At 38.2% G+C, this 62,114-nt stretch overlaps 4 protein-coding genes across 4 annotated transcripts; 2 read left to right on the forward strand and 2 right to left on the reverse strand.

Moving 5' to 3' along the window:
• Window positions 1-26,369: 26,369 nt before the first annotated feature.
• LOC137711149 (probable polygalacturonase) lies at window positions 26,370-31,760 on the reverse strand. Its single transcript, XM_068450357.1, has 5 exons — window positions 31,091-31,760; window positions 28,608-28,728; window positions 28,327-28,501; window positions 27,418-27,488; window positions 26,370-27,153 (listed from the first exon to the last, which is right to left on the reverse strand). The coding sequence occupies exons 1-5, from the start codon at window positions 31,415-31,417 to the stop codon at window positions 26,516-26,518; spliced, it is 1,332 nt and encodes a 443-aa protein (XP_068306458.1). The 5' UTR covers window positions 31,418-31,760; the 3' UTR covers window positions 26,370-26,515.
• Window positions 31,761-32,435: 675 nt separating this feature from the next.
• On the forward strand, window positions 32,436-37,870 carry LOC137711148 (uncharacterized). The gene is made up of 17 exons (XM_068450356.1): window positions 32,436-32,497; window positions 33,250-33,382; window positions 33,783-33,833; window positions 33,925-34,100; window positions 34,400-34,477; window positions 34,581-34,692; window positions 34,786-34,870; window positions 34,961-35,012; window positions 35,103-35,164; window positions 35,243-35,361; window positions 35,451-35,572; window positions 35,720-35,788; window positions 35,978-36,035; window positions 36,138-36,211; window positions 36,971-37,019; window positions 37,242-37,321; window positions 37,605-37,870. Exons 2-17 carry the CDS (start codon window positions 33,265-33,267, stop codon window positions 37,665-37,667), a joined length of 1,368 nt encoding a protein of 455 aa, XP_068306457.1. The 5' UTR covers window positions 32,436-32,497; window positions 33,250-33,264; the 3' UTR covers window positions 37,668-37,870.
• A 7,680-nt stretch (window positions 37,871-45,550) lies between these two features.
• Window positions 45,551-46,971, reverse strand: LOC137710975 (ethylene-responsive transcription factor ERF061-like). The gene has a single exon (XM_068450156.1). The coding sequence runs from the start codon at window positions 46,689-46,691 to the stop codon at window positions 45,708-45,710; it is 984 nt and encodes a 327-aa protein (XP_068306257.1). The 5' UTR covers window positions 46,692-46,971; the 3' UTR covers window positions 45,551-45,707.
• A 12,054-nt stretch (window positions 46,972-59,025) lies between these two features.
• Window positions 59,026-60,312, forward strand: LOC137710094 (protein FAR1-RELATED SEQUENCE 5-like). The gene has a single exon (XM_068449049.1). It carries the CDS (start codon window positions 59,026-59,028, stop codon window positions 60,310-60,312), a length of 1,287 nt encoding a protein of 428 aa, XP_068305150.1.
• The last annotated feature ends 1,802 nt before the right edge of the window (window positions 60,313-62,114 follow it).

Raw genomic sequence — 62,114 nt, forward strand, 5'->3', positions numbered from 1 at the left:
GTTTTGTTTTTCTAGTTTAAGTGATTTTGATTATTTGTTGCGACGTTTCTTGGGTATATCAATCCAGCTAGCTTGTAATTGCTTCGTTATTGGTCCGTTGGAGTACAGAAAAATCCAAATGCGGAATCATATTTCCTTTCAAACTCTGCTAGCGATTCAAACCATCGCGGTCTATTTTATGCCATTACCATTATAAAAAAAAAAAAAAGAAGAATGTTGCTATTCAGGACACAAAGTTTTACTGCTCACAGTGTGCGGAGGGAACAGTACTGGTTCTCAGAAAACCAGAGCACCCGGAGAGAAATTTCTGGATGGCTGTCAGTCAGCAAGAACCATGTTGTTACGTAATTTTTCCCCACAATCCAATTTCATAATTTTCATTCATCACATTTTTTTATTATTAAGAAACATGTAGTCAAGGTAACAGAGTAATTTGTGCATCTGAGGTAGTTATTTGAGTCTCGAATGGCGTTCAGTACGAAATATAAGTTACATATTTAATAATTATTTAAGTCTATTTCATGTTTAGTGAACTTAGAGCATCTTCAATCGTCCTCTGAGTCTCTATTTTATAGCAAAATTTTAACTAAATTTATCAAAAAGTTATTTTAGCAGCTTTCTAAAAATGTCGTACTCCAACCATTATTCTTTAAAACAACATACTAAATGCATTTTACACTTCTTTTTATATGGGAATTGTTATTAGCACTTCAAAAATCTTATTTGCCACTCCAAACTTTCTATAATTAGAAACAAAAATACACTTATGAGAAGTGTAGAATGAAATTTTTGAAGTGCTAATAACAGTTCCCTTTTATATATACAAAAGCAAAAACACTTCTGTATCAAATAGACCTTACAATTGAAAAAAAAAAAATTATGGATGTGAAATGAAAAGGAAAACACAGTTTTTGAGTGTCGAAAACAAGACTGCAAGGTAATATTCATGAGAAATTGGATATGTTGTTTAAGCCCAAAATGTCTTCATCAAAAGGGACAAGACCACCCGAAATTTACAGAGTTGGGTTCAAGACAAAGCTGCCCAGAAACTAGAGGAATCATTGAGTTTCAAATGGCCCACATCCTGCATAATTTCTTAAGGGGGCAGTTTCATCCAGGTCTACAACATTCAGTTGTTTGTTAATTGGGTCTAATTTTATTTGATTTTCTATTAGACCTATTTTGCCCCTTGAAAATAATTTTTTTTTTTAATTCTTTAAATTTGATTTTTTAAATTTTGAATCGTCAAATACCTTTATCTACCCGTTTTCTAATTAAAAACATTTTAAAATCACATTATTGTTGTTGCTTATTTTATCTGACAAGGTTAAAGGGGGCCGGGGGCAAGGATAGAGAGATTGAGAGAGATGTGTTTGTAGAATTGTAGGGGAATGTGTGTGTTATCCCTCCTACATAGTGCCTTTATTTATAGTAGTAAAGGAGAGAAGATATTCCTTCATTCCCAAAGAACACAAGTTGTAATAAGAAAGGATAACTAAAATAAAATCTAATCTAGGATTTACACAATCACATATAAACTAGGAAAGTTTACTACACTCCCGCTTAAGTGTGTAAATACTCAAGGTAGATTTAGCATCATGCAGAAGTTGAGAAAGTCAACTTGCCGACACTGACTCTAAGGAACAACGCTTATTCGCACTAAGGTAGGAACTTGCATAAGTAAGTGAGTATCACTAAAAAACCTAAGGCTATGGCAAAAACCCAAGTAGGTACAAAATCCATAGTCTAAGGAAAAATATGTGAGAAATGCAAAATCAAAAGAAACGTTTACAGGACATCATCAGGGATATGACCAGCCCATGGTGTGTGCCTCGTTAAAACTAGATCTGGCATTCGTGTCGTGTTTTCCGTGTTCGTGTCGTTTTCGTATCATACCCAATATCTTAACGAGTCGTGTCGTGTAACACCCGTTAAAATAAACAAGTAAAATGACCCCGACCCATTACCCGTTAAGAAAAATATATTTTAAACCAATAAATAATCAAATGAAAAACATAATACTAAATAAGTATATACATACCATATTATCACATCCAAAATATAAAAACGCATTTTTCTTTTAAATATATTTTCACTTACCTAAATTGATGAAATGGTAAAATTGGAAAATATTGGAATAGAGAAGGGGGTTTTTTGTCCAAGAAAGTTCTAATAATATAAGTGAAATAGAATCCAACGATGCAAATTTACTCTCATTTATCTTACGGTTGTTATTTAAGTAAAGTCTTTACTAGTTTTTTAATTAATGTAGAAGTGTAAAAAATATAGAAAATATATATAAACACTCGTAATGACAAGCTTTACAACTTTCATGAAAAGCTTAACTTCGAAATTCGCCACTATAATCATATAAATCATAGATCAAAATTTAACCGTTGATTGTTGTTTACATTTACGCTTCATTGTTCTCATCAAATTTTGTTTTTTCAGATTTTCTTTTTTGAAAACATGATCTATTATAGGATGCAGGAAGATGAATGGTTTGGATCGTTGATATTATATCCAGAGTTTTACAATTAGTGAAAATATTGCTTGATGTTTATAAAGTTTCTACAAACTATATGACATCGACTCATATTTTAGTTAACCGTCAATATTGAAACGTGATATCAAAGATCTGAACCATTCTCTTCTTACATCCGCCAGATGATCATGTTTTCATAAAGGAAATTTTTAAAAATGAAATTCAGTAAGAAGAATAAATGATAATCGACGGTTAAATATAAATTTAAGGTTTATGGATTATAGTGTTGGATTTCGAAGCTGACCCCTTCATGAAAGTTGTAAAACTTGTCACTATGAGTGATTGTATATTTTTTTTACATTTTTTACACGTCTACAATAATTATTATTAATTTTTCCCTCAAATAAAAAACATTATTCATGAGGGTTTGGAGGATTTTGAAAATCTAAACGATAATGTAAGTGTAACCATTATCTACTCGTGGAGGAATAATGATGAATCACGAGTGTTTATATATTCTTTCATATTTTTCATACTTGTATGTATGTCTTCTTAGTTCTTGCCTATACAAATATTGTACTAGTTTATTTTAATTTTGGACAACATGTTAAGTAAAATTTATCCTAGTAATGATAATAAGGAACTCTCATAATAAAAATAAATAATGACTAAAACTTTTTTTTTTAACTTATATAGAATAATAATACAAAACTATATATTTAATATAGAATATATTGTATATATTAATATGGCTATTATATTTTATAAGAAATCTTTTAGTAATTAAAATTTAAAATTATCAAAATAATTTTTTTCTTAACGGGTCGAAAGGGGTTCTTAACGGGTCACCCGATAATGACCCAATTAGTTATCGTGTTGACCCAAAACCCATTATTTTCGTGTCGTGCCACTGTGCTGTGTTAGAAACTGCCGAGTCTAGTTAAAACCTAGTTAGGTAGCAAAAACATAGTAGGAAAAATGCTCCTAATCGTAGGGAAAAATAGTACATTAAGATCAAGCAAGTATCTTCAGGATACTCCCCCTGAGTTTGACACAATTCCAAAGAGAAATAGCAATGTTACAACTCAGAAAGTTTACGCATACCAATTCCATGAACAAGCTTTTGAAACGTTGTCTTCAACAGTGATTTGGTGAAGAGGTCGGCCAAATTGTCTTGTGAACGGATTTGCGTGACTTCAATCTTTTAATGCTCTTATTGTTAATGTGAAAAGAAGAACTTCGGCGCAATGTGCTTGGTGTTATCTCCTTTGATATAACCCTTCTTGAGCTATTCAATGCATGTTGTGTTGTCTTCAAAGATCGTCGTAAGGACATCTACAACAGGGTAATGATCGCAGGAGCTTCGAATATGGTCCATTACTGCTCTCAACCAAAAGCATTCCCGAGTTGCTTCATGTAAGGGAGAATTTCAACATGGTTAGACTAAATGGCAACTAAGGTCTGTTTAGTTGACCTCCAAGAGATTGCGGTGCCTCCAATGGTGAAGACATAACCCGTTTAAGAACGCATCTTGTGTAGATCAGACAAGTATCCTGTGTCGGCATAACCAACAAGGCGAGAATCGACTCGAGAAACAGAGCGTACGACATCAATCGAGGATCTGTAGGGATAGAACAAGCCCAAATCCATAGTACCCTTAAGGTAACGGAAGATGTCTTTCACACCAGTCCAGTGTCTGCTTGTAGATGCATTACTGTATCTTGCCAAAAGATTAACAGCGAAGGAGATGTCGAGTCTAGTGCATTGAGCTAAGTACAATAAAGTGCCTATTACACTTAGATAAAGAACTTTAGGTTCTAAAATCTCTTCATCATCCTTCTTTGGACGGAAGGGATCTCGTTTTGCATCTAGCGATCGAACGACCAAAGCAGTACTCGAAGGCTTTGCTTTATCCTCATTAAAGCGGTGTAACACCTTTTGGGTGTAGTTCGATTGATGTACTAGGATTCCATCTAAACAATGCTCTATCTCGAGACCGAGACAATATCGAGTCTTACCTAGATCTTTCATCTCAAATTTCGACTCCAGGTGCGCGATAATTCTCGCGAGCTCTTTAGGCGTTCCGATAAGATTCATGTCATCGATATATACTGCAACAATCGTAAATCTGGAATGTGACTTCTTAATGAACACATAAGGGAATAGTTCATTGTTCACATATCCCTAACTAGTCAAAATACTCACTCAGACGGTTGTACCACATTTTTCCGGATTGTTTCAAACCGTAGAGTGAACACCTCAGCCGAATTGAAAACGTGTTCCGATGTTTGGAAATATTTGAACCGGTCAATGAAAGTCCTTCAGGAATTTTCATGTAAATTTCCATATCAAGATTCCTATAGAGATATGCGGTTGCTACGTCCATTAGCTGCATACTTAATTTTTTGGAAACTACCAAGCTGATAAGGTAGCGAAAAGTAATTACACCCATAACAGGTGAATAAGTTTCGTCATAGTCAATCCTAGGGCGTTGTGAGAAGTCTTGTGCAACATGACGAGCTTTGTAACGCACAATTTCGTTATTCTCAATACACTTCCGAACAAAAACCCACTTGTAACCAACGGGTTTCACATGTGGAGGATTATGAGCTATAGGTCCAAACACCTTACATTTCACAAGCGAATCGAGTTCAACTTGGATTGCTTGTTTCCAGTTTGACCAATCAGTTCTACATCGACATTCATCAACGGAACGCATTCCAATGTCATCATTCAACATGATCTGAGTAGCTAGTGTATATGCTAATACATCGTCGACAATCATCTCATTTATATGCCACACATCATCTAAGCTAGCATAATAGACCAAAATCTCACGATTCTTGTGAGGAGGATTTGTCTCTTCAATGACGCTTCCATAATCTAGAATTTCCTCCTCAATTGGATAGAATGAGTAAGCGCTAGTCGGATTCACGATAGGCTATTCAGAACCTTGTGTCGTGGGTTTCCTCTTCCGGGGGTGTGAATCCTTTAAACCATGGGGTCTGCCACACGTTTGTGTAAGGGAAAATAATTGGCTAGCTGCTAATGTACATAGATCACCAAGATTGGCACCCCGGACCTCCAGGAGGGAAGTCCGTCGTACATACATCCATCTTTGTAGGCGTATTTGCAGTTGGAATATGTGATCTTGTTAAGCGCGCTAGATTGGTGAAAGCATCTAGCATGCTCTGAGCTATGCTCTAGAGATCTAATATATGTTGCACTTCAATTTCAGACCGAGCGGTGCGAAGATCTAAATGACACAAAGTGGGAGTCATCCACGATAATTCGCGTCGTTTTTCAGGAACGTTGACGTTCTTATCTCCCTCTAACAACGGGAATACTTTCTTATATAAGTGATAATCCGCGTAACGAACGATAAATAGATCATCTGTCAAAGGTTCTATGTAACGAATAATCGAAGGAGAATCAAATCTGACATACATTCCCATCATTCGCTAAGGCCTCATTTTTGTACGTAAGGGCGACAAGATTGGCACATATACCGCATAACCAAAAACGCATAGATGCGATATGTTGGGTTCGTATCCGATAACCAACTGAATGGCACTAAGTGGTTATGTTGCAACAAGCCTCAGGCGGACCAACTTTGCTGCGTGCAATATTGCATGGCCCTAAGCAGCGATCGGAAGCTTGGTACGTATGACCAACGATCAAGCAATCATTTGTAAGCGCTTAATGAAAGTCTCTGCCAGGCTGTTCTGGGTGTGAATATGGGGTACGGGATGTTCAACTTCAACCCCAACGACATGTAATAGTCATCAAAAGTTTTAGATGTAAATTCTCCAGCATTATCTAATCAAATAGATTTGATCGGATAATCAGGGTGGTGTGCTCTGAGTTTGATACCCTGAGCCAACAGTTTGAAGAATGCAATGTTCCTTGTGGACAACAAGCACACGTATGACCAACGTGTGGAAGCGTCAACCAAAACCATAAAGTATCTAAATGGTCTGCATGGAGGGTGAATCAGTCCACAAATGTCCTTCTAAATCCATTGTAGAAAAATAAGAGGATTTGAACGAATCTTGTGATAAGAAGGCTTAGTAATAAGTTTTCCCATAGAACATGTTTGACATGCTGTAGACATCGAAATTTCAGTAAAACAAATGTTCACCAATGCATTAAAGTTTTGACGTGTCAAGGCATACATGGCATACGCCACGTGTTGTACAAATTGTACACATGGCGTGTGACTCAACAAAATAGGAAGAAATACCCTTGGAGGATTAAACAAGTTTTTCTTCTCATTTTGGGCAATGACAAGGCAAGTACATTTCAATCCATTGAGGATCAAAACAAGTTTTTCTTCTCATGTTGGGCAATGACAAGGCAAGCACACTTCAATCCATTACGGATCAAAGCAAGTTTTTCTCATTTGGGCAATGACAAAGCATACACATTTCAAGTTTAAAATGGTGTTAAGTGGGAAATTAGGCCATAAGTTAGACCACTTCAAGTTTAAAATGGTATTAAGTAGGAAATTAGGCCATAAGTTACACCACTTCAATTTCAATATTGCATTAAGTGGGAAAATTAGGCAATGGTGCTTGGAAAGGAAAAAAATATTTTGTGGTGGTGATTCATTCTCAAACCCTATAAATAGGCTTCTCCATCAAGGTATCAAGCATCAAGGAATTCACAAATACATTTCTCTACTCCAAAATTAGAAGAGAATTCCCCAAATCCTTGAAGCTTTGAAACTCCAAAGCTTCCAACCATCCAAATTCCCAAGAATTCCGAAGGATCAAGAAAGCTCTCTTCGTTCTTCGTTAAATCCTCTTTCAAGATCAAGCCCCGACGGCCCTTGAAGAAAGTGTCCATCCGTTCATCCTAAGCATAAGCCCCCAACGGCCCTTTGGATCAACAACCTCAACAAATCCACACATCCAATCGTTCTTCAAGATTAAGCCCAAAAGTCCTTGAAGATCCGCTCATCCATCAACCTTCAAGATCAAGCCCAAAAGCCCTTGAAAAAATCCACACAACCATTATTCAAGATCAAGCCCCGACGGCCCTTGAAGAAAGTGTTCATCGTTCATCCTAAGATCAAGCCCCAACGGCCCCTTGGATCAACAGCACAAACAAATCCACACATCCAATCGTTCTTCAAGACTAAGCCCAAAAGCCCTTGAAGATCTGCTCATCCATCAACCTTCAAGATCAAGCCCAAAAGCCCTTGAAGAAATCCATACACCCATTCTTCAAGATCAAGCCCAACGCCCCTTGAAGATCCGTTCATCAACTGTTCATCCTTAGATCAAGCCCTGACGGCCCTTTGGATCAACAACTCATCCACAAACCTACACCCTACGAAGATAGAATCAGAGGACCAAATTTGAGAGAGATCGTAACCCCAAAATCATAAACACAAAAATATTATTTTGTACACGTTATTCTGGTTTCTTGTTTCAAGGAATCTTTCGTGTTCACAAATTTGGCACGCCCAGTGGGACATCTCTACCTCTCATCTCTATCCTCAAATCATCAAAAAACGCAAATGGCATCAAGAAAGGATCAAGTTGTTCCTGCAATCAAAGCAAAGAACAAGAACATCATCGCCGCAAGTGGTGATATTTCGGGCATCATAACCCGAAGTAAGGCAAGAGCTCTTTTTGCCGCGGCTTCCGCCCCTGCATTAACTCTGTCAAAGGAACAAGAGCACCTGAGGCACGAGCCTGTGATCACCCTAGCCTCGCTAAGGGCATCAAGAGGGGAAAGCCCGAGGAAATACTCAGAGTCCCTACTCTCCGACGCTGACTCGAGCGGCAGTACAACCATGCAAGTCATGACCACTGGAGTAACTTCAATCGAGGAGCAGCTAGCTCAGATGAATGAAGCAATCGCAAAGCTCACACGGACTGCAGAGGAGAAAAACTTGCAAACCGCCGGACTCATCAACCGTCTGGAGGCACAGCATGGCGTCAAAGTGAAACCAAGCTCTCTTCCAACTAAGAAGACCGAAGAAGGCCTTGACCCAAATGCCTACGAACTCATGTCAAAGGCTAGGCATGACTTTGCTTCCTCTTCAAATCTTGGAAAGAAGGTTTCAAACACCGTCAACGACAAAGATCGTGACCTCATCGAGACTCAAAAGAAGTTGAAGGAGCATGATTACGGAGTTGACAACAACAAAGCTGGACTTGGCTTCACACCAAATGCACTCGTGAAGATTTCAAGCAAAGCGAAAAACGCTAGCGCTCAACACATCAGCGTGAGCATTGAACAAAATCAAGAGGAGCCTAAACCTCCTATTCGAGTGTCAGTCTTCGATAGGCTGAATCATTCAAAACCCAGAATTTCGGCACTTGATCGTATTGGTGGGCAAGACCGAACTTCCGTCTTCAAGAGGCTTAACGCGCCAACATCCCAAAGCTCTGTTTTTGAAAGGTTGTTAAAGCCTAAGAAACAAAGCAACACAGCTATCTCTCCTCTGCGACGATCAACTTCGGAAAGATTTGAAGATAATGAGAAGCCTTTTGGAAAGAGGAAGACAACACCAAAGGAAGAAAAACTCGATGGGTTAGCAGAAAAAGGCGACGTTCGAAGCTTGATTCCTTCAAGGATGAAGCGCCAAGCAATCCTAGAGGTCGACACAAAAGGACCACTGAAGGTAAAGAGGCGCATCATCGTCCACACTGGCAAATCTTCATGCCAACAAACCCAAGAGAACGGCACTGAAGATGAAATCCCTAAGAAAGATGTCACTTCTGGCTCTTTCGACTCAAAGTCTTCACCTCGACCGTTGGGGGCATGCTCCAAGTCAAGTGAAATTGGATGATGGACTCATGTCACTCCGAAGAAACTGCACGAGAAACATACGTCTTCTCCACAAGTGCACCAATCAGAAAGGGGGCAAAACAGCTCTTGTCAACCTCCAGAACAATGTGAAAGTGTTGGAGATAATGAAATTTCGACTAAAAGATCGTCCATCCCCATCACAATATGCGACCTCTTCCCAGAAGACTTCTTCAATTACTCAGTCAAGGCTTCCTATGAAGATTGCGAGGAACGCCTCTCCCAGATCGCTTGACAAATCAACAACAACAACCACAAGCTCCTCGTTCGCACGAGCCTAAAAGGCGATAACCAAAAGCTCCTCGTTCGCACGAGCCTAAAAGGTGACAACAAAAGCTCCTTGTCTGCACGAGTTGAAACTGCAAACGACACCACAAGCTCATCGTTCGCACGAGCCTAAAAGGTGACAACAAAAGCTCCTTGTCTGCACGAGTTGAAACTGCAAACGACACCACAAGCTCCTCGTTCGCACGAGCCTAAAAGGTGACAACAAGCGCTCCTTGCCTGCACGAGCTGAAACTGCAAACGGCACCAAACGCTCATTGCCTGCACGAGCTGAAACTGCAAACGGCACCAAAAACGCTCCTTGCCTGCACGAGCTGAAACTGCAAACGGCACCAAACGCTCCTTGCCTGCACGAGCTGAAACTGCAAACAGCACCAAACACTACTTGCCTGACGAGGAGGTGTTCTACATCGACATCTTCCCAACATGGACGATGTTCTTCGACGGATCCGCACGAGCAGACGGAGCGGGGGCAGGAGTAGTATTCATGTCGCCACAAAGGCAAATACTACCTTACTCCTTCCAACTGAATGAGCTATGCTCCAACAATGTTGCTGAGTACCAAGCATTGATCATCGGGCTCCAAATGGCGATCAACATGGAAATCACAGCTCTTGAGGTATATGGCGATTCCAAGCTCATAATCAATCAACTCTTAACTGAATATGAGGTGAGGAAAGATGATCTCGTCCCATACTTCCGGCTAGCAACCCAACTGCTACAAAAGTTTGAAGCTGTGACACTAGAACATGTGCCAAGAAAGGAAAATCAAATGGCAGACGCTTTCGCCAATCTAGCCTCGAGTATGACACTAGGAAAAGATGAAGTTGCATACGTGCCAGTTTGCCAAAGATGGGTGATTCCGCCCGTTAATGAAATGTCACTAGATGATACAAATGTCATCTCAGTACTTCCAGTCGATGCTGAAGAGTGGAGACAGCCGCTGATCGACTACTTAGAGCACGGAAAGCTTCCAGATGATCTCAGACACCGTTCCGAAATACGTCGACGAGCACCTCGCTTCCTTTACTACAAAGGAACACTCTATCGACGCTCTCTTGAAGGAGTGCTCCTGATATGCCTAGGTGAGGAAGAAGTTAATCTAGCCATGGAAGAAGCACATTCAGGTGTGTGTGGGGCACATCAGTCTGGACCAAAGCTACATTTCCAGCTTAAAAGAATGGGTTACTACTGGCCGAGCATGGTGAAGGACTGCCTGGAACACGCCAAAAGGTGCCAAGCCTGCCAATTCCACGCCAACTTCATACATCAACCGCCTGAACCATTACACCCTACAGTTGCTTCATGGCCGTTCGACGCATGGGGATTGGACGTTGTATGACCAATTACGCCAAAGTCATCTGCAGGGGAAGCTTACATCCTAGCTGCAACAGATTACTTCTCCAAGTGGGCTGAAGCCATCCCTTTAAGGGAAGTAAAAAAGGAAACTGTTGTTCGTTTCATCAAGGAGCATATCATCCACCGATATGGGGTGCCTCGCTACATTATCACTGACAACGGAAAGCAGTTCTCCAACCGACTCGTGGACGAGCTTTGCGACAAATACAAGTTCAAGCAGCACAAGTCTTCCATGTATCATGCTCCGGCCAACGGCCTCGCGGAAGCATTCAACAAGACGCTGTGCAACCTCCTGAAAAAGGTAATCGGCCGAACAAAGAGAGATTGGCATGAAAGAATAAGTGAAGCACTTTGGGCATATAGGACTACACATAGGACTCCTACCCAAGCTACACCTTATTCTCTCGTATATGGAGTAGAAGCTGTTCTACCGCTCGAAAGTCAAATTCCCTCACTAAGGATGGCTATACAAGAAGGCTTGACTGATGAAGAAAATGCAAAGTTGCGCCTTCAGGAGTTGGAAGCGCTGGATGAGAGAAGGCTCGAAGCTCAACAACACTTGGAATGCTACCAAGCACGGTTATCCAAGGCATTCAACAAGAAAGTCCGCCCAAGGTCTTTCCAAGCCGAAGATCTCGTGCTGGCATTGCGTAGGCCTATCATTACAACTCATAAGACAAAAAGCAAGTTCACATCAAAGTGGGATGGACCCTACGTAATACAAGAGATCTACACCAATGGCACCTACTTAATCATGGCAGAAGACGGGTTGAAGATCGGCCCCATCAACGGCAGATTTTTGAAGCGCTACTACCCCTAAAGCAAACGCACCATGCTCCTGGCCCGCAAGAGCATAAACTGTGTACGGCAAAATCATCAAAAAAAAAAAACCATCACTTATTTGAACTACGTCATGACTTGATCCCTCCTCAACCAAGGGTACGTAGGCAACTTGAAACTTCAAAACTTCAAGTACAGTCACATCATCAAAATAAAAAATAAAAAATAAAAAAAATAAAAAAAGGGAAATAACACATCTTGGTGATGTATATGTTTTATCTGTATTTAGCACAATACACTGAATAAAATAAAGTATGTTCATTGATATCCGAGAAATTACAAGTGCGTACAAAAAAAAAAAAAAAAAAAAAAAAAATGATGAAGCTTTCACAAAGGATGTTCACGTGAAGCCCCAGTACTTGGCAAAACTCTAGGAGCGGGAGGCATCAGAGCGGGAGGCATCGAAGCAGGAGGCATCGAAGATAGATCATTCGAGGCCTCAATACTTGGTGGAACGCTGGATGACCCAGGAAAAAGGTGCCTCTGGAGATAAGCCGCAAGCCTTTGACGGTCACTTTGAATCCGACCTTCAGATTCTTGCAGCTCATCAAGCTTCCTCTTCATGCCCGTCGAATAGTTATTTGCAAGCACGTGCAAACTTCTATTCTCATGCTTAAGCTGTTTGATCTCTTCCTTGAGATTTTCCACCTCTGCCATCAACGATTCAACTTGACGGGAGCGAGCAAGTAGGCGTTGGCCCATGTTGGACACAGAGCCCACACACTGAACGCTGAGAGCTAGGGACTCTTGAACGGCCAACTCATCGGACCGTCCTGAAAGCAGCCTACTATCTTTAGGAGTGAGGAGGTTCCTAGCTACTATCGTAGCTGTTGTTGCATCCGTCATCATGGAGTCTTCACTTGTAAGAGGGCCATTAGAAGATAAAAAAGACCAGCACCATACCTTACCTTGACGCGGCGCACTGCTGAGACTCAAATCTAAGCAAATGTTAGATGGGTTAGCCATTTTTCAAAGGTGTTAAAAGAGAAGGGTCGGATGGAGAAAAATCTCAAGGGGCTGTTAAAACAAAATACACCGGAGATGATTTTCAGGAATAAGCAACCTTCAAGATGTGCATGTTGGAGGTAATCGATACCTCTATAAAGAGGAGAGGCGACACGACCACCGATTCAAAAATGGAAGAGACACCACTCTTCAAAATCTCAAAAGCCAGATAAAAGGCGTAAGTTAGGCGACGCTTTCTCGGCTTTTCAGAAAACGCGTTCAACTTTGTCAAAAGATCTCTGACAAAGCCGCATCCGCACTACTGTTTGCCATTCAGAAATCAAAGAGGCGCTTGCTCAAAAATCGAAGAAGCATTTGTTCAGAAATCGAAGAGACGCTTGCTCAAAAATCGAAGAAACGGTTGTTCAGAAATCAAAGAGGTAACACCCTCCGAACCTCAAAAGCTGGGCCGCTTATTCAAGGATCGAAGAGTCATCACTCTCTGAATTTCAAAAGCTGGGCTCTTCCAGATTTGTCATCACCCTTCATATGCAACCCCAGCTTTGCAGAAATCACGGGCAACTTTGTCAAAGATTTCTGACAAAGTTGAGAACGCGTGAATCTTACTGTTCAATTACCCAACAGTTGTCGACAATGGTAAAGGAACAGTACCACCACTTGCTATTGGGAAATCCCTATATATGTCAACCTTCATCTTTTATGGCAAGGCAGACCTGCAAAAAAAAAAAAAAAAAAATGCCCAACTCTTCCTCACCTCTGAGGGCGCACTCCCAGCAAAGCCTTTCGAAATACTCAATTTTTTCTTCTTCCCCAAAGAAGATATCAGATGCCTGGAGTACAGATGACCCAGGAGGAAACGGTAGATTAAAGCATGTGGAGACAAGCACAACAAATACATGTGCTGATCCATTCGCCGCTTCTTCAAAAGCAAAGGTATCTCATATCATCAAGGTCAAAAGCAAAAGTATCTCATATCATGCTCTTTCCCTGTTTTTTTCTTTGTCCTTGTTCTTACTCGCATGGCAAAGTGAAAGAAGCAATCAGCCGGCACTTGGAGTCAGTCTTCCGATCTGGAACCGACTGCCTGGAATCTATTCCCTGGTTGCTTACCTAGCGTTGCTCTCGAGTAGTCATCTTCAACGGTTGATACACTTCCAGAGAAGGGACCACTTCTGCAAAGGGGAGCAAGTAAGGCAAGTGAAAATGATACATTAAAGCATGTGGAGACAAGCAACAACTGCATATGCTGAGCTATCCTCTAACCCTCTTCAATACGAATTGGAGAGATTGAACAAAGAAACAGAAAAAAGGAGTAAAGCTCAGACCTTCGGGGGAGACCAAAAGAATCCTGCTGCCCAGTTCAAGAGTAGCACAAAGGAAAATCAACGATTGGAGGAAACCAGAAAATCTTCCAGTCGAACTCAAGATCAAGCCTCGATGGCCCTTGAAGAAATTTCCAGCCCAGTTCAAGACTAAGCCTGTGGAAAATCAACGATTGGAGGAAACCAGAAAATCTTCCTGTCGAACTCAAGATCAAGCCTCAATGGCCCTTGAAGAAATTTCCAGCCCAATTCAAGATCAAGCCTCGACGGCCCTTAGGTTGACATCTACATTAAGGGACTTCAAAACGCATCTTCTACACATGACAAGCACATGTCTACGACGCGCCTTGAAGTGGGGGCATTTGTAGACATCGAAATTTCAGTAAAACAAATGTTCACCAATGCATTAAAGTTTTGACGTGTCAAGGCATACATGGCATACGCCACGTGTTGTACAAATTGTACACATGGCGTGTGACTCAACAAAATAGGAAGAAATACCCTTGAAGGATTAAACAAGTTTTTCTTCTCATTTTGGGCAATGACAAGGCAAGTACATTTCAATCCATTGAGGATCAAAACAAGTTTTTCTTCTCATGTTGGGCAATGACAAGGCAAGCACACTTCAATCCATTATGGATCAAAGCAAGTTTTTCTCATTTGGGCAATGACAAAGCATACACATTTCAAGTTTAAAATGGTGTTAAGTGGGAAATTAGGCCATAAGTTAGACCACTTCAAGTTTAAAATGGTATTAAGTAGGAAATTAGGCCATAAGTTACACCACTTCAATTTCAATATTGCATTAAGTGGGAAAATTAGGCAATCGTGCTTGGAAAGGAAAAAAATATTTTGTGGTGGTGATTCATTCTCAAAGCCTATAAATAGGCTTCTCCATCAAGGTATCAAGCATCAAGGAATTCACAAATACATTTCTCTACTCCAAAATTAGAAGAGAATTCCCCAAATCCTTGAAGCTTTGAAACTCCAAAGCTTCCAACCATCCAAATTCCCAAGAATTCCGAAGGATCAAGAAAGCTCTCTTCGTTCTTCGTTAAATCCTCTTTCAAGATCAAGCCCCGACGGCCCTTGAAGAAAGTGTTCATCCGTTCATCCTAAGCATAAGCCCCCAACGGGCCTTTGGATCAACAACCTCAACAAATCCACACATCCAATCGTTCTTCAAGATTAAGCCCAAAAGCCCTTGAAGATCCGCTCATTCATCAACCTTCAAGATCAAGCCCAAAAGCCCTTGAAGAAATCCATACACCCATTCTTCAAGATCAAGCCCAACGCCCCTTGAAGATCCGTTCATCAATTGTTCATCCTTAGATCAAGCCCCGACGACCCTTTGGATCAACAACTCATCCACAAACCTACACCCTACGAAGATAGAATCAGAGGACCAAATTTGAGAGAGATCGTAACCCCAAAATCATAAACACAAAAATATTATTTTGTACACGTTATTCTGGTTTCTTGTTTCAAGGAATCTTTCGTGTTCACACATGCGATTCCTTGGATCGAGCCTAAACTTCGAGTTAGTGAATGCCTGTGTGATGATTTGAGGATTTGGCGCATCACTATTCGTCCAAGATGTCCCAAACGATAATGCCAAAGTGTAATTTCGTGCGCGGTTCTGGTAGTAGGGCCAGCCACATAGTGGCATTCTATAAGGCGTATGGTCGTAATATACAGACCACTCGGGATATGCTCCATCTTCTCTAGAATGCACTTCTGGCCATATTCGTAGGAAGTTATGCACATAAATTCAACTCTGTTTTCTACGTGAGTTTCAGCGTGATAATTGTTATCTCTAATATCCTTGAAACTTAACAACGTTCTTCCGAAACGTGGAGAATAGAGTGCCTTAGCAATGGTCAAGATTGTACCATTGGACAACATTATACGTGCATTACCATATCATTCTATCAGGTTGGATAGGGCTGAGAGGGTTGTCAGAGGTGAATTCTTAGGTATGAAGTTAGTGAAATAGATGCGTTCACGCAATACGGTGTGCATGGTTGCACTATCTGCCAGACAACTAACTTCCCCACTAACCATACCTAGAATGAAAAATTAATTTGAATCGGTGACATGCATAAAAGTTCTAACAACAAATAACAATTCAAAATAATTTCATTTATTCAAGGATGGTAATTAATTAAAACTTAATATCCAAAAACAAATCACCAACAAATAATCCAAACATAAAGGAAAATTGTTCAAAAATCAACCAAAAACAAAAGGGGGGTTCGGCCACTAGGTGGAATTCGAACCCATTGTGCAATTTTAACTAACTAAAATTGTTTATGTCTAAGATTCTAATCTTCCATAGGGGTGGTATCCTCTTGAAAGTCAGAAACCTCCATCTTTGTAGTCTCCAGTTCGTCCACTTGCACGAAGTTTGATTCAACCTCCATTAGGGCTGCAAAAATATCGAGATAAAAACCGTTGTTTTGAAATAACCTAATTGCATTATGATATGGATGAATTGGTTCGATGCATAAAATCTCCTCGTCAAATTCCTAAAAGGAGAGACGAAATTTCTTCATCCCCAAGAAGTACAAGTTGTAATAGGAAATGATAACTAGAACCAAATCTAATCTAGGATGTACACAATCACATATAAACTAGGAAAGTTTACAACAATTATTACAAATCTTATAAGTTTATCACAAATTAAAAGAAACATTGTCAGAGGTAGATAAAAAATAAGGAATGAGATCCTCTCCGGATCCCTTCCTCCTAATCCACAAAGTCTGGGGATCCGAGCCATTGAAATTTGATCCAACGGCTAAAGTTATTATAACTTTTTAAAGTGGACCCTTGTTTGCAGCCGTTGGATCAAATTTCAATGGCCCAAATCCCTAGACTTGGTGGATTAAGAGGAAGGGATCTGGAGAGGATCCCTGATGAGTCGATATTATACTATATATTTTACGCTAATCTTAGTAATAATTTATTGGTTATTATGTGTGAATTTTGATACTTTGAATTATATTTTTAATGTATGACATTCAACTTCCTTTGAAGCAAAAAGTGATCAAATGGACAAATTTTGGAGTGATTCCAATTGGAGATTGTTTGTGAGTCTTTCAAGATGATTGTATCAAAATTCTAGATTTTTCTACCAAACCGTTTGACCGTGACAATAAAATAAAGACCCGGCGTAGCTTTTCCAGATTGACGTTTATGGACGTTTTGGGTATTTTAAAGGTCAAGATGACATATTTTAAGGAACATTCCTTCTGAGGATTTGTAGGGGACATCCCCATCTTTCAAAAGAGACCTTTTGAGACCAAATCAGAATTGGTTTGATCTGCCCAAAGATTGATTTTTTGAGAAGTTCGAATTTTAATTTAAATAGGAAACCTTTTATTTTCTGTTTTATTATTTTATTATGTTTCCTAGTTTTATTTTAAGACCTTTTAGGGTTTTATTTTGTAGTAGTATAAATAAGACTTTTTAGCCATTAGGGTTGCGAGGAGAGAAGACAGGGGGAGAACGCATAAAATTAACGCACGCACTCTCGAGAGCTTTTGGATTCAAGTTTATTTGCAAGGTGTTTTCTATCCTTATTTTTAATAATATTTTGTTTATGATTGTTAGTAACTAATTTCCGTTTGCTAGGGCAAGGCCATGAGCCTTAGCAAGAATATGTAGCTTCTTTTCAATTTGTTTATGATATTATGCATGCAAGTTCTGAATTATTAATCATCGGTTTATACTATCTAATTGTCTAATAAAACAGAAAATAAAAGGTTTCATATTTAAATTAAAATTTGGACTTATCAGAAAATCAGTCTTTTGACCAATCAAATCAATTCCGATTTGGTCTTAAAAGGTCTCTTTTGAAAGATGGAGATGTCCCTTACAAATTCTCAGAAGGAATATTCCTTAAAGTATGTCATCTTAACCTCCAAAATACCCAAAATGTCTATAAACGTCAATCTAGAAAAGCTGCGCACTGGCCTTTATTTCATTGCCACGGTCAAACGGCTTGGTAGAAAAATCTGGAATTTTGATACAATCATTTTGAAAGACTCACGAACAACCTCCAATTGGAATCACTCCAAAATTTATCCGTTTGGTCACTTTTTTCTCCAGAGGAATTCGAATGTCCTACATTAATCAAAATTCACACATAATAACCAATAAATTGTTACTAAGATTAGGGTAAAATATATAGTATAATATCAACTCATCAATCCCTTTCCAAAAAATAAAATAAAATTTTTGTGATGTAGGTAGAAAATATTAATTAATCTATGATAAAGGCAGACTATGAACAAAAACCTATCGTATAGATAAATAATACAAAATAATTTGTGATACAGATAGACTATGAATAAAAACATATCGTATAGTTAAATATAGGTAAACAACACAATTACTTTCAGATGGAAAATTTTGTTATATATAGGCACAGGCCGACGATTCAGCAAATGCCCTGCTGCACCTTCCTAAGTAACAGGTCTTCTGAGACTTCCTTCTTATATGTACAAAACGTATCATGTCTCAAATGGATCTCTCTCTTAACATAACACCGTTGGTTTTATTTCTGTCTGACTCGCAGACAGAAAAAGTATGCTAGCTAGCACGCTAGAACTAGCATCACCTCAAACAACCACCCCTTCCTCCTTTGGTGGCTCTGCGGCATGTGTCTGCCTCTCTGAGCTCTAATTGCTTACAAAGCAACACCTAGAATGAAAGAGCTTGACTTTAAAACCGTTGAAACCGAAAGCTATTAGTGATATGCTCCACCCTTAGTTTCGCCGAATCGTCAAGTAAGAGCAATCATAAACGACCTGACAAACTCATGTTGGCAATGCCATGGTCAAGTAAGAAGATGACCCATTCACCTCAAAAGAAAAATATCACCTCTCAAGTAAGCCAAACGATTGACGTCAAAGAAAATGACCACCCATCCAGCAAAAAACGAGGTTTTTCAGCCAAATACTTCACAAAAAGAGTGGAAGGCGATAAAGACACTTAGACAACATTTTCGGGCTTTATTTTTTTTCACTGTAAAAGTGGTTCGGAAGAAGAATCACGCCTCCAGTAGATTCTGCTTCATGTCTGACTAGATAAGTCACAAGGCTTGTCCTTCTTCAAGCCCAAGTCATCTAGTTGGGGTTGACCACAATTTCCCAAGTAAGAAAAAGATAGAATTTCAGGAGGCTAAGGCTAACTTCCTTTCTGACCAATAGACGTCCAGGAGAGCGAGGCGTTGTGTATATTCATTCGATTCTGATTAGCAACTGAGTGAATCCATCTCCATTGGTTGTGCCTTTACTTTGTAACCGTCTCTGTTGAGCTATTAAATTACTTCGCGGCTTCTCCTGCCACGGTAGTCAGTATGGGGCTAATAGCTTGAGTTAGAAGTAGGAGACGATCAGAGTTATCTTATATAGGCTATTTACGTTTAACGAGTTAGAAGATGTTGTTAATGATCGAGTATCGAGAAGAGTTGGATGTGAACCCCTCCCATGAGAAAGGAGCCTAGCAGCCCCGATACGCCGAAACCTCTTATTCTGGTCCTTAGGCTAACTACGACTAGTCAGGAATTTCGTAATGATAGAAAAGTGTTTTTTTTTTTATGGACAATGTTGTATATATTAAGCGATAAGCGGAATAAAGATATCTTATTTACAAGTAAAAAACTATTAAAGTATAGTATTATATAGCAATAGAGTTTCATAATGCAGATATTTCATAAAATGATGAAAGATTTTTGGTAAAACTTGCATTCGTGTCATGTTTCTCTTGTTCGTGTCATTTTTGTAACATACCCAATATCTTAATAGGTCATGTCATGTAACACCCGTTATGAATGGGTAATATGACCCGATCGGAACTCGACCAAATAATGTCAACGAATAATATGACCCGACCCATTACCCATTAAAGAAAATATATTTTAAATCAATAAATAATCAAATGAAATATGTAACATTAAATTAGTATCTACATACCACATAAGTGAGATCAAAGAATCCAATGGTAAGGATTTAATCTCACATAAATGAGATTAAATCCTATGACTATTGTTGTAGTAAGGTTTTTTAATAATTTTTTAACTAATGAAGAAGTGTGAGAATATAAAAAATATATATACAAATTAACGCTCGTAATAACAAGATATGCAACTTTTGTGAAGAGGATAACTCCATAATTCGCCATCATAATCCCATAAATCATAAATTTAATTTTAATTGTTGACTGTCGTTTACATTTATGCTCCATTCTTCTTACCAAACTTCATTTTTTTCAAACTTTCTTTTTTGAAAACATGACCTTTTAGCGGATGAAGAAAGATAAACAGTTCACATAGTTGATGTGAGTTCAGATTTTTACGGTTAGTAAAAATAGTGCTCGGACTTTATAAAGTCTCTAAAAACTATATAACATTGATTCATATTTCAATTAATCGTAAACATCGGAATGTGGTATCAAAGATCCGAGCCGTTCATTTTTCTATATCCGCTAAAAGATTATGTTTCCAAAAAAAAAATCAGAAGAACGAAATTCGGTGAGAAAAGTAGAGCATAAACCACAATCGAGGTTAAATATAAATCTAGGGTTTAAAGATGGTGCCAAATTTTGGACTTGATCCCTTCACTAAAGTTGTAAAACTTGTCATTACGAGTGATTATAGATTTTTTTTTTCACACTTCTACATTAATTATCATGAACTTTTATTAATTTTTTACTCAAACAAAAATACTATTCATGAGGGTTTGGAGGTTTTAAAAAACGATGTGCAAAAAATGCAATAAAAAGCGTTTATATATTCTTTTCATATTTTTCACACTTGTACATTAAATAATATGAATTTTTATTAAGTTAGATGCTTCATTAGTATGAATTTTTCCCGCTTGTACATTAATGGGTAATCCGATAACAATTCAACTAGTTAACATGTTGATCTGAAATTTGTTATTTTTATATTGTTTTGAGTAAAGTCAATAGGCCGTGCAAGAAATTATAATGTCTAATTTTTGAGATGGATAAGAAAGAGTAGAAAGTACATAAACTGAGCCCACGTATCAATTTGTCTCCTGCTTCAAAGTCACCATCCACAATCCTGGTCAACCTAAACTTGTTTTAATCTTCTTCTTCAAAAATAAATAAATAAATAAATAAAATAAAATAAAAACTTGTTTTTCCCTTCTAAACACGTCCTGAGTGACGTCATTTTCGATTTTCTGCCAACGCCCGGCACCTGTATTTACTAACATACCCCCTTTTTCTCCTATGTTAATGTTATTATATAACTAACAGATTTTGCAGGATATTTCTTTGTTTTCATACGTATGGAATATTTCTTAGCTCTAATTTTGACCGTTAGAGATCTATACTTCTATAATTTAGTTAAGCATGGAAACAACTCAAATTGGATTTACGCGTTTCTTCTATAGTTTGGTGCTTGAGGATTTTTTCGTTAACATTAACAGTTTAACACCCATAAAAGTCTTTGAAATTATTCTATTAGGAACACTAGACTAAAAATTATTGCCTATGGGATAGGCGGTTGATCATTGTCCTTATTAATGCTTAGACGTTTAAAAATCAAGAAATGACGTCTAGTCCTCTTTAGGTATCCTTCTAGCCCGACTAAGCGTCTGTCTGACCCGCCTAAGTACCTGTCTAGGTACTCTCACTTAAACAAGAAATCAATAACTTTTATTTTGCATTTTATTTTTGTTCAATAAATTGCAAGACTTATTGAATAATTGGATTAACACTCATTATATGATTGTCCTCCATATTTTCAATATGTTATAATACTTTAATTTATGTGTCATTTTATTTTACAATTTATGTATTTCAATACAATTATGTATTTTTGAAGTATAAATCGACACTTATGTATACGATATAAAATAAATTTACTTAAATCCGCATAGTCCGCCTAGGCCCCACCTAACAGTCAAAGCGCTAGTTTCCAACTCACCGCCCGACCAACGCCTTGTGTCTTTTAGAACCTTGATTAGGAGTAGGTGCGGATTAGTTTGGTTTCCTCAAGATACAAATTGAACTAAATATAAAGTCAATGTTTGTATTGGTTTTAAGGCCTTAAACTAGTAACATAATTAATTTAAATCAATGTATTAGAAACCGATTTGCGTCGGTTATTGCTTGTCATAAACGATAAACAATTCTATTTCTCGATCGCAAGTTAGAAACTTCAACAAAATGAACACTAATTGAGAAAACTTTCCATAATTGGAGTTAGGTTTTTCAATTCTGGCATTGAATAGTTGATATCAATGTGTAAGATGAATTATTATAGTAAGCCAATAAAAAAAACTCTTAGGTCCCTTCGAGGACATCTGATAAAATTGGAACGATACATAGAAGAATAAGATAAACTCTAAGTGCCAAAAAAATTATAGGCAATTTAGTTCCATTTAAGCAGTTTATTAGACCAAACTAATTACAATGTATTTCTTAATACATACAATATCATTTACATTAAGGTCTCATTTGCCAGTTTAGATTGTACTGACTATTCAATCGGATATGATAAATAGTCATTAAAGCGTACTGACTAAATTAGTCGGGCGTTTGGTGCAATATCAGACTTTTGATCGTATTATTTATACTATATTTAGTATTGTATTGGATAAGAGGACTTCAAACTATTATTATTTTTAAGAGATAAGAGGACTTCAAACTATTATTATTTTAAGAGAAAAATTGTTGATTAATAAAATAAGAGGTGGGGGGGGGGGGGGGGGTGGGAACAAAATTTTGACTGGTCCTTGTTTGTTTATTGAATTTTTCTCATATTTATACATATTAAAAACCATATAAATACATTGAAAACCACACAAATACATAATAAGGTACAACATCACATTGAATTCCATTGAAAGAATGGCATAGCAAGCCATATAACTAAATCAAATATGGTACAACATCACATTTGACACCTAACAAAGGTACAACAAAGATGACTAATGCACATATAACCATTCCATCTTTGGCGAGTAGACATGGCAATCATGTCATGTTTATTATGTTCGTGTTGTTTTCGTGACATACCTGATATCTTAACGGATCGTGTCATTTCAAACCTATTAAAATGAATGGATAATATGACCTATCCTAAACTCCTACAACATAAAGGAAAGGGTCTGTGTAGCTACTGCGCCCGCCCTTTCTGGGCAGCAGGTTCGAATCTACTAGAAAAGAAAGAATCTGCATCTAAAAACCACTCCTCTGCTAGGTAGCTTATGGAATGGTCGTGATCAGACCTTTTTGGATATATAACCCAAGTCGATAGTGGAGTTACAAGAACAGCCATCTGTTTCACGTTCGGTTTAGAGAGCACTTTCTTCGTTGAGAATTTCCCATCCCCCTTTGTGTAAATTCCCCTGCAACAAATTAAAAACTTGCAGGGCTCTATCTATTTCTTTCTATCAAGCCCCGAAGAAAACCCCCTCCCTTTCGAACTCCACATCTTTTTTTACTATATATATCTTTTCCTGAGAGTATACTATGTGTTACTTGAGTGTCGTGGCGCCTGGTACTCGAACATTGACCTGAGGCATTTTCTCTACCCCTTTTTACCTTGAAAAATCAAGAGCATCCCGCATCCTTGAAATGATAACCATCTTTCAACTAACCTAGCCTCCTCTATACCTCGGGACCACCAAGAGATAGTACAAGAATATTCCCTGTTGTCCATCGACTACTCCTTTCAGCTTGATCTTAGGCCCTAACTCACCCTCTGCGGATGACCCTTGCAAAGGAACCCTTAGGTTCTCGGGGCATTGGATACTGACCAATGTTTGCGTTACTAAAGCTGACATTCTCGTTTCTGCAGCGGAATGCTCCCCTACAGAGGCATTTTTACACCCTATAGCTTCAGCAGTGCAAGAGCGCTCGATCAGTGAGTTATTACGCACACTTTCAAGGGTGGTTGCTTCTAGGAGTACTTCTTGGCTGTCTCTGCACCCCTACCTCCTTTATCACTGAGCGGTCATTTAGGGGCCTTGGCTGGTGATCTAGGCTGTTTCCTATTGGGAGAACAAATAAAAAAACACAAAGGATTTCACTTGCTTATTTTAGTGAATAAACCTCTTTTTTTTTACTTGGTTTATTTTTCCACCAATATTGTATCAACGGTGTGTCGTATAGAAATATAAATATTAGATATAGTGAAATCCAACACAATTCTTTTTTCTTTTCTTTTTTTTTTTCTCTAATTTTTTCTACTAATTCTAATTGATTGAAACTGGAATTGTTAGTTTATCTCTACTAATTAATAAAATATTATTTGTCAATCAAAAGAGGGTGAAAAGACAAATTAATCTTCTATCACACAAAAAAAAAATGATGGGCAATAATGTAATTTCACATGTCCAAATTTTACTGTTTTTTATTCAAATCTCACCTACAGGTGATGTTGAAACACCTTTAATATTTATAAATAAATAAAAATTAAGAAAAAAAACCAAAAACAACTTCCCACTCCCCAACGTTCTCCTTCCTTCCCTCTCTCCTTCTCACTTTCTAAAAAAATATGTTCATACACACAAAGTGTGTAGGGAAATGTTATTATTTATAAATTATTTTCTCTTTTGTCTTATTTTCTCAACATTATATTAACAATAGTATGAGGACACATAAATCGCATAAACCACACAAACAAATCACCGGAGTAACACAAAATCTACTACCTAAACCCGCTTAAGGCGTTACAAACTAAATTTGGAACTAAACTAAAGTCAATGTCCAATGACGCGTCGTGTTGACAAGAAAGACACGAGTACAGACGTGGAAGAATCGGTATGCTTTGCACATCTTTGATGGTTTTTGGTCAATCACCCTACAAGATATTAAGCTTATGGACGGTTAAATCTGCAAATTATGGAAGACCACGAGCCCATTTTTGACAAGTCAACCCAGTATGAAGGAGAGAGTTTCATCCCTCTACGCCATCCTACGCCTCTCGTACGATTAACCCAAACTTACCGGCAACCCCCTCCCTCCAATCACGTGGCCGGTGGCCCCATTGTCCTTTGCCCGCCTTTCACTGCTTTCCCTCTCTCAAATAGTCAATCCTCTATCAAATAGTCAACAATTTTCAAAATCCCAACTGCCCCACCTGCCCGAAATACTACAACCCTCAGGTATATATATCCCCCAACCGCTCGTTTTATTCCATTCACACAATATTTGAAAAATGGCCAAGCTCCTCCTCACCGTCGCAGCTCTCTTCTTCCTCTTCGCCCTCTCACACGCCCGCACGTCGTCCGACCTACCCGCCAACGAAATCAACGGCGGCGATCCAGCCGGCGCCAAGTTACCCGAATCCAGGCCCAAGCCCAGACGGCCCGCCACCACCATCCTCTTGCCTAGCGAGAAACCCGTCGACGATCCTGCAACCGTTCCCGAATGGCGCGAGATCGCCACCTCGAAGCTTCCGGAATCTGACGGCGCCACCATCTTAGCCAACGAAGAGTCGACCGAGTTCCAGCACAGCGAAACCGTCCCGTTGACCGTCATAAGTTTCCGCCCCGTCAACCACCACTTCCCCAGGCGCCCCTTCCCGTTGTCTTTCCGTCACGGGCACCGCTGCCGCCACGCCCACCGCCCCCTGCCCCCTCGTTTTCACGGAGGCGACCGCGAACATCTCGAGGGCGAGGCCGTTTCGTACGGCGACGATATGCTCGTGGCGTCCAGCGACAACATGGAGTTCGATCCAGCGTTTCGAGGCGGAGCGCGCCAGATCCCCGCTAGGTGGGTCAATATCCGCAACGGTGGGCCGAGGTTCCCGTTCAGGCATGAGGAAGACATGGAATTGGAGAGGCCTCATCACCATCACCACCGCCGCCACCACCATGAACACGACCACCGCGAAGAATTTGAAGGAACAGAGAAGCAGCCGAGAGAGCACAAGCATGATCATGAGCATCATGGGGGCGGTTTGATGAGGAGGGTCCGCAAGTTTTTGAACCACTTTTGAGCTTTGAAGCCAGTGATTGATTCCCTCATATCAACCTATCTGTCTGTTTTCGCTTACTACTAGTTTCTGTAAATAACTTTGCATCCATTAGAGATGTAGCATCGTATTTATGTTTGTATAATCGTAATCATATGGATGTATGTATTTGCATTGAGTATGAGTGGATTGTGTTTATGTATTTGCACTTGATAAATTTGAATTTTGTTTGAGATTGTTGGTTTGTTTTGCAAATCTCAATTATTGAACTGATTAAAATCAAATACTAATGACATATCAACTACATACTTAAAAGCGAACGTTTCAGGGATTGAGAATTGTAAAATCATCATTTTATTCATTTTCCCAAATATAAGAAATAGGATAGTTGGATAGCGAAAAATAACAACAAAAAAATTACAGAGCTGAATTCTTGTAGCTTAGGGGAACAGAGAGGAGGAGTTTACATTTAACTTTTTAGTAGTTGGAACATGAAGCTGTTTCTTGGGCACCCCTCAGTTCCGAGCATTGCAAAGGGCTGACCAGATGAGCAACCCCGCTGACGTCCGAGCACTTCCATGGTGGCGTTCTTGATCCCATCACGCCGTGGAGGTTGATGTTGGAGAGGCAGATTCCGGTGAAAGGGGAGTTCTTCACGCCCAGGATTAGACCGGCCTGCTGAACCTGCACGCCCCAGATGTCCTTGAATGTGATGCCCTTCACGACTGGGAGAGCGTTTGGGTTGTATTTTTCATCCGGGTGGCCTCCAACATCTCCTGCAATCTTTATTCCCTTCCGCGCTTTTTCCATGTACACGTCTGACACAGTGATGTTTCGTATGAACCCTCCACGACCAATGTTTGTTTTGATGTGGATGCCAACTCCCATATTGTGAAGGTTTATGTGTTCGACCAGGACATTCTCGACTCCACCAGAGGTTTCGCTTCCGACTGCAATTCCAGAAAATGGGGATGATCCTCTAATCCGGCGGATGGTAATGTCAGAACTTGGGCGACCGTAAGCTATCCCGTATTCATCCCATCCACTCTTTACAGCCACGAGATCATCTCCAGTGGATATGTAGGAGTCCTCTATGCAGACATTAGAGCTTGAATCTGCACAAACGAATACAAAGATATATATCATGAACATAAAGGCTTCGCACTCTATATCGAGGAAAATAGACAATTTGTGATTTCTTCAACTAATCCTGACTTTATCTATACAATTTTGTAGATAAGTCCAATCGAGAAGTAATGGCGCGCTCAGTGAACAAGATGCGGCTTATTTAGTAAATTTATAGATAATTCCAATCTAGCAGCAGGTATCTTTCTTTCTCAGTGAACAAGCTGTGGCCTATTTAGAAACTTCCCATCTACCTGGATCTACTCCATCGGTGTTGGGAGAGTCAGATGGAGCCAATATTGTGACATACCGGACAACAACGTTGCTGCAGAGAAGAAAGAACGTATCAGTCTAAAATTACAGCTCAATAATTCTACAATATTCCTTGCAGAAGGTGCATTCTTAACCCAAGTGCCTCCTGATAGAATAGAATAATGTTTATTAAAATTTTCTTTTCCATTTAACTTTTCTGTATCCAACTTGGAATCGTACAATAGAATCAATTTGATCTACCAAAGTAGACTCCCTAACGGCCGGTTACCTGTACAGTCGAACACAACCCCTAGTACATGTATAATAATAGCTTCAAGAGTATATACACGAAACGAATTAAGATGATATATATCAGTTTTAGGCCAGTAGATTTGATCTAATTTCAGCTTATAATTTCAATATATTGGAAAAGTCATGGAAAATTCATGAAGCATTTAACAGTAATACATACAAAATTTCCTACCTAATCCTAATTAGATAGCATTCAACTTCAGGTTGAACTGGTTATACAATTTACCAAGTTACCAACCCTCTACAAAAATATAGTTCTCTTCAGCTACTGACAGAAGTTTGGAATCTATTAGTGAAGTGAGTTAAGCATTAGAACGTTAACATGGTAAGTGGCAGCCATCCTTTGTACTATCCCTCAATTAACATTTCTGATTGACTTGGACAATGCGTATGGACCCGTCAATGCCCTTCTTTATCGCAAACTTATAACTTGATTCCAAGTTTCTTCAGACTAATTCCATTACCCTTTTATTATCACACATATGGAAAAAGTCCTTAATTAATTAAACATTCTTAATTCATGTGGAGCTGGAGCCCTAAGCTGACAAGCTATCCGAAATAAAAACAAACGTACAAAAAAGGGAGAGTTTGGCTGTTACCTGCAATACACAGGGTGAATGTTCCAAAAGGGAGAGTTCTGAAAAATCACATTGGAAATGATAATGTTTTTCGAGTTCATGAATTCAATGAGATTTGGTCTAGTATGCTGAAGAGTTCTTTGCCTCCACATGTTCCACCATACATCCCCTTGGCCATCAATGGTTCCGTTCTCACCTGAAAAGGAACAATTTATTAGATATAAGGTATCTATACAACAAAAAACAGAAGCTATGCCAACTTATATACCTTGATAACCACATCAAATATCGTTGAAACGTACCAGTGATAACCACATCATGAACTCCATCTCCATGGATAAAGCTTATATACCTTCCTCCAGGGAGCTCCCTTCCTCTTCCATAAGATGGCAAAGGAGCAATCAGTGGCCAATTCCTAGTGTCCTGAAGCATTAACGCATGAAGAGAGTTAGAAGGAGCAGAACATCACATGAAACAATGGCAATCAAATATATCAACATTCACAAAAAGTGTTTAATTTTATCACAGAAAAAGGAGGATTTTTTTTTTTTTTTTTTTTTTTTCTGATTATACAAGGATATAAAAGTGAAAATACAGAAGTGAACCATGCTGCCGGAATCAAGATTTGCAATTTTGCAGCATTAATATTTAGAACAATGCTGCTGGAATCAGCAAAAAACAAAAGTGAACATTTTGAAAATGATGTAGGGGTGTGCTATCCACACACCCATTTTTACTTCTCACACAACCCTTGTTAATTTATGTCCGTTGATATTCTTCAATTCATCCGATCTGACGGCTGAAAACTAAAAAGGTGTGGGAAAAGTAAAAAAGGGTGTGTGGATGGATATCACACCCCAATGATGTATTGATGATTTACCTCACAAAATGCAGAAACAATAGTGGAAACTGATCTCATTTGGAAAAACTTTCGGTATGAGAGTTAAAATTATTGCACTTCTAATCCCAATAAGGACAACAAACGAAACTAATGATTTGTTTGCTGTGTCATCATTTAAAATTGTAAATTTACAAAGACCGAATTTTCTATCCATAAAGAAAGAGAATAAATGTAAAGATGCTTATGAGAAAAGCAACCACTAGATTTACTGCTAGCACAATTACACCGTTATGTTAAAGCATTTGAACATGCCAGTTAACTCCAAGTCCAAGTTAAAAAAGGAACTGACCAAGTAAGTGTGGCGCACTTTGTCCCGGTGATTAGGGTGGCACATTTTTTTCCCACATTAAACAAGAAACCATACCAAACTCCAGGACAGGTTTCCCTTTCATGACAGTTAAAATATAGAGGGCCAACTACATTTTCCACCCTTCAAGTTTGAGGTGATTTTCAAAAAGGGTCATGAGGTTTCAACTTTCTCACATTGTACCCTAACGTTTTGACTTTTGACATTGTATCAACTGACATCTTTTGTCTCTTTGGATGTCTAATTTTTTTTTTTTTTTTTTTTTTTTTTGTTAATGTGGTGCAAATGCGGCTTACAAAGTAGGGTCTCAAGCTCACCATGTCATCAATTAATTGACATACAATCAATCAGAAAGAAGGCACAACCTGATACAATTTCAACACCTTGCGGTGCAATATGAGAAAATTAAAACTTTTAAGGCCAACTTTAAAAATAACCCCAAAGCTAGAGGGTGTAAAATGTAGTTGACTCAAAATTAAACTTAGCAATTTAATGGTGATTTGGCTTATGGCTTATGGCTTTAAACATAGAATACAATGTTTAATTAATAGAAGACATAACTTTAGAGGAATGGCTTCAATAATAACATAATAACAAACCTAGTTTTGTGTTTTTCTAAATAAAAAATAGTATCCTAATCCAAGCCAGTCTTATCTGTGTAGGATCAGCAATATACTAATCTATATTGGTGTAGATTCAAAAACGACAAAAACCAGTGGCAAACCCATCCAGCTGTCCAGCAATCTGATTTCATCAATCCTATAAATGTTATACACATGCAGACATGCTGCTATAGACCCACCTTGTCTTCCTACTTTAATCCTGGTTCCACCACAAAGCCTCAAGGACTCCATACACATGCATTCTTGCTAAGCCACACAAACCCAACACAAATGGGATTTTAAACACAAACCCTAAATCACCAAGAAACACAAAGTAGCATCTTGCACAACCTGAAATAACCCGCTTATTTGCGGGACCCCACACTCTCGAGAATGACTTACATGGGACGGGTTCACTACCACCATAATGTCTCGTTACAATAAAACAATGTCATGTGTAAGTTTCTCAATAATGTGGCATTGAATTACTGGATCAGGATGCCACATGGCAATGAACCCATCCCATGTAAGTTAGCGCTCTCCAATTGGGTGGGATTCATTCCAATGAAACAATGTCATGAGTAAGTTTCTCAATAAATGGTAATGCTGTTGCATTATTGGATCACGACGCCATGTGGCAGTAAACTTGCTTAATGTAAGTTAAAGCCCACCCTCTCGCGTTGAGTGAGATCCGTGTGAGCGCAAGTGAGACTAAAATACAGGGTTTCATGTTTTCTTGAGAAACTGACTGAGAATGACCCCGTCGGTCACCCCTACCAGGCTTATCTCCTCATCACATTAACTCTTTCGGTAAAAATAGACATCCCACTAAAACTTAAGCAAAAAAAAAAATGTAGATCAAAACTAAAATTGGGTCCTAAAATTAATCACTAGCATAGTAAAAATATCAAATTACAGAACAAAATTCAGATGAACTTACTGAATTGGTGATAAACAAGCACGCTGGATTTTTACCTGGGTGGCTCTGATGACAGCACCTTTAGCAAAATAAAGAGTCATTTGGCTAGTGAGGTTGAAGCTCTCTGTTAAGTAGACCCCAGGAGGTATGTAAAGAAGCGTACCACCTCTCCTCTTCAAATGCTGAATCCGATAAATCGCCTCCCGGAACGCCTTGGTGTTCAGCGTAACGCCGTCGCCGACGCCACCAAAATCCGCTATCGAAATCTTGTCGTTCCGGTACCTCATGGGCACTATCCCGGAGCAAGTCACCGGGTCCGCCGCCGAGAGCGAGAAGTAGCTGAGGCAGATGAGGAGTGAAAGGGAAAGCCAGAGAGAACCCATTTCTCGTAGTTTCGAGCAACTACGAGGGTAATTGCGGGAATGAGATGAGCTCCAACGAGAAGGTTCCCACAGTCGAATTTTTGGTTGAGATGCGAAATGGGGTTTGCATTAATTAACCGAAAGCAAGAAGCTTGCGGTTGAAGATCTTACTGGGGAGTGGTTGTGGGTTTTGGGAAGCTGATCTAACGGCTGAGAAGAGTCGTGAGGGTGGTGGGAATTCGGAATCGGAGGGTTCTGGAGCGGTGCTTTTTGTCTGCGAGTGATTGTCTCCAACGGCCAAAAAGGGAGGAGGGAGCTTGTGAGTAGAGGAACGTTGGGGAGCTCAACACTTTATGAACCTCAGTCGGTGGTTGATAATATTAGTACCAAATCCTTATTATATTTTTTTTTTCTTTTTTCTTTTTTCCCTTTTTTTTTTTTTTTTGAAGATTCTAGTTTAATACCTCAAAAAATGTAATTACAAAATAACTTTTTTCACTAACTTTTATATTTGAATTTTTTTCACTTCTTCGAATAATAAGTGTTGTTTTTTCACACAAAAAATAAAATTTTAGCTAGAAATTAATAAAGAAAAATAGAAAATATAATTTCAAAGACATTACATATTGAGAAGTTAATTAATCTTTACGAACATATCCATTGAGAAGAAAAAAAGAAAGGCAACCAGAAGTAATTTAATGACGTACATCTACACACTCTTCGTGTATAAAATGACATGTGTCATTTAAAATATATTGAAAAAAATAAAAAGGTGAAAAATTAGCTCAAAGATTACTAGCATTTCTCAAATTTTAACTGAAGTGAAAATCGAAAACAAATTTTAATTCCAAAATAAAAATAGGAGCGGCCTTTGGGGCTAGAAAATTTGGACGGTTCGGCCCATAAAGCCCAAACTGGGGTCACACCACATCCAATTCAGGGGACCGCGTGCTTCCTTCTTTCCCGCCAAATATCCCCTTAACCTTCTTACCCGCCAAAATATCCCCTTCCCTAGTCCCAGTTTTTTGCCCCACCGCCATTTCTGTTACCCCTCTCTCTCTCTCTTTTCTCGCCACCATCCTTCACTTGGCTCTCTCCAAGGTATGTGAAACTTTCATTTGATTTCAATTTTGTTTTTACTTCAACCTCCTGTTTGGTTGCTGATAAAATGCTAGGAAAATTTAGTTTCTGTTATCCTATATTTTACTTCTCGAGTTCGACCAACATCTTTGTGATACTTACTGTCAATTGTAATGTCAATTTTGTTTCTTTGTTATCCTGGGATTTGAAATTTGGGCGTTTTTTTCATTCTTGTTGAAATGTTAGTTTTCTTTAATTTCATTGTTGGGTTTTTAGGGGGAATTAGGGAATCGATTATTTAACCTACTTGTATTTTAATTTTAATTTCTCTGAATTTTGAGAAATCTTCCAGAGAAGTTGTTTGTCTCGGCAACCAAGCAGAGAGTTAGGGTTGCCATCTAATGGCTTTGAACCAATTACGTGTTGTTGGAATGCTAGAATTTTGATCCAATTAAACCTAGAAATGGAGAAATTTCAACTGATCCAGTTATCTGCAATCAGCGAAATATGATGGCATTATTGGATTATCGTTAAAATTATGTAATTTTGTTGACTTTGTGGAAAAGCTCAATAAGTGACGCTTAATTTCTGATTTTTACATAGATACTGCCATTGTCAATTTTGCGTGCAGATTTATGCTGTTTGGTTGTGATGCTAAAATGTTATAAACTTGTACAATTTGTCAGTGCTCTTAGGTTAGGGCTTAGTAGCTACATGCTTAAATCTATATGAATTTTGGAAATTTGACAATGTTGATCGGACATGGAATGCAGGTAATCTGTTCAAACATGACCGGAGAGCAAGTCTCTAAAGGAAGCGATGACATGATGATCGACGAATATGAACAGAAACAAGGGAGTGTTGTTCCTGAAGGATTTAACTCCCATTATCTCAAAGTTTACTATGGTAAACCCTATTTTAGTTATATTCTATTTAAATGTGATTCGGATTAGCTACGCAATTTATTGAAGAAAGTTGAGGTTCCACCATAAAACAGTTGGCAATATGGGGAGTAGCCCAACCTCTGATAAGCCCTTGCAAGGTTTCTCCTTTTACCGATGTGGGACTCTTTTACCTTCACATCCTCACATTTATGACCGCTGTAGAAACTTATGCTTCTGTAGATTTCAAAACATGAGCAGATCACCACTTCAGCTTGTTGAATTAGTTTGATTGATGGTTATAATTTTAAGTCACTTACGACTTTACGAGTTAGAACTTAGAATTAGATATTAGCATCTGATTTATTTAATGTGTAACAAGATATCAGTAATCTTCCCCTCAAAGAAAGTGTTATTTGTGGCAGGAAAACTCTTTCCATATGCGGATATTTTTAAATGGATGTCCTATGGAAATGGTAAGCCATAGATCTTAATCAACCAGGTCCCTGACCTATGCACTGAAAGTTGTCCCTTCTGTGAATACGTAATCTGATTGCTTATTTGCAGATGGGAAGCATCCTGCATGCGACCAGTCCTACTTTAGCCGGAGAGAGTTCTCTTTCACACTGGATAATGATGTCTATCTGCGGTTCCAGTCCTTCAACTCTGCATCTGAGCTTGAAAGTTCTGTCAAAGAAAAGTGTCCGGTCAAAATAGATATTGGACCTGTGTATAGTGTTGATGTAAGTTTTCTTGTTTCTAAACCAAATATGATTGTGTGGTTTAAACTTTTGCGGTGTATACACTATAATGCCGCTCTTCCTGCCCAACTATTTCTTAATGCCAGTATTGTATTGACTCGATTACTAATTGAATCATGCAAATTGAAAAAAAAATGTTATTCAACAATGCACATGTATTGATCAGAGACAGAATCTCGATCCATGGTTTCTTGTTGATTTTAATTCTACCTATGATTGGGTGTGTGATGACCTTTTATCACCAAATCTCTCATTGCAGTTCTAATCTTTCTTATTTGCAGCCTTCAAAGAGGCACGCATATGCTCAGAGTGGCGATAATGTTTTCACCCCAGTGGAGAGGGAGCTGATCTTTGATATAGTAAGCTAATCACACTTAAATTTTGAATTGTCAATAACACAATCAAACTGAAATTTTTACTACGACTGTTGTACGACATGTTTGACTGGGTTTTCTCCAACAGGATATGTCTGACTACGATGATGTGAGGTACTGCTGTTCAGGAGCTGATGTTTGCTTGGAGTGCTGGCCACTTATGACAATTGCTATCAAAGTGATTGATACAGCCCTTAGAGGTAGGAACTTTGTTAATTGTCAATGATGTATGTGTGATTTCTGGTTACAAGTTACAACGTTGCCTTTTCAAATTTCTAAATCTATTTCTGCAGATGACTTTGGTTTCAGTCACATTCTCTGGGTATATAGTGGTAGACGTGGCGTTCATTGCTGGGTTTGTGATGGGAAAGCAAGAAGGTAATTCTCTGAACAGCTGTAATCTATACTTCCATTTCTTAGGTTCTTAAGACATGTCACGAAACTCCAATTATGAGCATTTTTCTGCAGGCTGACAAATGAACAGAGGGCAGCTATTGCTGATTATTTTCGTGTCTATAAGGTGGTGCACTGTTTAACGTACATTTGGGTTTTGAGATATCTTATACAGTATACATTTCTGTGAAAGATTTTGATTCTATATTTTGTTCAGGGCAATGAAAACAGTCAGAAAAAGGTTTCTTTTACTGGTCATGCTCTCCATCCATTCCTTTCGTAAGTTGTCGCATGTATTATTGACTTTCTAATACTGGACAATTTGTTGCGTCCACTAACACCTATTCATTCCTGCAGGAGAGCTTATACTGGAGTTCTTACAGAGTTCTTTAAGAAATTGCTTTTGAGTCAAAAGATATTTTCAACCAAGGAAAGATATGAAAAGATCTTGGATATGATTCCCGATCCTGATCAATGTATACGATGTTTCTTTTCATGTCCTATGCATTTTTGTGCCCTATCCTGGAATGATGGACAAGTTATAGTACTTTATTTATCCTTGCAGCTATTACTTCTGAGCTTCGTGGAAGGTGGCAAGAGAAGAGACAAACCTCCAGCTCAAAAGAAGACATTAATGTTGTTAGATGGGAGCAGCTAAAAACTATGCTGCAATCTGGAAAACCTAAGGTACAAAGTAGCGGATGTTTGTGAGTTTATGTCCTAAAGTACATTGTCCTGTGGCAATTCTAGTCTTTGTGATAGGATTTTGATGTTTTACCTTGTAGTTTAACCTCTTCTGTACTTAATTACTCTTGATATCATTTATTATTTAAGGTGCAAGGATTGCGTAGGTGTGTTGAAGAGATTGTGTTCTCTTTTACCTACCCTAGGCTGGACATGGAGGTTTGAACAACATCTTCACTTTCTTTTACTGTCTTCTTTTATCCAGTACTAGTGACTAGTTTCTAGTATACATCCTCCTCTGATTCATTTACACTGTGGAAGTGTGGATATCAGGTAGCGAGTATAAACAAATTACTTTAGAATTATATGCTGAAAGATTCTCTCTTGCAATGTATCTGTTTATGGCAGGTTTCAAAACACATGAACCATTTGTTAAAGGCACCATTCTGTGTACACCCAAAAACAGGTTAGTCCCTGGGGCACTCTTTCCTTTCTTGGGTGGTACCGGATATGATTACTATGCATCTGGATATTCTTAATGATGCTCTTTTTTATTATTTTGTTTCAGGTCGTGTTTGTGTTCCAATTGATCCAAATCATTGTGAGGACTTTGATCCTACTGCAGTACCAACCCTTTCCACTGTAAGTATCTACAACATGTACAGTTTCGTTCTCTGCATACATATTTTCTTGTGGGTCTGTTATTTTTTGTCCAACTTTCCATAAATTCAACATGTAACATAGTATATTTGAAATAATAATATAATTTCAAACATCTGCATTTCTAGATGGTTGTACATTTTCAAAACCTCTTTAAACAATTTTCCCCTCACAATATGTTCAATTGATACCGCTTCTACCGTTTTATGAATGCATACATTTCTAATTGCATCTTTTGTTTGTATTATCACTCAAGTATCTTTACATCTGTTATCCAGCTACATTCATCCTATGGACATGTTGCAACCTAGTTGCCTAGCACCATGTGCATATAACATTGTTGGTCTAATCATTTGAGCAACACCCTCCTTGCTCTTTCAATCTTTATGAATGATTGATCCAGATATTGAAAAATAGCCTGTTTTAGGTGTTGGGAAACATGAGTTCTAGTTCAATTTTAATCTTATTGAGCAATGAATTTTTGTCTAACGTTCCTTACTCATCAAATTCTGATTTCTATTCGACTGCATGATTCATTAGCAGCTGCCTTCTTTATGCATACTTGTAAGGCTATCTAGTTATTGTGCAACATTCTTCATCTGAAACTAGAAGATTCCAAGCATCCATAAAGATGTCATACATGCCTTTTATTTTGTAGATGCCATATGAGCTGCTTTTCTTTTGCCCTGCAATTCATTGTCTTTTAGTTTTTGGGTTCTTACATGATTATTTTGAATCCAGCTTTTAGAACAACTCAACATTGGAGGTTTGAGAGCAGAAGGTGATAATGGTGCGTCAAGTAACACCGCTTATCTTTCATTTTGTTGAACATCGAATCTGATTGAGCATAGGGGTTTATACCCCGCGGAAACATTGTGCTGTTGGGTGATTGTATTCTGTATCATGCATGATTAGTGAGCAGGAAAATGTTCACTTCAGGTGAACCTGCTCTAAATGAGAAAATGTTTTCTATTATGATTGATGGTATCATATATCTTTTCCTTTATCACAGAATGGGACAGAACGGCACTCGGACAATCAATCAGGTTTTTCAGATCATCGTTTCTGCAGCCTCTGCTAAAATCTTGCAAGGTACATAACATTTTATTATAATTCTTCTTTTATTGAAAAACTGACCTATATATAAACCAGAATCACCTTCTCATGCTGCAGTTCTCTTTACTTACTTGAGAATTAGTCTGAAACCGTATTTCTGTCAATCGAAACTGGAGTTAACCCCGTTTCTTTGTTTGAATGAACTACTTCTGTAGAGTACAATACAGTAGTCAACTACGTCGTAAAGTTATAACACTATTATTTTTTCAGCCTTAGTTCTTATGTATGTACATGTTTTTTTCATTCATGAATGTTGCAGGAGGAGATGGAAAGCTCCTACACTGCGAGACTGCAGCAGTCGAAGAACTCCTTTAATTGGTAAAACTGTTTGCTACTATCAATTCATGTTATGATGTCCAACTTTCATGGATCTAGTTGATGCTGAAATTATATTTTCGTTCGACAATTAGGATTTTAACGAAGAACCGACATCTATTTGTAGATATTTACTAATACTAGCGTTTGAGCACTATTCAGTGTCAATTTCGTGTTTATAAGCCATCAATAACATTTCATTTCAGTCAATGTAGATGTTGGCGTTACCAATACGACATCCGTTCTTTGTTAAACGATAGACGTGGATCAAAAGCCAACATTTATGACATGATGATTAACCATTTCAACCACCTGTTGTATACTTTTTAATTAAACAGCCAGTATTGGTACTTGAATTGATAAAATGGATTAAGTCAGTGCACGGAAGTGGTGTGTTGTCTCGTTCTTGAAAGGACGATGAGTGTAGAGACATTACGTTCACATGGTTTCTCATCTCTCCAAAATGCAGAAATTAGAGATAAGGCTTTGCTTCTTCTTCACCTACGTGGCTCACCTCACCATCCATCATCTCTTATAAGAACTTTGACTACTAGTAAATTCTTGGAATTTTGCTATGATGCTTACAACTTACAAGTGCTGAGTAATAGCACTATTTAACGGTCTATATGTTCTTTGGATGTCACTACAGCATATATGACCGTCATATGGTGATAATGCTCAATACACTTCAACAATTTGAGTACTCTAATAAATTGTGCAAGAAACTTTGAAGATCCAAATATTTTGATGGGTCCAAAATTTGAGTATTTTGTTTCAAAAAAAAATACTTGGCTTCTTTCAAGGGAAGTCCCCAATGCAATTACTATTTGACATGTATATAGAATTTTGGAGTTATAATTGTATACTTGTCAAACTGTAATTTTGAAACCAAAAAGAGCCAAACAACAATCCTTTTGTTAATGCATGGAGAGTTACACTTGTAGGAAACGAGCATTAAAGTTCATTAAGGAATTAACTTGGCTCCTCAATGAATGAGGAGTTCCTCTTCAATTAAATATGTAGCCAATTCATGAAACTTCATACTTATGATCGGAACCTTTTATATTATAAATCACTATATAAAGATCATCTCTGCTAAAAAAAAAAAAAAAAAAGTTTAAATATGAGAATGTTTAGTAATCAAACTGTGTAAAAACATATGAATATGTTCAATAAATAAATTATGAATCGTATATCCATTTGTTACAATTGATTGACCAAACAATCTTAGTTTTAATTGATTTTTTGTAAAGGTGATCTTTACATAGTGATTTATGATATAATTCCGATCATAAGTATGAAGTTGAGTTAGTCACCAAGTGAATTGAGGAAAAATTCCTCCTCAATCTTAAGGAGCCAAGCTTTTCTCATTCATTAATCACCTTACTGATAGATAAACAACCATAATTAACAACTCATGATCCCTCAGACATTTTATATGACTGAAAAGTACCTCGATAAAAAAGACAAGGCACAAATACATGAGAAAATTTTGGGTGTTACGCAGCGTCATTTATACCCCCGTTTCTTTATCTCTCATCCCGACTCTCTATGACACTCGGTAACATAACAGAACCTCTCCAAATATAGCCCCAAAAAAGAGAAAGAGATCCTCTCTGGATAATTTCCATTAAATCCATTAAATCCATTAAATCCGGGGATCCGGGCAGTTGAAATTTGATCCAATAGTTACAGTTATTATAATTTTTAAAGATGCTCCTTATTTGTAGCCGTTGGATCAAATTTGAACTGTCTGGATCCCCAAACTTAATGAATTTGGTGGAAGGGATCCGGAGAGGATCCCTTTCGCCAAAAAAGAACCGAAACATAATAAATAAAAAACATAGTGATAAGCTCGACTAGTTAGGTATGGGATACCGAACCGAAACCCTTGTCCCGATTCTTAAACCGAAGTTTTCGGAAATCTCAATTTCAAAATCGATCTCAAACCAAATTTTCGGGAATCACGAAATAATTTCAAGATTGCGGGATAAATCGGAAATCCCGAAATAGTTTTGGGCTCATGCGTCAAAACAATCATAACAACATAGAAACTTCATTTACAACTAGACAGTGTAGTAGCTAAAGTAGCAAATACACACACGAATTCAAAGAAAGTCTCGGCAAAGCATTCTGCTATTGCAACATTCATCGAAAAATAAAGAAAACTATCCTCCCCCAGAATCTCCAAGGCAAGAAACCAAACTCATTGGCCTAAATTCTCTCATGCCTGTAAAGAAAGAGAGGAGACTGTAAGAAGCATAGAATTCCAATATGGATGGTATCTTGCTAATAAAACAAATCTAATCTACCATGTTTTATGAAGGCTTCGTGGTTAGAAATTCCAAAAATTAATACCATGAACTGATAAAAAATGAATTTATTTAAACTTGCCTTGCTAGCAATGTTGTCAGAAACACAAATTGCAGCTGCTATCATTAAAGTACAAACTATTGAAGAAGAGTGCTAGATTCAATGAAGATTGCAGAACAAAAACCCTAATGCAAAAAGTGTTAGACAAATAAGGAATATGGTTGGAGTCCTTGTGTAATTGTATATAATATTATTATTGGAAGAATAAGCCGTCCTACAGCCGTCAAGCCGTCCTACAGCCGTCCTACCTTGTCCTACCTACACACTAGCCGTCCTACAGCCGTCAAGTCGTCCTACAGCCGTCCTACCTTGTCCTACCTACACACTAGGACGGCTACCTTGTCCTCTACAGCCGTCCTACCTTGTCCTACCTACACACTATGACGGCTACCTTGTCCTACCTACACATTCATTTGTATCATGTATATATATCCTTGTAATCTTGTTGAGAAAAATTAATGAGAAAAAGCATTCTCTTCCATATTTTCCACAAAGCATTCTCTTCTCTTCCATATTTTCCACAAAGCATTCTCTTCCATATTTTCTACATGGTATACAGAGCAGGTTTATAACCCTAGCCCTAATTTTTTTTTTTTTCGGCAGCTTTCTCTGCCGTTCCCATGGCTGTCCGTAGCCCGTCCCGTCCCTCATCTGCTCATCCTCCCCTCCACTGCACCTACTGCAATTTTGATTATCATACCCGATACACCTACCATAAACTTCATGGCTATCCCGTTGGCCATCCCCTCCATGGCCAATCGTGGCGACCACCGCGCCGTGCCACTGCTTCCAGTTCTTCCCGCAGCCATGCACCTTCCAGTCCTCCCCGGCAGCCACAGTTTTCTGCTTCCCGGCCCCATAATTTCACCCAGGCCCATCACGTGCAAGGCACCCAGGCCCCCGCCTCCTCTTCTACTCCAGCGACCCACCAAGTGCACGGGGCCCAGCCCACTTTGCATGACTTGCAGCTTGCCATGCCTGACCTCTCTGCCGAGCAGCACTCCCGTGTTCTAGCTGCTCTACGTGACACCACCACCCCTCCTCAGGCCAATGCCGTTCTCACTACTGATTTTGCCCAAGGTTTGTTACCTGTCACCTCTTGTCATGGTCAATGGATTCTTGACAGTGGTGCTACGGATCATATTACTTCTTCCGCTTCATGTTTGGTTAATCGTTCTCCTTCACATTTGCTGCCTGTTTCTTTGCCTAGTGGTGCTTCCGCTCCCATTACTTTTACCGGCACTCTTCCTTTAAATTCATCAGTTACTTTGAAGGATGTTTTATGTGTCCCTAATTTCCGAGTGAACCTTTTATCGGTTGGTAAACTTACAGATGGATTATCGTGTTCCATAACCTTCTTTCCTTCTTGGTGTGTTTTGCAGGACTTAGTTTCGAAGGCGATGATTGGTGTGGGTAAGCGACGTGGCGATCTGTATTACCTTGTGGCCCTTACCTCTTCTCTCCCCACCCGTCAACCTCTCTGCAACATCATTACCATCCCCTCCTCCCTCTGGCATAGGCGTCTTGGTCACCCCTCCTCCACTCGTTTGCAAGCTTTAGCATCTAGCTCTCTTAATTGTACTTTTAATTCTAGTCATATTTGTGATGTTTGTCCGTTGGCAAAACAAACTCGTCAACCTTTTCTTTTGAGTTCAATTTCATCAACTTTCCCTTATGCTTTAATTCATTGTGATATTTTGGGCCCGAATCGTCAATCTTCTCTTTCTGGTGCTCATTATTTCTTAACCATTGTGGATGATTTTTCTCGCTTTACGTGGGTCTTCCTCATGAAACATAAATCCGACACTCAACAATTAATTAAGGATTTTTTTGCTTATGTCACTACCCAATTCCGCACTACCATCCAATGCATTCGTACTGACAATGGTGGTGAATTTTTATCTCTTCGTAGTTTTTTCTTTGATCATGGGGTGCTTTTACAAACTTCTTGTGTTTATACCCCCCAACAAAATGGCGTTGTTGAAAGAAAACATCGTCATCTTCTTGAAACCGCTCGCGCCCTTCGTTTTCAATCCCATCTTCCTATCAAGTTTTGGGGGGAATGTGTTCTTACCGCTACTTATCTCATCAATCGTCTCCCTACCCGTCTTCTCCATCATAAATCCCCATTTGAGGTTCTCTTTTCGAAAACCCCATCTTATGACCACTTCTGCGTCTTTGGTTGTTTGGCATATGCCACCTCTGTCACTCCCACCGCCAAATTTTCCCCTCGGGCTCATCGTTGCATTTTTCTCGGTTATCCTCATGGACAAAAGGCCTATACCCTTTACGATCTCGACAATCACCGCATTTTCACTAGTCGAGACGTCATCTTTCACGAAACTACTTTCCCTTATGCCGTTTCTCACCCTCCTATCCCATCCTCTTCGCCTACCCTACCCATCTCACCCCCTCTGGACTTTACATATAACCCACCACTTCCTGCCCCGACGCCTCACCCTCCTCCACCTTCCTCCCCTTCCACGCCTCCCACAGATTCCCTTGCTGCCCCATTACCCGTTCCTCCCCATGCCCCTGCCCTCTCGGCATCCCCTCCTTCCCCCCCCCCCCCCCCCGGCTACTTCCTTACCTTTCACCCTTTTACCCACGGACATCCCTACCCCCCCCACTACCTACCAATCCTCCCCTTCCCCGCACCTCTTCCCGTGCCCATAAACCTCCATCCTATTTAAAAGACTACGTTTGCTCGCAGGTGATCCTGCCATCCCACCCATCTTCGACTTCGCAACCCGGTTCTACACAAGGTACGCGATATCCACTTTGTAATTTTCTCTCTTATCACCGTTACTCTCCCAGGCATTTTTCTTACATTAACTCTGTCAGTCGGACTGTGGAGCCTTCCTCCTTTGTCGAGGCTGCCACTGACCTCAATTGGCAACGTGCTATGACTGAGGAGCTTCAAGCTTTACATGCTAATGGTACTTGGACTTTAACTTCCTTGCCCCCTGGCAAAATTCTCATTGGTTGTAAGTGGGTGTACAAACTCAAGCACAATTCCGACGGCTCTATTGACCGCTACAAAGCTCGTTTGGTTGCTAAAGGTTTCACTCAGGCTGAAGGTATTGATTATCATGACACTTTTTCTCCTACTGCTAAGATGAATACGGTGCGTTGTCTTCTTGCTCTTGCTGCTAGTCAGTCTTGGTCTCTTCATCAGCTTGATGTTAATAATGCTTTCTTACATGGTGACTTACATGAAGAAATCTATATGTCTCCTCCTCCTGGTCTTCGGCGACAGGGGGAGAATCTTGTGTGTCGCCTTCACAAGTCACTTTATGGTCTTAAGCAGGCTTCTCGCCAATGGTTTGCCAAATTCACTAGTGCCATCATTTCTGCCGGTTTTCAACAATCCAAAGCTGACTATTCATTGTTCACTAAAAAGTCTGGTATTTCTTTCACAGCTTTGCTCATTTATGTGGATGATATTGTGATTACAGGCAATGATGTTAGTGCCATTAGTTCTCTGAAGTCTTTTCTCCGTGATCATTTTCGGATAAAAAACCTTGGTGATTTAAAATATTTTTTGGGTATTGAGGTTTCTCGTTCCAAACAAGGGATTTATATTTCTCAACGCAAGTATGCATTAGAGATTCTCAAGGACTATGGTTTTTTGGGAGCACGACCCATTGCTTTTCCTATGGATGACACAAAATTATCTGATAAAGGAGAACTTCTCAAGGATCCTGAAAAGTATCGACGATTAGTAGGTCGGTTAATATATCTCACTATCACTCGGCCGGATATCACCTATTCTGTGCATGTTCTAAGCCGTTTTATGCACGAGCCAAGGATATCTCATATGGATGCTGCGCTTCGTATTGTTCGTTATTTGAAGGCTACTCCAGGTCAAGGTTTATTATTTCATTCTGACAACCAGACCAAGTTAACTACGTTTTGTGATTCTGATTGGGCAGGTTGCCCTATCACTCGCCGTTCGACTACTGGGTATTGTGTATTCTTGGGCGGTTCTTTGATTTCTTGGCGGACGAAACGACAGAAAACCGTTTCGCTCTCTTCAGCATAGGCGGAATATAGGGCCATGGCAGGTGCTTGTTGCGAGATAGTTTGGCTTCGTTTTTTGTTGAAGGATTTGAACATTCCTTTGGATGGTCCTTCCATTTTATTTTGTGATAATCAAGCAGCGTTACATATAGCTGCCAATCCTGTTTTTCATGAACGAACTCGTCACATTGAGATGGATTGTCACTTTATACGAGATAAGATTGTAGATGGCACAATAGAGACCAAGCATGTGGGTACGGCACAACAGTTGGTAGACTTGTTTACCAAACCTCTTGGGAAAGAAAAGTTTTCGAGTATGTTACGCAAGTTGGGAGTTCTTGACATCCACTCTCAAACTTGAGGGGGAGTGTTAGACAAATAAGGAATATGGTTGGAGTCCTTGTGTAATTGTATATAATATTATTATTGGAAGAATAAGCCGTCCTACAGCCGTCAAGCCGTCCTACAGCCGTCAAGCCGTCCTACAGCCGTCCTACCTTGTCCTACCTACACACTAGCCGTCCTACAGCCGTCCTACCTTGTCCTACCTACACACTAGGACGGCTACCTTGTCCTCTACAGCCGTCCTACCTTGTCCTACCTACACACTAGGACGGCTACCTTGTCCTACCTACACATTTGTATCATGTATATATATCCTTGTAATCTTGTAGAGAAAAATTAATGAGAAAAAGCATTCTCTTCCATATTTTCCACAAAGCATTCTCTTCTCTTCCATATTTTCCACAAAGCATTCTCTTCCATATTTTCTACAAAAAGCTTTCTGAAACAATAAACATTTGCACTTTTTCTCTTCGACTACAGGGCTTGATAACATGCAAGTCCCTATTTCACAGAGAGAGTTAGAGGAGGAGGCGAAGGAGTTTGGGTCTGCTAGCTTCGAGGAGGAAATAAATGAAGTATAGAAGAACCATACGATTAAAAACCCCAAATTTCAAACAAAATCCAAAACCATAGAATTCAAATGCCCAAATTAAAAACGAATGGAAGCCACAAACAGACTTTACCGCATCAAGATTACCAGATGAAGACAAGAATATTACCTTAATGAAGAGAGAAGTAGAAGGAAGCAGAGGTGGCTGTATTGATTATCGAATGCAGAGGATGTTGTCAAACGCAAAAAGAAAATGGAAGGCTGGAGTCTGGATGTAGTGTGAAGGTAAGGGGGAGAAAGTGAAAGAGTGGAGGTCGAGAGAGATTTGTCATTTTGAATGAACAGCTAAGATTAATTCTCAACTAATCCAACGACTTACAATATCTAAAACTATTTATATTTTAACTTCGGTTCGGTTTGGGATTACCAAAAAAATCAGATTGTGAGTCTGAATCTTGTACCGAAAAGGTTAGGATCGGTACCAAAATTTTCAAGATTTTCGGTTTGAAATATTTTTTATTCAGTTTCAAGATTTTTTTGGTACGATTCGGGATGTTCGATATTTTTTTCCTCCCCTAGTTTAAAACAAGAAAAACATATTAAGATAGCTCAACTTATTATAAAACTACAATTTACACTTAAAAAACTCCAAGTACTAGAGCTACACAAAAACAAGAAACACAAATACTACCACTTGTATACCTAAATTTGCAAAAATTAATCTAAAACCAAGGTTTCCCAGATCAAATCCTCTTTCTAATTAGCAAGAACTTCCCAAATCAACTCAGGATCAAATGAAGGCATTCCTGCAAGTGAACACCCTTCAAATTCCGACTCTTCTCCCATTCCCAACTCCGCCATCCCCATTTGAAACTCTGTTGAAACAGACGGCGGTGAGTTCTTCTCACTCCTCCAAACCCCGTCCTCAGACACGGTCGGCGTCGGGGTTAATGACGCCATTTCGTGGCCAAAACCGTCGCCAAAGACCAAAGGCGACGACGAGGACAACGGAGAGAATTCCACCTTCACAACCTTCCCATTCTCACTGAAACTCCTATCACCGCCACCAACTGAAGAACTGCTCTTCTTCACATTCTTCTTGGCTCTGTCCCTCTTCACCTTCTGAATAATCGCTTGGATTTTCGCATCCACGGAGTTTTTCACGGCGTTCAGTCTAGAACCGTCGCCGAAACCCAACTTGCTCGGGTCCGTAAAATTTGGGAAGTTCAACCTCGCGTACTCACCGCGGAGCTTATAGGCCGCCCTGTCGTACGCATAGGCGGCGGCTTCCGCAGTGTCGTAGGTGCCGAGCCAGACCCTCACTCTGTTCTGAGGGAGTCTGATCTCGGCTACCCATTTGCCCCAATGTCTCTGCCGTACTCCCCTATAGAGCTTCTTCTTGTATGGAGCCATGTAAGTGGTCGAAGAACAAGCCGAGCTCTGCAATGGGTTCGTCTCAAAAGAGCGCGAAACCGTGGCGTTTGCGTTTGCTCGGCTTTCATCGCAGAACTTCTGGAGAAGGTCTCTTTGGCGGAGGTAAACTGATGAGCCCAGCGGCTCGGATACAGAACTGCCGCTGCTGGTGGTTGTTACGGCGGTGGTGAGTGTTTGTGGGCAGTGAGAAAAAATCGAGTCCAGGGTGTTTGTGGAGCTTGTTAGTATGATATTTGAGAGAGAAGATCCGATGTCAATGGCGTCTGTGAACCCAAAAGCAAGATTGTTTTCTTGCATTGTGTCCATGATTTTCTGGGGAAAAAAAAAAAAGCAAAATTGAAACAGACTGTTCTGAAATATTATCAGTGTGTAGGAAAACAGGGTACCAAAAAGAAGTCCCTTTTCCCAAAAATTCAGAACAAAAACTGAAAATTTTCAGATGGAAAAACAAAGAAAATGAAGGAGAAGAAGTGAGTGATGATCCGAGAAAAAAACATATGGATCGGAAAATATCAAAGATCAGAGCTCAAGTTAAAACTTAAAAGAAAGGGGGAAGCTTTTTATTCTCTGAAGTTTTGGAGCAAGATTTGTGGAATTACTATGCTGAAAGGGTGGATGGTGTTGCTATTTATAGCTGCAGTGTATTGGTTGGATTTTTAACATCTACCTCTGTCCACGATCCAAAATTCTACATCGTTACTCTCAACCCATTTTTTAATATGACTATATTGCCCTTTGGTGTGGAAAATGAGCCAAATTTGTGTTTAGATTTTTTATTTATTTTCTTTCTTTAACTTTTGGTTTAATTCGTATGTTGAGTTGAAGAATAAGAGCTTTTTTGTTAATTTCATTACTTTCATTTCCTTTTACAATCACAAAATTACGTAACGACTGTTGATTTTTAATTGTCTCGTTCTTTAACAACTTAAGCTTCTGAGATTTAGCAATAATCTAATACTGTATCAGTTATCGTGAAGTTGAAAATTTGCAAGTGACTGAGGGTGTTAACTTGATCCTCATTAGTTAAAGCTTATGCACTCTCAAATTTATGTTTGAGTATGTCTAGCTTGCAATTCAGTTGGCTCAACCCTTAACATATTAAACTTTTGGGATTCAACAATTGTTAGAAATTATATTAAAAAGTTATTAACACGAAATATGAGGTTGTCAGCTTATTCGGGAAGAAGTGTGTTAACTTAATTTACATGAGTATAACCCTCACATGGATGAGTCATTACATCATAACCAATTATCATCGAGTTTTAGTTGCATTGAAATTGCTTAGGAAGGAATGAAAATTGAAAAGACAAATGGAAGGCTCTCAACCGCACAAAGTGCAAAATAATTATGGAAATGAAGAAGGGATAAAGGGTGACATTGTAATTGCATAAGGATCTGGAAGCCCCAAAAGGTGTAATTCAACTGTATATGCAAGCAAATCCAATGTTGTGTTCATTGTTTGTGAATGTGAATCAATCGTGTAAGATTTTTGGTTTCACTCGCTCACTCCGTGTGGTCGGCGGTCCCCTCTGTCTGTCCGATCAAAAGCTACTTTGTCGATTTATTTTACAGATAGAGAGAGTCAGCTCTTCTGTTACAGTCCACACCTTCAATAACTCTTCTCTGCCACGCGTCTTCCCTCTTCTCCCTTCCAGTCCAACTGCACAGATATTTTGCCTTGTCATCTAAAGTTCAATCATATCTGTGAATATTCGCAGCTTTATCGGCTAGCCATGATTTGTAAGGCATCTTGCCATCTTACATTAAGCAATTATTAGGGTTTGTAGTTTGATCCCATTTCCTTCAAACTAGCGTGCGCGCCGGAAGGACTTACTTAGTTGTGGAGTCAGGATTTTAATTTAGAAAAAGCTCAAAAGTCTCAAATCTTAACACTTTCTTAATCTTACAAATTTATTATGTCGTGTAGTGAGCAACTGTCCAATGTTGTGTGGGTCTATTATGGAATCGTCATCATCTTCCTCTTCTTTAGACCTAAACCCTAAATCTCTTTGAGTTTATTCCTCCCTCCCTCATTCTCAGAACTCACAAGCAACGAATTGCTTAAACTTCATAAGAGTCACCAACCTTAAATCAAACACGATGAAATAAATTAAAAAATGTCAGACTTGGATTGGGACCATGTGCCTGCAAAAAACCTTGAAATCATAAGTATAATACTAAACTTTTCTGCATGAGAAAAAAATGTCAAATTGGGCCTTATGAGACCATCGTGATCCCTTCATGACTTCGCCGCTAGACTTACCTACACTTTGAAATACCTACTAAAATATTACGGACCGTTAATACCGCGTTTCTATATGTGAGGAAGTTTGATCCATTTTCTAAGCTTTCTAACATTAAGTATTACAGTTTGGAGTTTTATCCATTCGATCATCACTTCAAACAAATAGTTGTACATGTATGTGGAGATACCACGTGATACCACTTGACGTTTTGGATTAATAGTACGATTATGTCAAGTAGGGAAGTTTGATCTGATTTCTAAGCTTCTAACAATAGCAATAATTAGGGTTGGAATTTGATCCATTCATGTCGAACAAGTTGTGCATGTGGGGAAGTCTCTCGTGCAAGTGTGCCAAATTCCTTGGCTTCTAGGGAATATATTTATATATTAGTTTTACGAATAATCACGTCAAAATTATTATCAATTGTTAATGTATGTGAAATTTATAGTAAAGTTTGCATGTGTCAAATATTTATATTATTAGCATACACGTGAGCCAATGTCCTTAGAATTTTCCGTTGAAAATATCCAAATATTTACCTCCTCGTTATCTATTTTTGATTAGATATTGAATAATAATGGGTTACTATAATAAGCGGTAAGGTCTATTTCATTACATTTTCTCACATGATTAGTTTAATCTACCCTGATGTGGATTCCTAACTACATATTCTCTGTGTACATGAAGTGAAGGTTTTGTGCTCTGTGAAAAATTATACTTATCCTAATTTGGGAAAGGTATGTTTGCAAAGAGCTTCTCAATAGTACCCAAAGAATTCCATTGGGATAGGAAGGATTTTAGTGTGCTTGGAATATAGATACATATGTCATATGTTATTGTACAAATGGAGCAACACTTGAAATAAATTTTTTATCTCCACTTGTATAATAACATATAATTTACAATCCCGTATTCCGGACACATAGAAAAATTTCTCTCTGGAATAGAATGTAAGATTGCTACAGAATTTTCTTGTGAATGTCACATCAATATTCAATAGTATTATATATATTATGATCATTAGGGCATGAAATAAATACGAAAATAAAGTACCATGAGATTGAGAACTTGAATAATGGTTGAACCTTTTTATTTTAATTGCCAACCATTGATACTATCAGTGTCTTAATCAACAAAATTATGTTCAAATTCTATTGGTTCTTAAAAGTTGTAATATCAATTGAGATTTTCTTAAAACACAGTAAATGATTGAAGAACTTCAGTGGTAATTTCTGAATTGACAGATAAAATCAAGGGTTAAAAAATAAAGGTTTTTTAGTCAAAATAGTCTCTGAAATTGGCATAACTCTTCATTTTGGTCTCTAAGATTTAAAATAGATAGAACTGGTCCCTGAGTTTATCATTTCAATCATTTTGGTCATCATGTAAAAAATCTCTATTAAATTAAGAAAAATGACAAAAATACCTCTAATTTTGTCAAATCATTTCGGGCCCATTGTTTATCAAATTAAGGGTTCTTTTTTTTTTTTTGTTATTTTTTCCTTTTTTATCAGAGATTTTTCATGGAATGATCAAAATGATTGATTGTGAATAAACTCAGGGATTACTTTTATTGATATCAAATTTTATAGATCAAAGTGAAGAGTTATATCAATCTCAAAGACCATTTTGGCTAAAAAGTCAAAAATAAATGTTGGAAGGTAGCTATAAATTGTAGAGGGAAACTTGTGGTGCAATTGAAAGTCTACAGAATCCACTCAGAGATTGGGTGGTCTTGTAAGTAAACCTAACATTTCCATATACCTTTTCAATTACTTGTATTCTCAATCAACCCTAATGGGAATCTATATGTGACATTGCAAATTGAATTGATGTTGCATATGAATTATACGTTGTTTCACAAATTTGTACAAACTTTTTTATTTGAGTAGCCCATAGGGGTTAGGAACTGCAACATGGAAGAAGATAACTCATTTGCTTCTCTCCATGTCATGCCCATAGCAAATTAAAGGGAAAGAAAAGTAGGTCATGTGTCTTTTAATTGACTTAATGGCCACAAGTACATAATACAATGGGTTTCCTTAGCAATGAATTTCACTTTCAAAATATGTGTGGTTATAATCTTTCGTCGTATAAGGTTCACACCAAGTTTCAAATGCATAAACAGCTAATAATTAATTAATAGCGCAATTTTTTCATTAAAACTAAGACAGGTTCACACCAAGTTTCAAATGCATAAACGGCTAATAATTAATTAATAGCGCAATTTTTTCATTAAAACTAAGACAGAAAACAGACAAGTGCTAACATAATCGAAATCATTTGGTTTGGTGAAAACTAGCTTTTACTTCTCAAAAAACATACGAAAATTTGATTTTATGAACCGACAATTGTAAATTAAAAATGACAAGAATTGTAAGATAAAAAAGAGAAATAATGCATGCTAACTAGTGATCGAGAAAGGCATCACGTGTAAGCATGCAATATCACTCACACAAACAAAGCCAAAACTAAAATATGAGTCATCTTCTACACCAATAATTAACCACTGATTGAATGATTTCTTAGACCAATTTTCCAAACTTCCGAAGGGACATCTTTGGAATAATAAGAAAAAGGTTGGCATATCATCACCCCATTACGGGACCAACCATAGTATGGTGGCATTGAAGACGTAAAGGTGTTCTTGAAAAGGTGATGGGGGGTTGTCATTTTGAAGGACAAAGCTCGTGAAACGACAACACCTCCCATCTTCTTCATCGGCCCCCAAGAAAATAAAAAGTTTGTGCATTTGCATGTGAACGAAAACCTAACCGATCCTCACAAGTCAAATCCCAAATAGTGCTACTTGTAATTCTACTACGACTCCACCTTCACCCCAAAAAAGTTTACCTAGTTTTTTGGGTTATTAACCAAAAGAAGTTGTGGTTCATGTGGGGAAAACCTAACATGCATAACTCGTTGTATTGTAGGGATTGAATTTTGTGATCACAATTAAATGAGTTTTCATTTTTCATTCTTCCTTTCCATTCTAATGTCATTAACTCTTTACGGTGTTCTCCCTTCTTAGAGCTAGAAAATGCATTATCACGACAAGGTATGATCACAACAAGGTACGATCACACAGTCACACCATTTTCTAATTGTTTGGTATTTAGCTACTAGTTTTAAATATATCATACTAAAATTATCATTTTTAAAGAATAGTGCTGGATCTTTTTCATCTTCGATGGTGCAGGGCTATATTTTTTCCTCTCAATATTTTATTATTTTTAGCATACTGAGAAATGTTGGAACCAAATTTGCGCACTGCCGTATGAGGTGGAAGATGCACAAATTCGTAGCCAAAGACAGAGGGCGGTCAAGGGCTCTTCGACGATTAAGTTAGTAAGCAATACCATGAGACTTAAGCGATAGGCAAGATAATAAGTGAATTATGTTACCAAAGATGAAAAATTAAAACCAAAAATTGAAAACCTTGAGTTTTCAAAATTTAGCGTTCAGGTTTCATTTTTATTTACAATTTAAAATTTTAAGCTAATTATCAAACAAGATTTTAATTTTTCAATTTAAAAAAAAAAATCAAAATCATAAGAAAATATATAAAAAAAAATAATTATCAAACAGTTCCTGAAGTCAATTTTGTCGACAGAGTTTTGACCTCGCTCAACAGAGGGGGGCATCTGAACGTGATTCAATGCCAACAACAAGGGCAATTGTATGACTTGAACATCAAAAAGTCGTATTTTGGCAGTATGCGGACTGGGTCGCAGGGCAATCTGCCGACGCCGACAATATCACAACTGTCTCCTGAGGCCGACACGTCCCACCGACGGCCGCACAATTCACTGGTCGACTGCTTTACATGCTATGCTATCATTTCTCCATCGGCAAAAATAAAAATAAATAAAGACTCGGTCTCGTGAATCATAAGCGAATCATAAGCGAATCAACCACCACCACGACGCCGTTTCCTTCCCCGCCTACTCACGTACTTGCGTCAAAACTTTTATACTTGAGGTCAACGTGACGTCACATTAGGATTTTTTTGTTGGAATTTATTATTTATTTGTTGAATTTTGTTGGAATTTACATGAGGATGATTTAATGAGGACAAGGAAGAGAAATTTTGGTATCACTGATCCACATATTTTTGACACACTTATTATGACGAGTTTAATAATCGATTCTAAAAATTCTTACTTAAGAGTAGATAAAAATATCACGATGATATTTAACACGTAGGTATAATATTATTTAGTAAATACCTGTGTTCAAAAAAAATATATTGATGTACTAAAAAAAAAAAAAATTCAACCTAAGAGCCTAGGCGCTAAGCGGCTGACAACTACTCTAGAAAGAGAGCCTAAACTTGCCTAGGCGCTCGCCTAGGCCATCTAAGTGCCCGCCTAGGCCATCTAAGTGCCCGCCTAGGCACTTACTTAGGTCATTACTCTCACTTCGACAAAATATAGATAATTTCATTTTGCATTTTATATTTTTAATAAATAGTAAGAGACTTGTTAAGTACTTTGATAAACACTCATTATCCGTTGGTTCCCCAGTTTTCAATATGTTCCTATACTTTTTAACATATATGTCATTCTATTTTGTTAATTTATACAATAATATATTTTTTTAAGTATAAACAATTACTTATTTATATGTTATTTAATAAGTTTATTTAAATTTGTCTAGACTCCAGTCAACCATCCAATTAGAACCAAACGTTTTTTAGAACTTCAGTAAATACATATGCATTACAAAAATAGATTGATCAAACTACGTGACAGTGTCACAATGATTACTAATCAAAGAAGAGGCTCGCATAAAATGAAGACACCAAAGCAGCATCGCATGACTAATTGCGGATACCGCTATTATTTCGGGTTTTTATTTCATTTAAATCCTTATACTTGTGGACCCTTCTATCCTCAAACATAAAAGTCTCCTGTCCAGTGAGCCTCCCACATGCGCTTGAGCCTCTTGGGGCCGTGAGCCTGTGGAGATTTGAAGAAGATAACACTGACAGTTGACTTGGTCACAAGCCTTGGTACAAAGTGGGGCCACGTTTTCCTGATAGCAGTCCCAGCGGCCCCAGTCTGGCTGCTAAAACTAGTAATGGGCAAACAGTACCTTCAAATGCATACATGATCGTGCTTTGTATGATTGAATCTGTTTTTTTCGGTTTCAAGCTTTGGACTAGGATTCTCTCATTTTCTTATTTTATCTTTTTTTTATTATAAAATATTAATATAAGATGTTAGCGTTGCGTAACCGTGATCGTTCAAATACGAGGAGAAGGAAGGGAAAAGAAAAAAAAGAGATGAGAGAATCATACTTCTAGTTTGATACACATTATCTTCAGCGTAAAGTTTAAAGTGTAGCAGCGGACCTAATATTTTCTGTCTGAATATGACTGAAGAAATATAGATATAATAACCTTAAGGGAAGGGATCCTCATTCTTTTTTAAATAGTGATTAGTTGTGGGGTCCACACCACATCGAACTTTAAGGATCCGAACTGTCTATTATTCAAGTTACACCTCAGATCATCCTTGCAAAATATTAGCCAAATCGAAAATATTTAAGACATCTAATTGAGTTTAAAAAAAATTAATAAATACTTTGTTATATAAGAAACAATGAAATCTTATTTTGATAAATAAACATGCAAATGGTTTCGGATTGAATTGAATTTTTGCAATGATGATTTATGAATCGAGACTTATAAAATAGACGATTTGGATCATCAAAGTTTGATGTGGAGTTGATCCCATACCTTATCCCCATCTTTTGAAAAAAATAAGGATCTCTTTATATAAAGAGCTTGTATACATATATAATATGCAAATATGCGGAGAAAATAATGTTATCTTAAAGGCTACAAATACCTTTGGCATCAATGGCCTGCGTGGGCCCTAAACTGCTCCAAATCTTAAAGACCAACATATTTCAGAGATAAATGATCACATGTTCTGGCCAGTACAAATAAAAGTAACTCTTCAATTTCTGCACTGCTTCACTGTTAACATACACTTTGGTTGGCTTCTTTCACTTTCTTTGATTCCTTGAATTATAATAGTAACCGTTGAGTTAGCAACAGTTGCTCATGCTCAACCGTTGATGTTTTGCATTATTCACTTACCATAACGATCGACAATTGTTTATATGCTAGTAAACGACTATAGTTAATTAATATATAGCATAATTGTGTGTTCAGGCGCTCAACCATTGATATTTTGTTTGATCCACATGTCGGTTGATACTCATCTATGCGCATGTAAACAATTTATTGTTAGCAGCATAATTAGGTGTCACGCACTCAATTGTTGATGCAGTGTACATAAAACCAGCTTAATCGCATTAAAAATTAACAATCATCCACCTATGCGTGTACGTGACTGTCGTTAGCATTATAGTCCATCAGTGCTAGCTTGCTAACTTCATCCAGATCAAAGAAAATCAAATGAGTCAAAGATCTTTGAGTTAGACCATATCTGGTATAGTGAGAATGAACCAATGTCTAGTCAGGTTTCCAAATTTCTTGCAATGAGCTGGCTTGGATTGTTTGATTTGCTAATCCATGAAATTATTTACATTATTATTTGTAATTTTAATTCTATGATTGTATGTGGTGGACCTGGTCGGTTTGACAGATGCTATTACTCCATTGTTTTATTCTGATAATATCTATAGCCCACGCCCAACCTCCCAGAAAAAGGAAGAATGACAATGAACATTTAAGTATGCTTGCAATCAGACCTATCTGGAGGCTGGAGCTGTGGACTTTTTAGGGCTTCTGTTTTAGCGTTTAATTAAAGCTTGGTTTGGTACTAAGGTGATTCTGAAAAAAACTGGCATAAAAAAAAGCTGGGAGCTGTTATTGCGTTTGGTAAACATTTAGCTTCAGCTTTTTTTCACAGTTTTGGGTGGAAAAAAGCCAAAAACAAGAAGCTGCAAAACCGGCTTTTTTTCACATCTGTTTTACATAAAAGTTTACCAAACACTATAATACTGCTTATTTTTTTTCAAAAGAACTTTTACAAAAAAAGTTTACCAAACACTCTGCTACTTTATTTCACAGCTGCTTATTCTCACAGTACAGCATAAGCAGTTTTTTTTCAAAGCACATCAATACCAAACCAGCCATAAATCTACTGGTCTAATCATATCAAACCCCTAAAATTAGGGTAACTAAGTTGACTAAGATATTTATATATATAAATAAAGACCAAGTCATCTTCTTTGAGAGCATCAACAGGAAGCCTGCTGGATTCAACCTTCATCCATATTAATATTATAGACCAAAGTCAAAGCTCCAGCACACAGAGACCAAGTCAAAAGCTAACTAAGGTTTAGCAGTGTTTAAGCTAGAGTTGGGACGTGGCCCACGTTTGTGGGATTTCTAATTCTCTCAAAGAATCTCTTAATCTCGCACAAGCATTCAAGAAAATCTCTTATCTGTAAGTCCCCACTGGAATAGGGTATGTAGAAAAAGTCTTCATCAATGTTGTTACGATTATCTTGGTTGTTTGGTTGAACTCGTTCAAGCTCTGCAAGTTCCTCCTTCGATCGAATCTCTTTCACTATCCTCTTGAACGTGCCTAGGCTCGGGTGCTCCTTGCGCCACGGACTGGCTGCTTATCGTCATTCGTACGCCATGACGATTTTGAGGTAACAATCAGCCAAGGTTGTCAACGTTCGGGCAAGTTGGGCAACCTGAGCAACAAGGGCATCCAATTCTGCCCGGTAACACGTTCACCCCTACGGACATCGCTGCCAGGGTTCCTATCACTACTTCCATCATTAGCCGTTGAGAATAGGGCGTATTCTTGCTTTGATACCACTTGACATGTTGACAAAGAAAGATTATCCAACGATCTTAAATAACAAGAAATTTTCAAACTAAACATCTTATTTACAATGCCTCTTAGCCTTATACAAATAGGATTAAAATTAAACAAATAACAAAGTACCAAAAACACCTCTAAAACTTAAAACCATAATAAATAAATAAATGAATTTGGGCTATAAAACCCATACATCATGGAAACTTTATGAGTTTGATGCACACCGTTGTTCTCTTTCAAACAATGAGTAATGAATCCAAATCGAACATTGGAGCCCAAATCTAGGAAGCTTTATTATTATTGTCTAATTTGCACTTTTCGTATTGATCTTCAATTCATTCTGCCATTTGATCTACATAAAAAAAAAAAGTAGAATTAAGATGATGAAAGCTAATATTTAGGTTTAAGTCTTTGATGTTAGTGATGATGGCAAGTGGGTTAAATCCAATAAAATACTAAGTAAAAAATTCGATTCCATTTTAATGTAACCAAAAAAAAAAAAAAAAAAAAAGTTGGGGTTCAGGGTTCCACCCTTCATATTAAAAGTTGAACAATAGATGAACAGGACGCTCATTTTTCATCAACTCCATATGAGTTTGAGGTCGCTGACGCCTTTTTTGCAGCAACCATCATTTGGTGCCCATCCAAGATCGCCCTGATAAATTCGATCTCGGGGGACGAGAAAAAAAAATGTTGTGAACTCCTTAACCTAAGGACCCTAAGGACATGGATCCTCTCCTGAGCTATTGCCAAGGAATCCTAGGGATCAATCAATCCCAGCCTTTCAAATTAATCCTATGGCCAAGAAAGGCCAAGAAACTTTCAAACTATTTCACGCAACCCAAGACAATATTGTTTGCCTTTTACCATTCCCGCTTATAATCCACTTCTCTGTCCTCTCTCTCTCTCTTCTCTCTCTCTCTCTCTCAATCTGCTTGTTTGCGCCCCTTATTCCCACTCCCCTAATCTCCAGCTTCCTTCCTCCGAAAAAAATCCAATTCCTGCATCTTCTCTCTTTCCTCCGAAAAGTACCATAATAAGCTCAAGTTCTCTCCCGCTCTGGTGCTTTGAGCATTTCCCATCACATCATTTTTTCTGGGTTGTCTCTGTCTTCGAGTTTGATCAGCAACCGTGAACTCCTCGCCGCAACAAGTCGCAATTTTAAATAATAAAGGTTAGGTTTCCATTATTGAATTTCCTTTTCATGATATTTTTGCAATTAGATTGGATTTACTGCATGTTTATGTCTGAAAAAAAGAGGAGATGTTGTTGTAGATCACATGTTTACTGTGCTTTAGCTGCAATATCGCTAGCAAATTGCATGATTGATGTCAGTAATCTGTATTGCATTGCAGTAATGATTTGTTTTGTTTGGTATTAAGTGGTATAATGTGGCCTAGCAAGAAGTAGTAAGATTCAGTTTTTCATGGGGTTTATTATGCTTTACATGTAGTGCTTATCCTCCTTCATTAGAAATGTAAGATAGGTTGACGATGTGGTTTTCTTCTCAAATTTTGTGGTTCTTGTGATGTCATGTGAAATTAGAGAATTGGTGAATCGTAACCATCCTCTTCGGACCGTTTTCATTTATATTTTTTTCGCGCTCTCCCTTTAAGTTTTCTTTACTCACACAATGTCTCAAAGACTAATACGACATACACAACTAGTTTCAAGCATATCCTTGGCCACTCATTAATTTTTTCTTTTTGCAGGTGTTGCTTCATTTTCTATACTGGGACTCACTGCCTGACATAGAAGAGCTTACTGCAATTAACTCCAATACGGCTTCCACTTTGATGGCTCAGCATCTGCCTGCAGCAGCAGATCGATATGGGTTAGACATGCTCAGGTTGATATGTGAGGCTGCCAAGATGTCGCTATAAACAATGTGGTAATGACAATAGCTTTGGCAGAACAACATCACTGCTCCCATCTGAAATCATAAGAAATCATCATCTCGTTTTGGTCGATCAACATCAACGGGTTGCCACTGGTCTTCAATAATAAAGGTTAGGCTTCCATTATTAAATTTCCTTTTCATAATATTTTTGCAATTAGATTGGATTTACTGCATGTTTATGTCTGAAAAAGATGAGATGTTGCATTACTTCTGTAGAAAATTTCTTTTTTTTCGTTAAGCTGAAGTTGTCTGAATCTTGGTATATTTGTGTGGTAGGATTGGATAGTGAATGATATAATGGATAAACCACATGATGGCGTAGAAGGTACTTTGGAATTGAAACCTACAAAAAATATGGAGTTTGATACTGACCAAGCAGTATATGATTTCTACAACAAGTATGGTTTAGTATTCGAAAAGAAAGTGCTGGCAAGAATAAAAAGATTGGTGAACTCACTTCAAGAATCTTTTGTTGTGCCAAAGAGGGGTTTCGAGCTGTAGATAAGCGAAATGATATGACTAAAAGACCAAGAGCAGAGACGAGAACTAGATGTGGTGCTCATATGAGTGTTAGGTTGGATAGGCATACGAGAAAGTTTTATGTTTATACTTTTGTTGAACAACATAATCATCCCCTGGTAAAGAAAGAATATGCCCATATGTTACCATCCCAATGGAAAATGACAGCCTCACAAGCCACTGAAGTAGACTTGGCTGAAGAATCGGGGATTCCACTAAGGTTGGCTTATAAGTTCATAAACAAACAAGCAGGTGGAAGAGAGTCTTTGGGATATTTTAAGCAGGATCAAAAAAATTATCTTCGAACTGTGAGGCAAAAGAGAATGGCATATGAAGAAGTTGGAGTCCTGCTGCAATACTTTTCCAAACAAATATTGGAAAACCCATCATTCTTCTATGAACTACACTTGGACAAAGAGGAGCAAATAACAAACATTTTCTGGGCAGATGCTAAAATGATAATTGATTATAGCCATTTTGGAGATGTTGTAAGTTTCGATACAACTTATAAAGTCAATGAATTGGATCGACCATTTGCAGTGTTTGTTGGCTTTAATCATCACAAGGAGATCGTTGTATTTGGAGCAGCTTTAATGTATGATGAGACCGCTGCTTCATTTAGTTGGTTATTTAAGACATTTTTGAAGGCAATGTCTAGCAAGGCTCCAAGAACTATTTTTACCGATCAAGATCCTGTGATGGCTAAGGCTATTTTAGAAGTGATGCCTCAAACTTACCATAGACTCTCTTTATGGCATCTTATGCAGAATGCTTGTAAAAATCTGAATACTCTGTTCAGAGGTGAGGAAGGAGTTCACAATGCTTTGACAACAAAATTTGACCACATTGAGGAGGAAAGTGAGTTTGCAGCTGCTTGGTATTCTATGCTTGATGAGTATGATGCACATGAGAATGACTGGTTGGCCACCACATTTAAGATTAGAAAGAAATGGGCATATGCATATGTGAGATCGGCATGGTCCATAGGAATACGAAGCGCACAAATCAGTGAAAGTTTTAATGCAAGACTGAAAAATTATTTGAAGTCAGATCTCAATATTGTTCAATTTTTCACAAACTTTGAGAGGGTTCTTACTGATACTAGGTACAAGGAGTGGGAAGCAGAGTATGACCTACAATTCAGAATTGCACATGTCAAATTTGATATCAAAATGTTGAAACAAGCTAGAGAAGTTTACACGAAAGCAATATTCAAATTGTTTCAAGATCAATTTGAAGAATCTATTGAATTGTCAATAACAAAATGTGTTGCTGATGGGGATGACTTTGTATACACGGTTAAACTAGATGATAAGTCCAAGAAGCATAAGGTGAAAAAGGAAGGTATATCTACTGTTTCTTGCAACTGTAGATTATTTGAGATGAAAGGTATTTTGTGCAGTCATGCTATTAAAGTCCTTAGAGAAGCCATCCTGAACAATATATAGTGAACAGGTGGAGTAAAGAAGCAAAAGTTGAGAGTGTCGTAGACATGTGTGGGCATGACATTGAAGTGGAGCCTAAATTGCAGCAAGCTTTTAGATATAGGTCCTTGTGTTCTATATTCACTAGATTATCAACAAGGGCATCTGAAAATGTAAAGGCATACCAACTGGTGATTGAGCAAGCAAATAAATTGGCAAAAATGGTTGAAAACCTATTGCATCTAGAAGTGAATGATGATGTGCATGAGAAAATGCATACCAACTGTAATATCCAAATGGCCAGTTGCTTGGAGAATCTTGATGTTGTCATTCCAAAAAGGCTTAAGAAGAAAGAAAAGTCTCATCGAGGAAGACGAAGAATTAGGAGTGCTTTGGAGAAAGCCTTACCAAGAAAAAAGAAGTTTGATCAGGTACTTAAACTCATTTAATTCTTTATCATGCCTATGTGCTTAATATATATAATTAAACTTTTAATCGTTGACATGTTTTAGATTACAATTCCACAACATACTGGTGGTATCAATATCTTTAGTCCTTATCCACTGCCACCCTCCCATTCATCACAGGTGAAGTACTTTTGAATGTTTTTTTAATCTTCATAGCAAGGCTTGATTAGTTGACAAATATAAACTCGAAATTGGTATGTGATATACAGGTCCCAGTTCATATGTTTGGCAATAATACCTATATGCCAATTCCATATCATCATGTTCAGGTTTGTCATCTATTTGCAATTTGCACTCTTTGTTTGATATGTGTCATATATATATATATATATAATCTCATTATGGGTGTTCAATGTAGGTACAACCACATAATACGCATAGACCGAACGCAATGCCATGGCTGCCTTGTGAAGAATCTCAGCCGTCAAGTTCCCAACCTTTTCTTCATCAAAATATCACTGGAAATAGTCATGATTAAATAGATGGCCATTGTTTTGGGTTTTTTTATTCCAGATGTGCAGCTATTGTTTTTTGGGTAGGATTCTCAGATGTGTAGCTATTGTTTTTTGGTCATCATTGGATTTCTTGATGTGCAGCTATTGTTTTTTGGGTTAGTTTAGTGAACTAAGAAATCCAAATGTATTAGGGTCTCACTAGAGAATGCATGAGTAAGGGCATGTAAAGCTAGAGGTTTTTTTGTAAACCATAACTTGTTATGTAAATGTCTACCTAACATTCATCTTTTACTTCTTGAAGTGAAACTATATCACATGCGTATTTCCTTAGAGCTATGTCTATTCAGATAAGAATCTCATTGATTCATTCTTCAAATAATGTGCTCCAACACAATCAGTTACACCAAAAAAAAAATAAAAAAAACAGAGTACTCTGTACAAGCAATAAAACAGAGTACTTCATGGTGTTAAGGTTCTGGGCAAAAGGATCTGCTGAATGGCAAAATCTGGATTCAAAATTCGGCAAAACTTAGATCCTTTTCCTGCAGCAGCTATTCGTACTTCAGCCTCATTATCCCGTTGAAGCCAAACATATGCAGGCACCAGGTCCGACCTAATATATATACCAACATCACCACACTCATCAATTAATTTAGAACTCAAGAAAGTAGGTAGAGAGAGAGAGATCGGACAATCGATTCACATTTACATAATTACAACATCCTAATCCAAGTAATACAGCATTCACAATAAAAGCCAAGCCATAAAATAAAACTGATTACCTTGTAGCTTCTAGACCAACAGCGTCACACAGCTCGTATAATTGATTCGCAACCATGTACCAAACACGCCAAAACTTATCCTGGAGAGAAATACAGATAGGTCACACAACATTACACCACTC

This window comes from Pyrus communis, chromosome 12, assembly GCF_963583255.1.
Source record: "Pyrus communis chromosome 12, drPyrComm1.1, whole genome shotgun sequence".
In the NCBI taxonomy this organism is placed as follows: domain Eukaryota; kingdom Viridiplantae; phylum Streptophyta; class Magnoliopsida; order Rosales; family Rosaceae; genus Pyrus; species Pyrus communis.

What these genes read in the sequence shown, in the direction of transcription:
- LOC137711149 (XM_068450357.1), bottom strand. Translation starts at nt 31,417, where the DNA reads ATGGGTTCTCTCTGGCTTTCCCTTTCACTCCTCATCTGCCTCAGCTAC. An exon ending in CTGTCATCAGAGCCACCCAG is followed by an intron (nt 28,729 to 31,090) that starts GTAAAAATCCAG and finishes TTAATGCTTCAG; the next exon opens with GACACTAGGAATTGGCCACT. An exon ending in ATTCACCCTGTGTATTGCAG is followed by an intron (nt 27,489 to 28,326) that starts GTAACAGCCAAA and finishes TCTTCTCTGCAG; the next exon opens with CAACGTTGTTGTCCGGTATG.
- LOC137711148 (XM_068450356.1), top strand. Translation starts at nt 33,265, where the DNA reads ATGACCGGAGAGCAAGTCTCTAAAGGAAGCGATGACATGATGATCGAC. An exon ending in GATTGATACAGCCCTTAGAG is followed by an intron (nt 34,693 to 34,785) that starts GTAGGAACTTTG and finishes CTATTTCTGCAG; the next exon opens with ATGACTTTGGTTTCAGTCAC. An exon ending in GATTCCCGATCCTGATCAAT is followed by an intron (nt 35,362 to 35,450) that starts GTATACGATGTT and finishes TTATCCTTGCAG; the next exon opens with CTATTACTTCTGAGCTTCGT.
- LOC137710975 (XM_068450156.1), bottom strand. Translation starts at nt 46,691, where the DNA reads ATGGACACAATGCAAGAAAACAATCTTGCTTTTGGGTTCACAGACGCC.
- LOC137710094 (XM_068449049.1), top strand. Translation starts at nt 59,026, where the DNA reads ATGACAGCCTCACAAGCCACTGAAGTAGACTTGGCTGAAGAATCGGGG.